The sequence below is a fragment of the Bos taurus genome, chromosome 19, assembly GCF_002263795.3.
Source record: "Bos taurus isolate L1 Dominette 01449 registration number 42190680 breed Hereford chromosome 19, ARS-UCD2.0, whole genome shotgun sequence".
Classification (NCBI taxonomy): Eukaryota; Metazoa; Chordata; class Mammalia; order Artiodactyla; family Bovidae; genus Bos; species Bos taurus.
In genome coordinates, this window is record NC_037346.1 from 10524444 (window position 1) to 10592782 (window position 68339).

A 68339-nucleotide genomic window follows, 5' to 3' on the forward strand; every position below is an offset into this window, starting at 1 on the left:
ACTTAATAATAAACTAAGTAACCTCTCCCTCCCACACACCAGTGGGCAAAAGATTTGAACAGATATTTCACCAAAGAAGATACACAGACTATAAATAAATACACAAAATATTGTCGACATCATTCCATAGAGATATGCAAGTTACAACCACAATGACATCTGACTACCATCCATTAGAATGGTAAAACAAACAAACAATCAAATTGACAATATCAAGTCCTAGCAAGAATGGAGAGCAACTGGAATTCTCATCCATGGCTGGTAAAAGTGCAAAATGGATCAGTCACTTTGGAAAAACGGTTTGGCAGTTTCTTGTAAACGTACATTTATCATTTGACCTAGCAATTCCACTCCTATATATTCACTCAAGAGAAAAGAAAATATAAGGTCACTCAAAAATCTGTATGCCAATGTCTATGGTAACTTTGTGCATAATCACCAAAAACTGGAAACAACCTACATTTCCTGAATTAATGAACTGATAAATAAATTGTGGTACATCCATAGATCAAAATACTACTCAAGAATAAAAAGGATTACATTGTTAATACACACTACAACTGTATTCAACTATAGCTGAATCTTAAGGTAATTATGCTGAATGAAAGAAGCCAGACTAGAAAAGAGTACATACTGTCTGATTCCTTTCGTATAATATTTTGGAATAGGCAAAACTATAGAGACAGAAAACAAGTGGTTGCCAGCATCCAGAGGTGAAGGAAGTGACTGACCCACAGAGGAGCACAAGGGAATTTGTTAGAATAATGTAACTGTCTGATATCTTTACTCTAGTGGTGGTTATATACTATATGCACTCATCAAAAAATGCATACAACTAGGGACGGGGGAGCCTGGTGGGCTGCCGTCTACGGGGTTACACAGAGTCGGACACGACTGAAGCGACTTAGCAGCAGCAGCAGCAGCAGCATACACTAAAAGGGTTTACCTGGTGGCTCCAAGATAAAGAATCCACCTGCAATGCAGGAGATAAGGGTTTGATCTCTGGGTGGGGAAGATACCCTTGAAGAGGGCATGGCAACTCACTCCAGTATTTTTGCCTGGAGAATCCCATGGACAGAGGAGCTTGGCGGGCTACAGTTCACAGGGTTGCAAAGAGTCAGACATGACTAAAGTGACTGAGCATGCATGCATGTATACACTAAAAATATGACTTTTTACCATTCAGAAATTAGGGCTCAATAAAATTTACCACATCCCCAAAGTCTCATACACACGCTCTATCACAGATTTTAATGGTCATATTTAAAAAGTATAATTCCTCTCTTTCTCCTATGAAAAAATTATATCATAACTGAGAAATCAATAAGGACAATAAAACTTTAAAAGTTAGAATGTAAAATACTTATGATACAAAATCTTTGTGCTTTGAAATAAGTAACATTAAATATGTACAGTATTTAAATGTTTACTTATGTTAGTAATTTCAATCTTTTTTACTTTTTGATTTTATGAGTTAAATGTGAATAAAAGGTTTTGTTTTTGTTTTCTTCCTAGAGATATAGTACTGTTTCATTTTTTTCTTCAAATAATGTTGATGCTGGAGTTTCTCAGATAAACCCAGCTTGCCACCTTCAGGCAAGTGAAAGATTTACAGAGACGGTCACCAGAGATAAAATATTAATTTTGCAGATTTCTCAGTCATCTGTAATTAATAATATCTTGGTCACTCCATTAGTGTCTTTGTGAGATTTCCTCTATCCAAAATCTTTCCCTGGCATTTACTGCAATCTTTCCAACTTTCAAAGCTCAGTTCAAATAGCATTAACTCCAAAAAATCTCTGGTCACTCTAGCTAGTTTTTCCTCCTGTAATTATTTAGCTCTTTGACTACTAGAAGGTAATGATAATCTCTTATGTGTATTTTTATGCCTCTGTATGGCTATTAAGAAGGATGAATAATATGGTTGTGCTTTCTAATACTTACTGAACGAACACATGAATGAATGAACAGGAAGTTAAGAGTACTCTTTGAGCTTTCTAAAAATATCTATATATTTATTTATCTTTGGCTGTTCTGGGTCTTGGTGGTGGCACGCAGGATCTTCACTGTGGTGTGTGGACTCTAGTTGTGGCACACGAACATGTGGGATCTTAGTTCCCCAACCAGGGACTGAACCCCCGTCTCCTGCATTGGAAGGCGGATTCTGAACCACTGGACCACCAGGGAAGCCCCTCACTGAGCTTTTATCTGAAAGAGTTCCTGTTTTATTGATAGACTAATGGGAATGCCACACATTCATGCACAATTATTACATATATGTGTAAAATATCAATTTTCACTGACAATGACTAAAAGTGTCACACGCTTTATTAGCTTCTGCATGAAATAAAATTTAAAACTAATTTCTTTGGCCACACCACACGGCATGTGGGCACTTACTTCCCCAACCAGGGATCAACTCTCAATCCCTGCATTGGAAACACAAGGTCTTAAAGACTACCAGGGAAGTCCTTCAATTAAATATTATTATTGATGAATGATTAATGACTGCTTGGTAAGTGGCCTTGTGATACTTATCAAATCTTAATATATGCACACCAAAAAAAGAACAAAGAAAGAGAAGAAAGTAGGATGATGTTGATTTTTTACTTTTGAACTGAAGGGTTCAGAAAGAGTTCAGTCGCTCAGTCATGTTCGACTCTTTGTGACCCCATGGACTTGCAGCACGCCAGGCCTCCCTGTCCATCACCAACTCCCAGAGTTCACTCAAACTCATGTCCATTGAGTCGGTGATGCCATCCAACCATTTCATCCTCTGTCGTCCCCTTCTCCTCCCGCCTTCAATCTTTCCCAGCATCAGGGTCTATAAGTTCAATGGTATGGCCATCTAACTGTTTTCCTCAAAATGCCTAAATCTCTAACATCTACAGGAATGTTAATAGAATATATAACAGTGGCATAGGGTCCACTACCTCACTTATAAAGTTCTCTATTGTTTCTGTCTGACTGTCTGGTTTAGGGAGTGAGGTTCTTCTTCATGTCTCCATTCCCTGCAAAACATACAAGCTTCCCTCTCACTTTCCAGGCCTACATGCATCCAGGACTGCTAAGTGACTAACTGGTCATAGTTTTGGCTTTTAACTTATTTTTAAAGGAGGAATGGTCCATACTTCAAGTGGCTCATCTTGAATGCCTGCCACTAGGACTTTCTAGTGAAGGATCCTCTTTCTCTTGGTTACTTCAAGGGCACCTTAATCCTTCAATCAGTTCTTCCTTTCTCCTTACATTCTCTCTTCTCTCTGCCCTCTCGAGGCTCAGTCTTACCTGCCTGAGAAAGGCAATAACCAGTTCTTCAAGCACACACAGAAGCTCCGATCTAGGCCTCTAGGTCGGCTGTGTACTTATGTCTTTGTTTCTTCTCTGGTGAGGACTGGAGCAGAAGAAAACTCTTTGGTTTACAAGAAAGACAGAAATAAAGGAGAGAGACAGAGAGGAACAATCAGATTCATATTTGGGGATACAAATTTGTCACAAATGCAGATGTAGTACACCTACTTTGATTAAAAGTTTCTTCTTCCTCTTCTAGCCCTGCGTTCATTCTCAAGATGTGAACGTACTTTTTCTCCCTCATCACTACCTCTGTGTTTCAAGTCTCCTAAAGACACCCTGTAATTACACCCCCAACAATTTCACTGACCATGAATGATGACACATACACTGTATCAGCAGCAGCTTTTTCTGGCTATTCTCTTCTCTCTTTTCATTTACCTTCCTTGATTCTAATCAAACATCTCCAAGTGCATTAAGTACATTTTTCAGTGTGCTCTCTAATTCTTTTCCCACCCACTTACAGTCTGGCTCTTATCTACTTCTCTTTACCAAAACAACTATTGGTTTGGTCAAATTCATGGATTAAAAAAAAAAAATCCACGGACTTTGACACTATCGCTCACTCTCTTTCTTGACTTTCTGTTATGATTAACATTCAACATATTGCCATTTTTCTGGTGTTTTTTTGACTTTCTGGATTTTACTGTATTAATATCTATGATGATTTTTCTTTCTGTACCACTTGTTTCTTTTAAATTATAACCATGGTTCTCTACTCTTTCTTTCTGAAAAGGATTTAAAAATTATGTGTGTGTGTGTGTGTGTGTGTGTGTGTGTGTGTGTGTGTGTTAGCTTTCTCTAGCTGCAGTGAGTGAGGGCTACGCTCTAGTTGCCGTGTGTGGGCTTCCCATGGCAATGGTTTCTCTTACTGCGGAGCATGGGCTCCAGGCTCTTGGGCTTCAGTGGCTGCAGCTCACAGGTTCTAGAACACAGGCTCAGTAGTTGTGGCACATGGGCCTAGTTGTTCCGAGGCATGCGGGATCCTCCCGGATCAGTGCTGGGACCCGTGTCCCCTGCACTGGCAGGCAGATTCTTCACCACTGAGTCACCAGGGAAGCAAACTGAGATCATTCTGTCCTTTTTGAGATTGCGCCAAAGCACTGCATTTTGTACTCTTTGTTGACTATATGAGTACTACTCTATTTCTTCTAAGGGATTCTTGCCCGCAGTAGTAGACATAATGGTCATCTGAATTAAATTCGCCCAATCCGGGCGTGTCACCATAAAGAAGGCTGAGCACCGAAGAACTGATGCTTTAGAACTATGGTTCTAGAGAAGACTCCTGAGAGTCCCTTGGACTGCAAGAAGATCAAACCAGTCAATCCTCAAGGAAATCAATCCTGAATATTCATTGGAAGGACTGACGCTGAAGCTGAAGTTCCAATACTTTGGCCACCTGATGTGAAGAACCGACTCATTTGAAAAGACCCTGATGCTGGGAAAGATTGGAAGGCAGGAGGAGAAGGGGACAACAGAGGATGACATGGTTGGATGGCATCACTGACTCAATAGACATGAGTTTGAGCAAGCTCTGGGAGATGGTGAAGGACAGGGAAGCCTGGACTGCTTGGGAGTCTCAAAGAGTCAGACACAACTGAGAGACTGAACAACACCATCACCAGGGAAGCCCCAAAACTGACTTATCATGCCCTGTACTCAGCAATACCTTGCCAATATTACAAATGTATTTTTGCTTTTTTGTGATTTCTCTGATTTGTCATAGTTTAAATTTCTAGCAGAATACAGGATGTTAGGAGATTCCTTTAATGGATAAGAGAAATCTGGAATGTCCTTCTACAGATTTATTCGTGTAGAACTCAGGTTTGGAGAAGTTATTAGAAAGTTGCTCTCACTAAAAATCTGATAAACCTGCATTTTAGGAGATGCTTATCAATCCCATTTAAAAGGAGTTGGTATACATATATTTTTAATGAGTATAGCAAAATCTTAAGGTCCAATGACATCTTTTGAAGCCTAGTCAGATAGGAGAGTAGGGACTTCTAGTTAATGTCAAGTGATAATTTGAGTTGTCTTTGACAGTAAATACTGGTTAAGTCTAACAGCAGGAAGAGTTGGAAAGTCCAAGAAATAATCTTCTTGCACCGCTTTTGTTATGATTGACACTACTTACAAAATTGAAAGTTTCTACAACAGAAAGACCTGCTTTGCAAAGTACCTATCCTGAAAAATTCACCCCACCTCAATCGTTGTATATGTGTTTAACTTCTCAATTCTTGTGGTTTCCAAGGAATCAACAACCATTAAAATGAGCTTAGCGGACTTCCCTGACAGTCCAGTGGTTAAGACCCCTTGATTCCAGGGCAGGGGGCACCGGTTTCATCCTTGGTTGCTGAACTAAGATCACACAAGATGCCCGTGGTGCAGCAAAATAAATAAATAAATGCGATTAACTTCTCTGGAAATCAAATCATTCATCCAACCATCCAGTAACTTAAAAAAAATATTAACAGCCCACTTTGAAACACTTTGCTGGGTCGAGTGTATCACAGTTTTCTAAAGTTGCTGCCCTGCGTCTAGCTGGGGGAAAGGAGAAGGAAATATGCATGTAAATAGAATTTAACATGCAGGGTCCTGCGCATGTTCACAGTGTCCCCAATGAACAGCGCAGGGAGCCTAATTTTTGACACTACAGAACAAGAAGTTCAGGTGTGCCTCTCAAAACCGTGTGCCGTTGCAGGACACTTCAGTACGAGCAATTGTGGCTCAGCTAGTAAAGAATCCGCCTGCAATGCGGGAGACCTGGGTTCGATCCCTGGGTGGCAAGATTACCCTGGAGAAGGGAACAGCTACCCAGTCCAGTATCCTGGCCTGGAGAATTCCATGGCCTGTTATAGTCCCTGGGGTCGCAAAGAGTCGGACACCACTGACCGACTTTCACTGAAGGTGACAATGCTGTGGAATGCCAAACGCTAGGAAAGATTTCAGCTCCTGACAAAGGGTCACATCACGCTAGGTACGTGAAGGTTGGATATGTCTGCAGCGACCACTGATTAAAAAAAAGGCGTCTCCCAGCCCTTGCGCACAAGCGGAGACCCTGGACCGGGCCCTCCTGGACGTCGGGGCTAGCTTCGCGCGCGGAGCCGCAGCGCACGCGGGCTGCTTGCGGGAAGCACCCGGTAGCCGGCGCTCCGCTCGGCGTCGGGGAAGGCGGGCTCCTCGTGCCACGTCATCAGGCGGCTCCCCCGCCCCTCGCCCGAGTCGCACGCGCGGAAGTAAACACCGCGACGTCATCAGGGCGCGTCTTCGCCTCTCCCCGCCCATCTCCCCAGGACCGGTGGACGTGCTCACCTCCGCTCGGGGCCAGGTCTATGTCCCGGTTTCCCGCCGTCGCGGGCAGGGCGCCAAGGCGGCAGGAGGAAGGTGAGAGATCGAGAGACCTCCAGGAAGAGCGGCCTTCGGCAGGTTCCGTCGCGGATAGAGGTGCGGTCCGCGGGACTCCGTAGAGGCCAGCGGGAGTGGTAGCACGGGGCTTTGGGGAGGGGGCGGGGGGATGAAAGTCCGCCTGAGACAGGAGGAGAAGAGGAGGCTGCAAGGTGCAGCCTTCCTGTCGCTCTCTAAGCCGGAGGCGAACTTTGCGTCCAGTGAGCCACTTTGGACTGGAGAGGGGCGGTCCCAGATCTAAGTTGGGCGAAAACCCTGCTGAGGGGCAAAAAAGTGCACCCCAACGCCGGGACGCGTTCTGCTCTTAAATAGGCTCAGAAAGCCTTTGTTCTCTACCCACCCGTTCCCCCCCACCCCTCCGCCCCTCCGCCGGGCCGCCAGCCTGCCTTTGGGTACGGTATGAAGGGAGCCAGTTTCCAGGAGCCAGTTTCCATGGTTACCCACCACTTGGCCTTCTGGGATATCAGTCGCTCTGAACGGGGACCTAACTTGAACCGTGAATCAGAAGCAAATACAGGTGGCTTTTCATTCAGCCGAGAGTTTTTCTACCCTGTTCCAGTTTTAGGGTCTATTATTTAATAAAATTGGGTTTTGTGCTTCTGAATAGGTATACCTGCAAATATATTGCCTTGTGCTAGGCTTACTTTGTCGGATACTTTGAGTCAGGCATTAAGAAATGCTCAAGTTGATCTCACTAAAAAGTTGCTTTGAGCTTAGAAACACTCGCTCGCAAATGGGATGTAAGCGATTTCACCGAGAAGTCATGGGTTGATTCTTTCCAGCCCTAAAATTCTATTGTCACTCTCTTTTTCAGTTTTGGGAAATTGAGATAACTTTACAGGCCTTTTAATTGCACCTCCACCCCCACCCCCGCCCTGTCATTACAGAAGAGAAAGGATGCACATCACAGGAGGGAGGAACTACTCCAACTTTTCCCATTCAGAAACAAAGAAAAAAGCTTATTCAAGCTGTGAGGGACAATTCATTCCTTATTGTTACTGGAAATACAGGAAGTGGTAAAACAACTCAACTCCCAAAATATCTATATGAAGCAGGTAATTTTATTCTGGGATAATACTGGGAGCATTTAAAAATATCCTCTTAAAAGCTAATAGGACTTCTGTATTACATAAATGCCTGTCATTTGTTTTACAGTCCGATTCTTCTCTTGGCACACTGTCCTTGTATGTTTCGCTCTTTTTTACAGTCTTATTTCAGATTCCGGAATTATTTGAAATGGCATTTTCAGTTACCATAAAAATTCCAGATAGAATTATAGGTAGATATTGATTCTCTGCTGTAGAGTAGGCTGTCTTGCAGTAGACTGTTGAACGTTAGGTATTGAAATGATTTTCAGGGGAAGGGATATATTGATATCTGTTGCTGACATTACTATTTCTGGGTTCTTTTTCCAGAGTGATATCAGGTAACTGTTTATTCCTTGATTTTCCTAACACCAAGCCAGCTAACAAACTACCCTTACAGTGTCTTTCCTTTCAATATGGTAAACTTTATATCATAAGGTTGGTATACAGCAAAATTATGTTGGATATTATAAAAATTTCTTAGCTTATATATTGGAGAAGGCAGTGGCAACCCCCTCCAGTACTCTTGCCTGGAAAATCCCATGGACGGAGGAGCCTGGTGGGCTGCAGTCCATGGGGTCACCAAGCGTCAGACACGACGGAGTGACTTCACTTTCACTTTTCCCTTTCATGCATTGGAGAAGGAAATGGCAACCCACTCCAGTGTTCTTGCCTGAAGAATCCCAGGGATGGGGGCTTCTGGTGGGCTGCCATCTCTGGGGTCGCACAGAGTTGGATATGACTGAAGCGACTTAGCAGCAGCAGCAGCAGCTTATATATTAACTTACTCGGATAAGTCAGGTCTTTTAAGATGCTGTCTGTTGGGCTTCCCTGGTGTCTCAGTGGGAAAGAATCTGCCTGCCAATACAAGAGACGTGGGTTGGATCCCTGGTCTGGGAAGGTCCCACATGCAGTAGAGCAACTAAGCCCATGCGCCACAGCTATTGAACCTTTGCTCTAGAGCCCAAGAACCGCAACTCCTGAAGCCCTCAGCCTAGAGCTTGAAACGAGAAGCCCATATACCACAACTGGAGAGGAGTCCCTGTTGCTGAAACTAGAGAAAGCCCATGCACCAGTGAAGACTCAGCACAACGAAAGATAAATAAATAAGTAATTTTTTTAGAAAGATGCTGTTAAGACATACCACTGTTTTACATACTATTAGTAAAGAAAAAAATACCATCAGTTATAAGATCCATTTTGCTTTCCGAGATACTAAAATGGTAGAACCTATGAAAAGTGGTATATTTAAACTTCTGTGGAAAAAGCAAATCTATTTTAGGAAGTGTGTGGAATTTTATGTCTTCCCAGGGGTTAAAAATTTTTGGCTTACTCTTTAGAGTAAATCTTAAGACTGAAATTGGAAAAAATCTAATTAAAATATGTACATTTAAATGGTTGTTAATATGTATTCTTATGTATGTGAGAATGGTTATTATGTATATGTGTATGGTTATTCATATATACTCTTATTTTTAATTAATACTTAAGTTTCCATGGTGCAAATGTAAGACAATGTGTTGTTAATTTTGCCAAGTTTTCTTTTAGAAACTCTTGAACAGTTTGTATCGATTGACCAGAAACAGTTTAATGGGAAGCAGTGGTTAACATTTTTGTGTATTTTACCTCTGCATTTGGTAGGGTTTTCACAACACGGTATGATTGGTGTGACCCAACCACGAAAAGTAGCTGCCATATCTGTTGCTCAGAGGGTTGCTGAAGAAATGAAATGTACATTAGGATCCAAAGTAGGATACCAAGTTCGTTTTGATGATTGCAGCTCCAAGGTACCCAAGTTCTGTTTGTATTTAGTTCAGTAGTGTGAAGTTATAGAAAGAGTGGGAAAAGTTATGGAAGATTTTGACTTCAAAATTCCATCTGCATTTTAAAGAAACAAAGCCTCAGATTAGAATTAATTTGTATTGCCCGTTATTAATGTCTTGTCCTGGGTGCCTTCCCTTTTCTCCTTTTCTCCCTTCTCAATTAGTTTTGTGACAGTTATGTTGACTTTTTCATAGGATTCCCTTGTGTATTTTAGCCGTAACAGTTCTTGACATGTAATTTACATTTGTGTTCTTTGAAAAGCAATTTTATTATAGTAAAATATACATAAAATAAGATTTACCATTTTTAGTATTTTCAGATCACATTTAGGTAAACAGTGCAGTGGCATTAAGTACATTCATAGTGTTTTGTAACCATTACCACTCTCTATTTTCCGAACACTTTCACCATCCCAGAAAACAGTGCTGTATCTCCACGTTCCCATCCTCCCACCTCCAGTAGTCCCTGGTACCTTCTATTGTGCTTTACATCTCTATGTATTTCTATATACTTAAAACGTGGAATCATGCAATTTTGTGTGGCTTGTTTCATTTAGCTAATGTTTTCAAGGTTCATCCATATTATATGGTTGAATTCTTGAAGTCAGTGCAAAACTGATAGTTAACAAACTTATTGAGCAAATATTTGTTGAACATCTTCTGTATTCATGGTAATAGTTCATAGCCACATTCAGAAATCCCCTCAGGATTTCTGAATCCTGAACCAGATGCAAAATAATCCCTGATTTGCTTATGGTCCCTAATAGGAATGGCTAGCAATAATGGCACAGAATAACTCCCCAAAATACTGTCTTTGCATTCCTGGTGGTCACTGCTGGGATTTTTCTTTTCTCCTTGGCTTGTTTTATGGATAGCTCTGTTGTTAACTCCTATTCTCACCTTCTTTTAATGCTAGTCGGCTGATCCTATTTTTGTAATAGGACAATGGTCAGGGAGGAATAGCATGAGAAGAATGGTGCCACCTTCCTTTTTTCCCTAAGTTCTCTAAAATAGCAGCTGAGACAGGAGGACGAATCCCATTTCATTATTGTTTCCCACAGCTTGCTCACCAGAGGTCACTGTGTTGTCTTAACCACTTTCCACTGACTTCATTGTATTTCCTTATTGTTGCTTTATCCCAGAACATTCCCCTTAGTTTTCCTGCCTGTGTAGATCACAAGTTTCATAATTTACCATCCATGTTATTAAAATATATTATTAGACTATTTCATGTACTCTCTTATTTAGTCAGATTAGTTTGACCCCTTAATGTCTGTACATTTGAGAGGAAAAATTTAATTTGCGAAACAGGAGTGCATTTCTGTGATTTTTATTTTTATGTGTATGTTAATGTACTCTGCTGTTTGAACATTAGGAAACAGCAATCAAATACATGACTGATGGATGTTTACTGAAACATATTTTGGGAGATCCGAATCTTACCAAGTTCAGTGTCATTATTTTGGATGAAGCCCATGAGAGAACTCTAACTACAGTGAGTATTTAACTTTATTACTTATTTATTAGACAGTTTTCTTTCTTTGGGGGTAGCTTTGTACTGTACAGTGAATTGCCTTCCCTTCCTTACATTTTAATCAATTAAAATATGAATCCTTTGGTTAAGGAAAGCAAAATATTTAAAATAAGTTGGTTGTTATGTACACTTGTGACTTATTAGAAATTTACTTTTCTTTCAGGACATCTTATTTGGTTTACTGAAGAAGCTATTTCAGGAGAAGTCTCCTAACAGGAAGGAGCATTTAAAGGTCGTGGTGATGTCAGCAACAATGGAATTAGCCAAGCTCTCTGCATTCTTTGGAAATTGTCCAATATTTGATATACCTGGAAGGCTTTATCCAGTCAGAGAAAAATTCTGCAATTTGATTGGTCCACGAGATAGAGAAAATACTGCATACATTCAAGCGGTATTACTTGTCATCCTTATTATGTCTTTTCTGTATCTATGATTCTAGTTGACTGAGTAGTTTGGTAATTCATTTTTTCTCTAGTGTTTTAATGGCAGCCTTTATAGGTCCTAGGACTTTTGAGAATCAGATTTAATTTTTCTGTGGAACTGAGAGAGCTGGCGGTAGTGGTGGTGGGACTTTATCTCCACTAGCATTTTATGCTTGTGTTTCTTGCTTTAGATTGTGAAAGTGACCATGGATATCCATTTGAATGAAATGGCTGGAGACATCTTGGTTTTTCTGACTGGTGAGCATTCAGTACTAGGTTTAAAAATTTTGCCCTTTATACGAGGGGAATGTGGCACCACACTACTGTGTACCTTTGTTGGAAAATCTAGGCTCTACTCATTTTATCCTAGCCTTTTATGGTTATCTGAGTAGTTTTAGATGTTGTATTTATTATAAGATATGTAACATAATTTTACACTGCCCTAAAAGCACAAGTCTCCTTGAAGTGAAGTCGCTCAGTTGTGTCCGACTCTTTGCGACCCCATGGACTGCAGCCTCCCAGGGTCCTCCGTCCATGAGATTTTCCAGGCAAGAGTATTGGAGTGGGTTGCCATTTCCTTCTCCAGGGGATCTTCCTGACTCAGGGATTGAACCCGGGTCTCCTGCATTGCAGGCGGACGTTTTATCCTCTAAGCCACCACAAGTCTCCTTAGTAAACATATGTAAAATACACTGACCTTTTAGTAGGAAGATACTAAATGGTAAAATATTAATATTTTTATTACCATATATAGAGCTGTTAACCACTAAACAGTCCTGGATCTGAATGACTAATTTCATTATTTCAAAAGACGTCCTACTGGCTGCTTTCTTCTTTGAGTGGTGGGATGGTACTGTGTGGTAGCAGTGCACAGGCTGTGGAATCCGTGTCTCATAGGCATGCTTTTTTGGATCAAAAATAGAATAGTTACATCTCAGACTGGTGTGATTCTTCAAGTAGCAGCATTCTGCTAACAGATCTGAGTCATTTCATGGCTCACCTCCTACACTGCCTGTACTAATGTCAGAAGTGAGACATTGTAACAATCTCTTAGCCTTTTTAAGGAACTTAAGTATTTTTGACATCAAATGCAGTATCCCCTATGGTAATGATTAACTTTATTGAATCTTCCCCAAATACCATGTTAGCAAGATGAAAGACTTGATGACTGTAAATGTTTTTATTCCTTTAGAGATTTAAATTCCTTGGAAACTGGTATTTCCTGTATTTTTTATTTTATGTTGGGATTGGGTACAACTTGTGTTCATCTACTTTAGATCAAATGAGATGTTTAAAATATGCAAAACTAACATAAATCTAGAAAGCTTTTTCTTTTTCATTCTTAAATTAATTTTGCTGTTCAGTTGCTGACATTATTTTCTCCCCTCATTTCAGGTCAGTTTGAAATCGAAAAAAGTTGTGAGTTACTTTTTCAGATGGCAGAATCTGTTGATTATGATTATGATGTCCAAGATACCACTCTAGATGGCTTGTTAATATTGCCCTGTTATGGATCTATGACAACAGGTAATTACTCACTAGAAAAGAAAATTGATTTTTAAAGAACTTTATATTGAATAATCTATTGGATAATCACATGTTTACAACAGTATGCAGATAGTAAGTGTTTAGGTTAATGAATTTCACAAAGTGAACTCACCTTTGTAACCAACAGCCCAGATCAATAGTGTTTGGATAACCATCCTTCATCCCTTGGGAGACATGACTTTTTTTTTGTTTTTAATTGAAGCCTTTTTACATTCACTTTTTTAAGACTTTGGTCATCTATCCCCCTTATTGTTGTTAAGAGAGGGCTGTGTCCTCTCCCAGCAAAACAAAAATATTGTTATGAATTTTTTGAAATGAGGGCTATAATTCCTTGATAGTAGTACCATAAATTAAATCTAATTTGCCACTGCCACAGAATTTCTAGGAATCTTATATATCCAGATGTATCAGAGAGTGGATTGTTTTCTTTTTGTGTAGCCACACATACTAGTCTACTTTTCAAGTACGATGTAGTTCTTTTTTAAGTTCAGAGAGCAAATTCTAACTCTGATCATTCTATTTGTTCATAATAAATGTTACTGAATGAGGTTTAGATTTGTTTTGTATAACTATTGTATTATGGAATTTGACTTGTAATACGAAAGGGAAGTTAACCTGTAGTCTCCTATTTAGACTTTGACTGGGATTAGCATTTATGTAATGCAAAAAAGCAATTGAATGTTTTTATATTTTATGTGTAGTTTTGTTTTTGTTGAGTAGGTGGTTCTTATCCGTATATTAACAAAAACAGTTCAGAAACGTATGTGTTGGTAAATAACCGTAGACATGCCGTTTTAGAAATTCCTTTTGTGATGATGGTATTGGGCCCACACACTCAACATTGACATCTATTTTAAATTGTTACATCTTCAAGGGAATTCTTAGGGTCTTTGTTAGGTATTTAAGGTTCTCATTTATTTTGGAGATTCTGTCTACTAATTTTTTTATAATTTACTTTGTAACTGATAAGGTAATTCAAAACCTGCTATAGTTGCTTTGTGTTAATTGTTCATACATACTTCGTTTAAAGTTCATTCTTTCCATCTTACTGCCACATTGAAAATAATAGTTCTTTATCTGCCATTGCTTCTTGTTTATCTTCCTGAAATTCAGTTTTTATACTATTAAAGCTTGCTAGTGACCTGTTCCTCAAATCTCATGGCATTTTTCTATTAGTTTGTATTTTGATTTTGGGTTAATAATAAGTCTCCTTAAATGCTGTTGTGTAGGATAGTTATTTGGTTCTTCTGACCACTATTTCCATAAGGCTGTTGCCTTACCACTCTCCCTGGCCTTTGTTCCCCTCTGAATATGACTATTTTCTAAGGTTTCTTCCTTAGCTTGCTATTTTCTTAGAATTCTCTGTTTTGGAGAGGTTGGCTTCTAGGATTCACCTGTCACTTCTTTGTGACTACTCCTGAAAGCTGTCTGTAGTTCAGTCTCCGGTACTCTAGGCCTCTTGGGTCTCACAGGGCTTTCTGGTTTGCCTTTATCTTCTCCAGAGCCTTCGTTTTTCATCTTTTTTTCCCCTCATTGTCATTAGAATTGGGATCCTCAGTTTGTTTTCCTGGGTTGTTAACATATCCAGCTAACTGATTTTCCCTGATTTAATTTGCCATCCTACCTGCTGTGGTAAATATAATCTTCCAAAAGCACAGCTCTGATTGTGTCGGTCTCCTATTCAGTACATCCAGTCATTTCCTATTGTCAACTGAGTTAAAATGCCAGCTTAATAACTTGCCGTTCATTTTCCTTCCAATATGACTTTAGCCAGCTTTCAGCCTTAAATACCAGTGTATGTGATTTTCTTCGTTGGTGTATATCAGTTCACTTCAGTTTCTCAGTCGTGTCCGACTCTGCAACCCCATGGACTGCAGCACACCAGGCTTCTGTGGCTTCATCACCAACTCCCGGAGTTCACTCAAGCTCTTGTCCATCGTGTCGGTGATGCCATCCAACTGACATGTTGTCCCCTTCACCTCCTGCCTTCAGTCTTCCCCAGCATCAGGGTTTTTTCCATTGAGTCAGTTCTTCTTATCAGGTGCCAAGCAATACCTTCGTTTATTTCATTCTCATTGGACTGTTCAGTTCAGTCACTCAGTCGTGTCCGACTCTTTGCAACCCCATGAATCGCAGCATGCCAGGCCTCCCTGTCCATCATCAACTCCTGGAGTTTACCCAAACTCATGTCCATTGAGTCAGTGATGCCATCCAGCTGTCTCATCCTCTGTCCTCCCCTTCTCCTCCTGCCCCCAATCCCTCCCAGCATCAGGGTCTTTTCCAGTGAGTCATTTGTTCCCATCAGGTGGCCAAAGTATTGGAGCTTCAGCATCTGTCCTTCCAATGAACATTCAAGACTGAATTCCTTTAGAAAATCAGTGACTTGGTTGGATCTCCTTGCAGTCCAAAGGACTCTCAAGAGTCTTCTCCAACATCACAGTTCAAAAGCATCCATTCTTCAGTGCTCAGCTTTCTTTATAGTCCAACTGTCACATCCATACATGACCACTGGAAAAACCATAGCTTTGACTAGACGGACCTTTGTTGGTAAAGTAATGTCTCTACTTTTTAATATGCTGTCTAGGTTGGTCATAGCCTTTCTTCCAAGGAGCAAGTGTTTTTTAATTTCATGGCTGCAGTCACCATCTGCAGTGATTTTGGAGCCCCCCCAAAATAAAGTCTGTTTGCATTGTTTCCCCATCTATTTGCCATGAAGTGATAGGACCAGAAGCCATGATGTTAGTTTTCTGAATGTTGAGTTTTAAGCCGACTTTTTCACTCTCCTCTTTCACTTTCATCAAGAGGGTCTTTAGTTCTTCTTTGCTCTTTGCCATAAGGGTGGTATCATCTGCATATCTGAGGTTATTGATATTTCTCCTGGCACTCTTGATTCCAGTTGGTGTATATAGGTAAATGGTAAGGATGAGAAATTGGGTTTGAGTAGAGCCGTTACTGAAGCATTCTGTTTGTTTATTTATTCCCCTTTTGGTTCCAAGGGCACTGTAAGGTGAGCTACTGGTGATCCATATGATCATAACCATGTTTATTGTAGCAGTTTATGACAGTGCAAAGAGGCATTCGGATGGAGCTGATGAGGTACTGAGTAATGGGTGAGATGGAGTTTGCTGAAGCAGAGAGAAGGTAGCATTCCTGGGATCTAAGGCTTTCTTTATAAGCCTGGTAAATACAATATAGCACTTAGTTTCGTTGTTTTTGCTACTTTGGGTTGTGGGGAGAGACCTTAATACAGTGTTATTTCTTTTATTTCCTATTAGCTTGAGGAACAGAAAGCTTGCATTTGGGAGTGAGGACTGGGAAGAAGGGTTTCCTGCCTATAGCCTGGAGTGAGGGGGTTCGGTAGGTTTGGTGTTGAGGTAGACCTTATGAGGTGGATATTTTATATTTGCTCTTAACTTCTGAGCTAGCTGTGAGTGTGGCTATTTTAAGGAAACATCTTTAAATACCTCCGTGCTTGACATAAAAAATTCTCATCTGTCAACTGTGAAGAAGTGCTGAGGTGTTCCTACTACCACCAGGTCATAGGACCCCCTGCTCACCGGGCTGAACTCCCCCTGACCCCCACCCTTGTGATGTTCATTCAGGCTCAAAATATAAGAGCTATTTTTTATTTATTTTCCTCTGGCAGCATTTTTGTGATTCTGTGTTTGTTCCTTCCTGAACTTGAACTCCTCCTTTCCCTTTTACTCTCCCCCGCTCACTGTTCGAAATTCTGCTATTTTGTTTCACAAGTGCAACCAACTCCGTGAAAACCCTTCCTGCTTTCCGTCCTCACAGCTGGCTTTTCTCTCTTCTTTGTTTGACCCTCACTGTGCTTCACTGTGCCTCTGGTGGCATTTAACACTTTTAACGTGTGTTACGCTTGTTTCATCCCCTCTGTGAGACTGTGGACTTCCTGAGGACAAGTACTGTGTGTTGAGAAAGTTCTAACTAAATGTTTTAGAGTTCCAGGTTTTTCTCTTTCTGCTTGGTATTGTTATATTAATGTCTTATACCAAACTCAAGAGTAAGAACCTTATTCTTGTTTCTCTCAAACCTTTTCTGTCTTCTTACTTCCTCCTTTTTGTTCAGGTCTTACATTCCTTCATGTTTGTTGTGCATTTAGGGAAAGCTAAACCCCTACAAAATTTATGAACTGAAATATGCTTGTTGCTTCATAAGTGACAATTATTTGCATTGAATTAGGCATTTTTCCCACTCCAGTACTCTTGCCTGGAAACTCCCATGGACGGAGGAACCCGGTGGGCTGCAGTCCCTGGGGTCGTGAAGAGTCGGACGCGACTAAGTGACTTTACTTTCACTTTTCACTTTCATGCATTGGAGAAGGAAATGGCAGCCCACTCCAGTGTTCTTGCCTGGAGAATCCCAGGGACGGGGGAGCCTGGTGGGCTGCCGTCTATGGGGTTGCACAGAGTCGGACACGACTGAAGTGACTTAGCAGCAGCAGGCATTTTTAGCACTGAAGTAATTCTCTAATTCAGTGCAGAAGCCTTTTGTGGAGGGTGGGAATCTTAGATTTTTTTTTTAAGTAATGAAAGCCATGGCTGTTTTTCTAGAAAAATGCACATACACCCATATATATATATATATGAATATATGCATAATCAGATTTCTTTATTTTACAGATAGAGGCTAAGTGATGTTCCTGAGGTCACATGGTGAATCTACATTTGATTACTGGTTGTTTATTCAGTAGTGGAGGGTCTAACAGTGCATGTGTTTCCACAATAGATGAAGAAAAGGAGAGGAGTTTTACCTTGAGGTGGTGTAGAACATTTTAAAAGAGGAGAAACTGCTCATTTAGATTATTGCATACATCCAAAAATAGTTTTTTCTCTTCTGATTACAAAACAAAGATACTTCTTTCAATATGTCGAGTACCAAGTGTCTAGGATAGTTTCCTTAAATGTTAAGATTAAAGATGTGGGGGAATAAGGCGAGTGAGTTTCACATAAAAGCTTTTAGTCTATGTGTTTTCTCCCCAAATGAAAAATTTTATCTTATCTTAGAAAGAAATACATACTTTTTTAAAACAATAAAACAATAAAATCATCACAGTAAGAAAAATCATGTAGGTGCCACCAACATGATTAAGTGATAATCACTATTAATATTCTGAGGTATATTGTTCTGATCTTTTTATTTATACATTTAGATATGTTTTATTGTTTACATTTTTTTTAAAGAAAAATGGGTTGGTTTTACATATGCTCCTTTGTTTTTCTTTTCTGCCCTTTGTAGAAGTTTTAAAAGTACAGAAAAGTACCAAAAAATGCCTTTTCCACTATGCAGAATTAACCTAGATGGTGTCTCTCTTTAAAGAAAAATTACTCAATTGAGGGAAAATGGTACAGTTTCATTATAATGAATTCAAGCAGTGTACAAAATTACAAAGGTAAACTTAAAGAAATCACCTCAAACTCCATCCAGAAATAACCATCTTTAACATTAGAAAAAACATTCTTCAGATCTCTGTGTATGTGTGTGTGTGTGTGCGTGTGTACATATAGAAGGATAAATAAGTAGGTAGGCTGAAAGAAATACCTTTTCAAGAGTGAGATTATACTATTAGTTGCTTTTTTAGAAAGTAATTTTACTTGAATTTACTTGAAGGAATTGTTTAACTTTTAACTTCAAAGTAAATCTTTACCATGAGATATTTTATAATAAAGATTGCTCTAAGTTTAAACAAATGAGAATATTAAGCTGAAGTTAATATCTTCCTTCTAGACTATATTTGGTGCTTACTTTAGCAGCACATATGCTAAAATTAGACAATATTTGATTGGAGATCTTATCTATTGCCTGATTTGAAAGATGAAGACTTAAGTACTTATATTCTTCTATATCCTCCCCTTCTGATTTTTGTCAGTTATTTTTACATTGTTCAGATGTATTCAGTGTTTATCATCAATCCTTTACCATGATTTTTCCATTCCTAAACTACTTTCGATTAATTTTAGATTGGGTAGATTTTAACCTTTTTTTTTTCTTTTTTTTAATAGAAGGGATCCTGGGCGTTTTTGTTTTTTTTTTGTAGTTCTTTTGTTTAAGAATGTCAGGCTTTCTCCTTTATACTTGAGCTACATCTTGGCTGGGTTTTATGTTCTTGGGTTGCACTTTCTTTTCCTTAGAACTTGGTAGACGTTGTCCAGTTGTCTTCTGGCATTGAGTGTTGCTGCGGAGAAGTCTGAGGCCAACCTGATTTTTTTTCCCCTCCTTGTAAGTGATTTGTTTTATCTGTCTGATTGCTTGAAATTTCCTATTTTTATCCTTAAAGTTCAATAGTTTCATTTAGAATATTTTTTGGTGTTGAGTGTTTTATAGTAAAAATTTCCTGGAATTTTATGTGCTTTTTAAAAAAATCAACTTTATTGAGGTATACTTTTCATACAATAAACTATGCCTGTTTTAAGTATACAGTTTCATGAGTTTTGAGAAATGTACATATATGTGTAGGGGCTTCCTAGGTGTCTCAGTGGTAAAGAATCCACCTGCCAATGCAAAACATGCAGGAGACGTGGGTTCAATCCCTGGGTTGGGAAGCTCCCCTGGAGGAGAAAATGGCAACCCACTCCAGTGCTTCTGCCTGGAAAATCCCTTGGACAGAGGAGTCTGGTGGCTGCAGCCTATGGGGTTGCAAAGAGTCAGACATGACTTAGCAATTGAGTACACACGCACACGTATCTGTGTAGCTACCCCACAAACACGATAAATTGGTTGCTGTTTTGATCTGCAGTTTTAATCGTTATGTTGGATTGCCTCACTTCTATATATTTTAGCTTCCTTCCAGTTACGTTATCTTTTCAACTACATTTACTGATTATCTCAAGCCTTTTCTCTGTGTCAGAAATGTGATTTTCAGCTGTGTTAGTGAGGATTCTCAAGATATTTTTGATGCACCCAAAAATGACTTCCAGTGGGGGTAGAGTTTGAGCTGAACAGTGTTGTACTACTTTTATTTTGTTCCAGAATCATTTTTTCCCCCTTTGATTAAGTTTCTGTTTATAGCTCTGTGTTCCTTTTATACACATTTTCTCTTTCTTTCTCTTATCTCTCTCTCTCTCTCACACACACACACATACACACACACACACACATTCTCTTTCAAACATGTTTCTGCTTTAGGAACAATTTGAAACAAATTTTATGAGGATGTTTCAGTTGGCCTTACATATAATATGTAACATACATGTATCTTAGGAATATTAAGAGTGTTAAGTGGTAGAGCCTCAGTGTCTTTATTTCTTGGTAGATTTTGAAACATCTTTCTGCCTTTTTGCCAATCCTCCCTGCTCGCCTGTTAATTTACATCCTGGTACCTTATTAGGTGGGCTTACCTGGTGGCTCAGTGGTAAATAGCTTGGTGGAGGAGACATGGTAAAGAGCCAGTGCAAGAGATGCAAGAAATGCAGGTTTGATCCCTGGGTCGGGACGATCCCCTGGAGGAATGTATGGCAACCCACTCCAGTATTCTTGCCTGGAAAATTCCATGGATAGAGGAGTCTGGTGGGCTACAGTCCATGGGGTCACACAGAATCAGACATGACTGAGAACTAAGCTCGCATGCAGTGAAAGTATTGTTTCCCCTTTTCTTTGTGGAAACTGAGAATGTGCTTTAGGACATATGTATTTAACTTTTCCTCCGAACCTTTACAAAGAGACATAAAATTGGCATATGTTCATACTTGTGGAATATGGTGTTAAAGTATATGGGTGAAATGTAAATATGGAACAAATGTGAGTCTTGTCAAAATAGCAGGTTAAGGACTTTTTAATTGACTAGTGAACAGTGATAAACTGAAATCTTGCTTGAACTGAAGATGAAAATTAGGTACTTTTAGAAATGAATTAATTGAAAAACAGAGTTGATCATAAACATGTTCAGAATGGACATTTCTAATTTATGTAAACTTTTACGGTAATGTGGAATTTTAAAAGTAGAAGGATCTCTGTTATTTATACCATGCATTTTAAAATTTATCAATTCATTGAACTTTATTGAGCATTTTCTATGGTCCAGGCATTTTAGGTACTGGGGTGGGAGGGGAGTGGTATGTCTTGAATAAGAGAAAGTCCTTGTTCTTACAGAGCTACATTGTAGTAGAATAGATAGACAGCAGATAAATGTGTAAACATAATGTGAAATACTGGGTAGTGTATGACTCATTTGAACTATCTGGAAGAAATGAGGTACCTAAATCTAAGAAACGCCTAAAAAATAATCTTTATCACTTACGTGTCAGTTGCCTTTCTAGCACTTTTTTTTTACTTAAGTTAATTTCAGGATGATGTAGAAGAGCAGTAATGGTTGACTTGGTTTTAAACTTGCCTGTCTATATGTGAATCTTGGGCAAGCCACTTGAACTCTCTGGGCTTTAGTTTTCTCATCTATAAAATGAGATGGTTGGCCTAGTACATGATTTTAAAACTGTGCTCGTCTGTGTCATTCCTTTTCTCCTTTGTGAGAGTTCAACTTTGGTCTGTTTTATATACTGGGAATACCTGGATCTTTATAAGGTTTTATTTGGAAACACGTTTTGTACTTTATTTAAAAATAGGTTTGGTTAAGATTTCCTTGGCTGCTGAGGAGAGAACAACTTGAGGCTGCTCAAGTAGAAAAATTTTTCTAAATGAATATGGGTATATCTTGTGGAAATCAAATGCAACTATGCATTAAAATTTTTTTCTTTTTACAGTATATGTATATACTGTTCAGTATAAATGTATATGTTGAAATATATATATATACAGATACAAATACAAATTTATATATACAAATATAAATACGTATGCTGATAATTTCTTTTCATATGCCAGTAGATTGACTTGTGTACTTCCTGGAATGACCAGGGAGTCACCAGATCTCCATTTTTGGAGATCACTGAAACAGACAATCTACCAAATCTCTTGCTTGACCCCTTGAGCTTTTCCTTCATCCCACCATGACCACTCATTTGAAAACCTAGCATTGTAGACTTTGTCAGTATCATCATTTCTGACCTTAGTTTTAAACATCTTTCTGATGATTACTTCCTGTTTCTGCCAATTCACTCTTCGAATTTAACAATTTTCAGAATGCATCAAGACTTTTAACAGTTTTCACTTATCTCCTTTCACCTATGGTGTTATCATTTCCTTGCAAACAGCAACTCTCCTATTCTGTTCTCTGCTTAACCAGGCAGGTGGGCAAGTCTGGCCAAATCCATCTTTCTACTTGTTTTATACCATGTCTCTTAAGGCTTGGAGATCACCAGGCACCCAGAAATACTCTCTTGTGAATTGTTACAGATGATTCATTCTTTCCTCTCTTTAGACTAGCTTTCCTCTATATATATTAGTCACTTCCCTATGGTTTACAAGTTTATTTTTCCTCTTTGCAAGAGACTGGCCTAATCAAATTGAGCATCTCTTGGACCTTATTCCAAGAGATTCAAAGGAGAATGAGAACTGGTCCAGTTGGAGAGAGGTTTATCCTTGGCACCATAAACTATGGCCAGAGGAGCAAAGTTACTCTGAGCATTGCTGCTGGGGCTCACCCTTCAGAATGCGTGGGTAGTGAAAATCAGGATGGTGTTACTTGTTGAGAGATGGAGTCATCTGAAAAAGGAGAAGGAAATGGCAGCCCACTCCAGTATTCTTGCCTGGAGAATCCCAGGGACAGGGGAGCCTGGTGGGCTGCTGTCTTTGGGGTCACATAGAGTCGGACACGACTGAAGTGACTTAGCAGCAGCAGCATCTGAAAAAGTAAAAACTGATTAACCTTAGTTAATCAGTCTTTAAAGCATAGAAAGGTTCTTAATCTGTAGTGCATGGATGGGCTTTAGAGAGCCCCCGAACATCCTGATATTGTTAGAAAAATTTTGTGTATGTGTACATGTGTGATTTTTAATGGAGACGAGGCCCACAGTTTTTAAAGTCTCGAAGGGAGCTATGACCTACATAAAGGACTGCTGTAGGGTTAACTTTAGCAAGAGTAATCTGGTTCCGTGGATCTAGATATCTTAATAGTAAAAGATGAGTAAAAGAGCAGTTCTTGCTATTGTATTTTTAATTCAAGATAATTAAAGAGGTAAAGAAAACAACTTCTAATGGAAAGAAATGAGTTTTTCAGAACTTGAGTTTGACACATGCATGTTACACATGCATGTTGTGAATTATTCTTTTCTTTTCATATATGTTTTAGATCAACAGAGAAGAATATTTTTGCCACCTCCACCTGGAATTAGAAAATGTGTCATATCCACCAATATTTCTGCAACATCTTTGACAATAGATGGGATCAGGTAAACTTTTAAAATTCCTTTGAAAGCCAAGGAAGCCACTTAGCTAATCGTAAAATATGCAGTTTGTGTCTCTGTGCCCGCCACCAGTTCCCCTCTCACCTCCTTAACTTGTAATCACCCAGCGTTTTTTGTAATTATTGTTTGCTCTGAATAGGAAATGGAGTAGGAGGTGCATATAGTATTTCTGTTGATACTTTTAAATACTTGGCAACTTGTAGCTTCCTCTTCCCAAATGTAAGATTATGTGTAATGTTTCAAGGATTTCTTTAAGTGGGAGGCCAAACCTGTTTTTCTATGTTCCCAGTACCAGCAGATACCTAAGAGGATCTGATATTCCCTTCTGACCTGTCAGCTCCACTTCATATAGTTAGCTTTGTAAACCCAAGTATTTATCTGGAGGTACTGTTTCTTGCTTTTCAGCTGTTTGTGAAATGGACTTTATATTTCAGTGTAATCAATGATGCCATCAAATTTTTGAGAAATTTTGTAGCGAAACACTTGGAAATTTTAAATCTAGACTGAGAGCTAAATGAGAAGTTCTTTTAGACCTTTGAGCCACATTCCTTCTGGATGTTTATCTTTTACCCAGTATATTTTATGTCCTTAACTAAGTCTGTCTCTGCCAAAGGATGACTGGACCTGCCGCAAAGGTTCTGTATGTTTCTTTTGGGTAAAATGATCCTCCAGATCTAAGAGGAAGTTTAATTTCCTCTGCTTCTCTTAACTTTAAAAATAATGGTTTCACTAAGGGCTTAGGTGAGCAATTCTCTTGAGTAAATTAATCTCTGTAATTTTTTGTTTCCAGCCAAGGCAATATTCATGAAATAGCATCTTTCAGAATGTTCCCTTAGTGAATGATAGACTTAGTACTGTTTCTGACTAAGTTTTTAACCTGACTTGTTCTCCATTTAATTGGCTTAAAGTGGTGTTGTTAGAGAGTAAATGGAATTAATTCTGAACCTGTTAGAATGATTTAGAGCTGATTTTCAAGTTTTTCATTTGTTGTTGTTTAGTCACTAAATGCGTGTCTGACTCTTGCGACCCCATGGACTGTAGTTCATCAGGCTCCTCTGTCCATGGGATTTTCCAGGTAAGGATACTGGAGTAAGTTGCCATTTCCTTCTCCGGGGGATCTTCCCCACCCAGGGGCTGAACCTGCATCTCCTGCATTGGCTGGTGGATTCTTTACCACTGAGCCACTAGGGAAGCCCTTATTTTCTATGGGACAACATAAGATTTACATTGAAAAGTGGATAATAAAGTAGTATTTATTCCATATACAGTGTTGTGCAACCACCACCTCTATCGCGTCCTAAAACTTTTCATCACCCCCAAATAAAACTATATACTTTTAGGAGTTGTTGCCCATTTATGCCTCCCCCCTAGCGCTTAGCAGCCACCACTTAATGAATACCCTATGTTGGGTCTTTCATATAAATGGAGTTACAGCATGTGATCTTTTGTGCCTGGCTTCTTCCACTCAGCATGTTTTTTGAGGTTCATCTGTGATGTAGCATGTATCAGTACTTCATGCTTTTTTATAGCTGAATAGCATTGTTATATGTGTAGACCATAATTTGTTCACCCTTTCATCTCTTAATGGTTAATGAACATTTATGCTGTTTCTACCTTTTGGCTCTTATAGTGCCCCTATAGTGCACTATGAATATATGTCAGCAAGTGTTTGTTGAGTGGGCTTCACAGGTGGCTCAGTGGCAAAGAATTTGCCTGCCGGCGCAGGAGACGTGGGTTTGATCGCGGGGTGGGGAAGATCTCCTGGAGGAGGAAATGGCAACCCACTGCAGTGTTCTTACTTGGGAAATCCCATGGACAGAGGAGCCTGGCGGGCTACAATCCACAGGGTCCCAAAGAGTGGGACACGCCTGAGCACACACACATGCAATATGCTGAGTACTTGTTTTCAGTTCTTCTGAGTGTATCCCTAGGAATGGAGAGTTTGAGTCATATTGTAATTCTACGTTTAATGTTCTGAGGACCCACCAAACCATTTCCCACGTTGGCTGAACTATTTTACATTTCCAAAATAGCAGTGGAACCAATAGAGTTCCAATTTCTTCACTTTCAGGTTTTACCCTTAACTGAAAAGTTGTTGTGTAGTTGTTAGTTTGATAGAAAAGAAGTATCCAAAGTGGTTAAAAATTAGCAAGTCTTTCCGTATTTTCTAGAAACTTAACTTTTTTCCATGCTCTTTAGATACGTGGTGGACGGTGGCTTTGTGAAGCAGTTAAATCACAACCCCAGGTTAGGATTGGATATCCTAGAGGTGGTTCCAATTTCAAAGTAAGTCTCTGTGTTAAGCCTTTTTGTTCAAAGAGCAGTTCATTAGATAATTTCTAATTGCTTTGAGAAAGAAAATGAATTACTTAGGAAAAAATCACAGAACATTTTGGGGACTTTTTTGTTGTTTTTTTTTCCTAAAGGAGTGAGGCGTTACAGCGAAGTGGCCGAGCTGGCAGGACTTCCTCAGGAAAATGCTTTCGGATCTATAGTAAAGATTTTTGGAACCAGTGTATGCCTGACCATGTGATCCCTGAGATTAAGAGAACTAGTTTGACGTCTGTAGTTCTGACCTTAAAGTGCCTTGCCATACATGATGTAATAAGGTATGTAGACAATTTGAAAAAAAAGAAAAATGTGTTAGGGAGTCAGGTTTTTTCCTCTGAAATTTTTTTGAAGTATTTGACAGATATGGCACTCCATTTTCAAGGTTTAACTAAACCCAAATAAAAGGAGGTTTCTTTCCCTTGCTTTACTGGGTTTTGATCCCTTGCTCATATTTTAACCTTGGCTTAATGGAGTATTTCAGGCTGGTGTTTATTTGGATCATTTAGTGACCACTGTTTGTCTGTAATGAAAGGTATACAATGACCTTAATTCCACTTTGAAAGTGTTATGTTTTATTTTGGGGGGGATTAGCATTTTTTATGTAGCCAGCATGGTACCAAGTACCATGAGAGGGGAATACTCAGTAGGTTTTGCTTTCGCTAAGCTTAAATTCTAATGGGGAAATGAGATTGAGATATGAAGCAAAGAATAGAACAACTGTTAAATTTTAGTTAAATGTTGAACTATATAATTAGTATGGGACAGAATATTGTAGGGCCTTGAAATTTTACCATTATAAAATGTATGGTAGAAGAAATAGTGAAAGAAGAGTATTGTCTTTGTCTTAATTTTGCTTTTAATTGCCTGGGGATGTTGAAGTGTCAGGAACCTAAGGAGAAGATGACCATACATTCTTTTCTTTTTTTCATGCATTCTTTAAATTCATAATAAGGGAAATAGTTACTAGATACATCCAGATATGTTTTATATACTCTTGGAAAGCCATCTAAGATTTTTTTTTTTGATAGTTATTGTAACAGCAGAGATTTTCTAGATGAGAATAAAAATCCTAGAAAGAAGAAAGCAGATATATAAAATTGTTTCATATATGATACATATGAGAAAGGCCATTTTAAAGAAATCTAATTGACCAAACAGATGAACTCAGATTGAAAGTATTTATAAAGGCTAACAGAGCAGCATATAACCAAGAATAAATATATATTAGAAAACTAGAAACAATAATTGCTCAATATCATCTGCACTGAATTATTTTTCCATCTTAAGTTTTAAGACTTAGAAAGTACTGAAAGTTTTTTAAATGTTAGAGACCAAAAAAAAAAAAAGACTTCTTTCCCCACCCCTCTTTCTTTTTACTTCTAGTTTTATTGAGATATAATTGACATACAGCACTGTGTAAATGTAAGGTATACAGCATAATGACTTATATACATTGTGAAATGATTACTACAGTAAGTTTAATGAACATCCATCATCTCATACAGATAAAATATTAAAGAAATAGAAAAAAAAGTTTTTTTCCTTATGATGAGAATTCTTTCATATATAACATACAGCAGTGTTAATTATATTTACCATGTTCTATCTCCCCACCACAGAGAACCAGAATTTGAAGTAGATGGTATAGTATTCATAGGTAACAAAAGAAAATAGAGCTTTTGTTGTTACTGTGCTTCCCCATTCTCCTCCATCAAGGATGATTTTAGGGACTTTCCTGGTGGGTAGCACAGTGGATAAGAATCTGCCTGCCAGTGCAGGGGACACAGGTTCAAACCCTGGTCTGGGAAGATCTCACATGTCATGGAGCAACTAAGCCAGTGCGCCACAACTGCTGAGCCCACCTGCCCAACTACGAAGCCGGCACACTCCAGGACCTGCGAGCCCAAATACTGAACCTATGAGCCGCAGCTGCTGAGTCTGTGAGCTGCAGCTACTGAAGCTTGCACGCCTAGAGCCTGTGCTGTACAAGAGAAGCCCCTGCGATGAGAAGCCCAAGCACGACAGCAAAGAGTAGGCCCTGCTTGCGGCAACTGAAAAAAGCCCGAGTGCAGCAACGATGACCCAGGACAGCCAACATAAACAAATAAATAAACATTTTTAATAAAGAATGATTTTAAAACTGAAAAGAGAACAAGTCTAGATAAGAAGGGATGACGACTAGTATGGATTAGAAAATACTGAGAGAAACCCTAACAACTGCAGATGAGGTCGTCTTGAGGCTTTAGACATTATTTCCACAGTACTAAAAGAACTTGCTGATATAATGTCAGAGGTACTGTAGGTCATCTCTGAGAAACTGTGCAGAACAGGTTACCAGAAAATTGTGAGCAACTAAAAAAAAATAAATTCTCTAAGAAAAGAGCAGGTTATAGAAATAGCTGCCTAGTAAGCTTTACATTGATTCTTAGCAAATTCTACCATTGTTTATTGGAAAAAGGTTTAAGAGAATATAATGTTGGTTTGTAATCATCAATGTGAATCAAAATGGATCACAAAGAATATGTCCTCAAACCATTCCCTTTTCAGTTTGAAGACAGGACCATTCACATAATGGCTGCACCACAAGAAGTGATTGAATGATAACCTGATGTCTCTTGTTTTCACCGCAGTATTTAACAAGATTACATCTGACATCTTTGTGAATAAGAATATGACAATACTGCTGAATTAGGGTATAGCTGCCAAATAGCCAGACCCAGAAAGTATTGATTAATTGTTCACCAAGCCTTGATGGGGGTTTTACTGGTAATATGCTGAATTTCACTTTTTCCTGATAAGCAATTTTAATGAAAATATTAAATAAATGTATTAAAATAACGATTTCCAGATTTTTGGTAAAAATTTGTATACCTAATAGGTAGATGATTAAAACTAAGATTTAGAATGGTCTCATAGGCCAGAACCTGGGGCAAAAATCACCAAGGTAAAAGTCTGAAAGGGTATATCTTAAATCCTATGTTTTGATTGCACATTAAAGAAATTCAATGTGGAAAAGATCTGAAGTTATCTGATCACCACAAACTTAATATGAGTTTGCAGTTATTCTGTTTAAAAATTTTAAAAAATCCTACTGCATAAACTATGATTATTAATAGACTGCAGTGTCCAGATGACTGGGAATTATTGCATTCCTGTTCAGTATTGGTCACTCCACATTTGGAATTCAGTTTTGCATGTCATTGTGTTTCATGAGGAGTTTGACAAACTAGATTGTTTCTTAAAAAAAAATGATAATTATGTATGGTGGGTCTCTTAGAAACCAGATAATACAAGGAGAGTTTGACAGAATTGGTACTTGATATAATCAAGGGGAGAAATAATTGTCCTTTTAACAAATCTAAAATGGCTCTTGTGTAGATGAGGAAGCTGACTAGTTTGGTATTGCTCTAGGATTGGGGTCACAAAATCTGGTCCAGGCTCATTGATAGTTTTTGTAAATAAAATTTTATTGGAACACAACCATGCCTTTTCATTTATGTATGGCTGCTTTTGCTTTAGCAGTAGAGTTGAGTGGTTGTGACAGAGACCATATGGCCTGTAAAACCTAAAATATTTACTGTCTTGCCTTTAAAAAGTGGCTTCCCTTGTAACTCAGTTGGCCTTTAGAAAGTGCTTGCTAACTCTTGTTCTAGCAGATAACAGGACTTGTTGGTACAAGTTGTAGGAAAGCTGACTATAGAACAGTTGACCAAATTTTTGTTTGTTTATATTGAAATAGAGCTGTCAGTCCTGGAATGGACTTTTTTTGTGTAAGATATTGGACCTTTTGTCCCCTTTTGGACCTTTTCCAAAGTGAGAAATTGGAGTGGATAATGTATCATCTCAAAACTAATGGTGGAAAAATAATCCAGTGCAGATAATAAGTAATTACTGTCCCGGTGGGCAGGTGTATATTCACCTTGGTTATATGTCTCTCTGCTGTCCTTTGTGAATATTACTTTTTTCCTTATTTGAAGAAATAATTATCTTCAAGTGTGAAATAGATCCCATGCTCTAGAGGTATCTCTCAATAGTCATACTGACCTTTGTGAATACTGTTAATTGTCTTATGTTGCTTAATGATAGTGTGGTATGTAAGAGAATGTCCTTTCTTTCAGGGGACATGCTCTGAAATATTTAGGGGTAGATTGGCATTGTATTTGCAATCTGTTTGGAGACAGTTCAAGAGAAACTAAGTCCATACATATCCCTACAGACAATAAAACAAATTGGTAAAGTTAATTGAAGATATTTATCATTGTATCAAAAACCGTTTTGAGGTACTGTTAAATAATTTGTAATTTTTTAGCCACTTTCAGTTAATTCTTCACTGTTTTTTTAAATTGTAATAAAAATTACAGACTGCAGAACAGAATAGATGATATTGGCTATGAAGAACCTTTGTTAAGTAGAGAGGAGTCGTGAGAGTATTGCAGCTAAGGGGGAATAAAGAAAAGGGCTTCTTCAATTAAATAGGAGAGTGTGATTCAGAGAAAATGTCCTCCTTTGTGGAATGCTGATTACCATCATAGAATGCTAAAAAGAAAAGAGAGAGAAAAGAAAGACTTGAAAAAACAGAAGGAAAACCTTTTAAAGAAATTTTCAAATCTGTATAAAATCTTGCCATGTTCAAGGAATGAAGTCTCATTTTATGTATCACTTAAACACACAGGTTTCCCTATTTGGATCCACCTAATGAAAGACTTATTTTGGAAGCTCTTAAACAACTTTACCAGTGTGATGCTATTGACAGGTAAAGAAGAAAAACCCTTAAAACCAACTACAATAGATGTTAATCTGTCTCTTTTTTTTAAAGGGTTCTTAATATTTCCCTTTATCATTAGAAAGTGATTTGTTTGAATTGAATGGATTGTTTTCCCTGAAATTAGAATTTGTTCTCAGTCTTCCTTCACCACAATTCTGAAATTATACCATAATATTGTTTTTTTTTTTTTTTTTTTAGTATTGGTAGTATTTAACAAGTAATTTGTAATTTCTGAGCACCCTTTCTATTGCCAGGCATTGTGCTGGGCACATCAAAATAATAAGCGAGCCAGAGTCCTTGTTCTCATGACTGTGATGGGAAAAGATTTGGTAATTATTATTGTCTCATTTCCTTAAGGACATTTTCCATGCTTCTGTAGCATTGTGTGTCTGTTATTATATTACTTTATTCTTCCTTATTGTTTAGTTTGTTGGATATATAGGCCATTGAGAGCAAGGAATTTTATCATCTTTATGTATTATGATTATACAGTAGAAGTGAGAAATAGATTTAAGGGCCTAGATCTGATAGATAGAGTGCCTGATGAACTATGGAATGAGGTTTGTGACATTATACAGGAGATAGGGATCAAGACCATCCCCATGGAAAAGAAATGCAAAAAAGCAAAATGGCTGTCTGGGGAGGCCTTACAAATAGCTATGAAAAGAAGACAAGCGAAAAGCAAAGGAGAAGAGGAAAGATAAAAGCATCTGAATGCAGAGTTCCAAAGAATAGCAAGAAGAGATAAGAAAGCCTTCCTCAGCGATCAATGCAAAGAAATAGAGGAAAACAACAGAATGGGAAAGACTAGAGATCTCTTCAAGAAAATTAGAGATACTAAGTGAAGTCAAGTGGGCCTTAGAAAGCATCACTACGAACAAAGCTAGTGGAGGTGATTGAATTCCAGTTGAGCTATTCCAAATCCTGAGTGCTGCACTCAATACGCCAGCAAATTTGGAAAACTCAGCAGTGGCCACAGGACTGGAAAAGGTCAGTTCTCATTCTAATCCCAAAGAAGGGCAATGCCAAAGAATGCTCAAACTACCGCACAATTGCACTCATCTCACACGCTAGTAAAGTAATGCTCAAAACTCTCCAAGCCAGGCTTCAGCAATATGTGAACTGTGAACTTCCTGAGGTTCAAGCTGGTTTTAGAAAAGGCAGAGGAACCAGAGATCAAATTGCCAACATCCGCTGGATCATGGAAAAAGCAAGAGTTCCAGAAAAACATCTATTTCTGCTTTATTGACTATGCCAAAGCCTTTGACTGTGTGAACCAGAGATCAAATTGCCAGCATCCGCTGGATCATGGAAAAAACAAGAGAGTTCCAGAAAAACATCTATTTCTGCTTTATTGACTATGCCGAAGCCTTTGACTGTGTGGATCACAATAAACTGTGGAAAATTCTGAAAGAGATGGGAATACCAGACCACCTGACCTGCCTCTTGAGAAATCTGTATGCAGGTCAGGAATCAACAGTTAGAACTGGACATGGAACAACAGACTGGTTCCAAATAGGAAAAGGAATACGTCAAGGCTGTATATTGTCACCCTGCTTATTTAACTTCTATGCAGAGTACATCATGAGAAACGCTGGACTGGAAGAAACACAAGCTGGAATCAAGATTGCCGGGAGAAATATCAATAACCTCAGATATGCAGATGACACCACCCTTATGGCAGAAAGTGAAGAAGAACTCAAAAGCCTCTTGATGAAAGTGAAAGTGGAGAGTGAAAAAGTTGGCTTAAAGCTCAACATTCAGAAAATGAAGATCATGGCATCTGGTCCCATCACTTCATGGGAAATAGATGGGGAAACAGTGGAAACAGTGTCAGACTTTATTTTTTTGGGCTCCAAAATCACCGCAGATGGTGACTGCAGCCATGAAATTAAAAGACGCTTACTCCTTGGAAGGAAAGTTATGACCAACTTAGATAGCATATTGAAAAGCAGAGACATTACTTTGCCAACAAAAGTCTGTCTAGTCAAGGCTATGGTTTTTCCTGTGGTCATATATGGATGTGAGAGTTGGACTGTGAAGAAGGCTGAGCACCGAAGAATTGATGCTTTTGAACTGTGGTGTTGGAGAAGACTCTTGAGAGTGCCTTGGACCGCAAGGAGATCCAACCAGTCCATTCTGAAGGGGATCAGCCCTGGGATTTCTTTGGAAGGAATGATGCTAAAGCTGAAACTCCAGTACTTTGGCCACCTCATGCAAAGAGTTGACTCATTGGAAAAGACTCTGATGCTGGGAGGGATTGGGGGCAAATGGAGAAGGGGATGACAGAGGATGAGATGGCTGGATGGCATCACTGACTTGATGGACGTGAGTCTGAGTGAACTCAGGGAGTTGGTGATGGACAGGGAGGCCTGGCGTGCTGCGATTCATGGGGTCGCAAAGAGTCGTACATGACTGAGCGACTGATCTGATCTGATCTGAAGGGAACATTTCATGCAAAGATGGGCTTGATAAAGGACAGAAATGGTATGGACCTAACAGAAGCAGAAGATATCAAGAAGAGGTGGCAAGAATACACAGAAGAACTGTACAAAAAAGATCTTCACGACCCAGATAATCACGATGGTGTGGTCACTGACCTAGAGCCAGACATCCTGGAATGTGAAGTCAAGTGGGCCTTAGAAAGCATCACTACAAACAAAGCTAGTGGAGGTGATGGAATTCCAGTTGAGCTATTTCAAATCCTGAAAGATGATGCTGTGAAAATGCTGCACTCAATATGCCAGCAAATTTGGAAAACCCAGCAGTGACCACAGGACTGGAAAAGGTCAGTTTTCATTCCAGTCCCAAAGAAAGGCAATGCCAAAGAATGTTCAAACTACCACACAATTGCACTCATCTCACATGCTAGTAAAGTAATGCTCAAAACTCTCCAAGCCAGGCTTCAGCAATATGTGAACTGTGAACTTCCTGAGGTTCAAGCTGGTTTTAGAAAAGGCAGAAGAACCAGAGATCAAATTGCCAACATCCACTGGATCATGGAAAAAGCAAGAGTTCCAGAAAAACATCTATTTCTGCTTTATTGACTATGCCAAAGCCTTTGACTGTGTGAACCAGAGATCAAATTGCCAACATCCACTGGATCATGGAAAAAGCAAGAGTTCCAGAAAAACATCTATTTCTGCTTCATTGACTATGCCAAAGCCTTTGACTGTGTGAACCAGAGATCAAATTGCCAGCATCTGCTGGATCATGGAAAAAACAAGAGAGTTCCAGAAAAACATCTATTTCTGCTTTATTGACTATGCCGAAGCCTTTGACTGTGTGGATCACAATAAACTGTGGAAAATTCTGAAAGAGATGGAAATACCAGACCACCTGACCTGCCTCTTGAGAAATCTGTATGCAGGTCAGGAATCAACAGTTAGAACTGGACATGGAACAACAGAGTGGTTCCAAATAGGAAAAGGAATACGTCAAGGCTGTATATTGTCACCCTGCTTATTTAACTTCTATGCAGAGTACATCATGAGAAACGCTGGACTGGAAGAAACACAAGCTGGAATCAAGATTGCCGGGAGAAATATCAATAACCTCAGATATGCAGATGACACCACCCTTATGGCAGAAAGTGAAGAAGAACTCAAAAGCCTCTTGATGAAAGTGAAAGTGGAGAGTGAAAAAGTTGGCTTAAAGCTCAACATTCAGAAAATGAAGATCATGGCATCTGGTCCCATCACTTCATGGGAAATAGATGGGGAAACAGTGGAATCAGTGTCAGACTTTATTTTTCTAGGCTCCAAAATCACTGCAGATGGTGACTGCAGCCATGAAATTAAAAGACGCTTACTCCTTGGAAGGAAAGTTAAGACCAACCTAGATACATATTCAAAAGCAGAGACATCACTTTGCTAACAAAGGTCTGTCTAGTCAAGGCTATGGTTTTTCCTGTGGTCATATATGGATGTGAGAGTTGGACTGTGAAGAAGGCTGAGCACTGAAGAATTGATGCTTTTGAACTGTGGTGTTGGAGAAGACTCTTGAGAGTGCCTTGGACTGCAAGGAGATCCAACCAGTCCATTCTGAAGGGGATCAGCCCTGGGATTTCTTTGGAAGGAATGATGCTAAAGCTGAAACTCCAGTACTTTGACCACCTCATGCAAAGAGTTGACTCTTTGGAAAGGACTCTGATGCTGGGAGGGATTGGGGGCAGGAAGAGAAGGGGATGACAGAGGATGAGATGGCTGGATGGCATCACTGACTCGATGGACGTGAGTCTGAGTGAACTCTGGGAGTTGGTGATGGACAGGGAGGCCTGGCGTGCTGCAATTCATGGGGTCGCAGAGTCGGACTCGACTGAGCGACTGAACTGAACTGAACTGTTGTTTCTCTTATCAGTGTCCACAGTGTATCATATTCCTTATATTGAATTGAATTTCTAGAGGTAATTTAAAGTTATCTAACTTATTCTGAGTGATAAACATTTCACTTGTACTCTTTGAAGGCAGAAAGACTTAAGAACTTTTTCTTTCCATTAAGGAGTGGCCATGTGACCAGATTGGGTTTGTCTATGGTAGAATTTCCTCTCCCTCCACATCTGACATGTGCGGTAATAAAGGCTGCTTCTCTCGACTGTGAAGATCTACTGCTTCCAATAGCAGCAATGTTGTCTGTGGAAAATGTCTTCATTAGACCTGGTAAGAAATTTATTGATGAAATTTTTTTAATTAATAGAGTTTATTTTTTAGAGCATTTTTAGGTTTATAGAAAAATTGAGGGAAAGTACAGAGTTTTCCCTATTATTAACATTTTTCAGTAGCATGGTACCTTTGTTATAATTAAAGAACCAACATTGATACATTATTATTACTGAAGAGTTCACTGTTTGTGTTGTAAATTCTATAGGTTTCGGCAGATCTGTAATGACACGTATTCACCGTCAGAATATTGTGCAGAGTAGTTGCACTGTGTTCCACCCAGTCATTCCTGCATCCCTTCCCCCAAACCCTTAGCAACCACTGAAATTTCTTTGGTGTGCCTTTTTCAATATCGTCCACTATATATTTCGACTATACAGATTCCTGTATTCCTGTACTGGAAGGTATTCCTTCCAATACCTTTTCAGATTGACTTCCTTAGCAGTGTGCTTTTATGGCTCCTCCGTGTCTTTTGGTGGCATGATAGCTCATCTCTGTTTTTTGGCGGGAGCACATAGACTTTTTCCAATCATAGCTCATGGGGCTTCTCTAGTTGCAGCGTGTGGATTTGGTTGGCTCATGACATGTGGGATCCTAGTTCCCCGACTGGTGTCGAAGCCATGTCCCCAGTGTTAGAAGGTGGACTCTTAACCACTGGACCTCCAGGGACGTCTCAGCTCATTTCCTTTCATTGCTGAATAACATTCCATTGTGTGGAGTTTGTTTATCCATTTTCCTATGGAAAGACCTCTTGGTTGCTTTCAAGTTTTGGCCGTTTCAGATAAAGCTGCTGTAAACATTTGTGTGCAGGTTTTTGTGTGAACAGCTTATTGCCAAATTGTACGATAAGAATATGTTTGTATTTATAAGAAAGTGCCAGACTGTCTTCCAAAGTGTTTGCCATAATGCATCCGCACCAGCAGTGAGCCTGAAATTCCTGTTGCTCTACCTTCTCTACAGCTTCTTGTGTTGGCACTGCTTTGGGGTTTGGGCCGTTCTAGTAGGTGTGTAGTGGTATTTCACTGTGGTTTTGACTTGTAGACCCCGATGGCGTACGATGTTGATCGTCTTTTCGTGTGCTCATTTGCCATTTGTGTATCTTCTTTGGGGAGGTGTCTCTTCTGGTCTTTTTAAATCGGATTGTTTGTTTTCTTGTGTGTGTGCTCAGTTGCTCAGTCATGTCCCACTCTTTGCGGCCCCATGGACTGCAGCCCACCAGGCTCCTCTGTCCATGGAATTTTCCAGGCAGAATTACTGGAACAGGTTGCCATTTCCTACTCTAGGGGATCTTCCCCACCCAGGGATCGAAGCTTTGTCTCTTGCATCTCCTGCATTGGCAGGCGGATTCTTTACCACTGCGCCACTTGGGAAGCCCTTTGTTTTCTTATTGTTGGGTTTTAGGAGTTCATTGTATGTTTTGGATAACAGTTCTCTATCAGGTGTGTCTTGTACAAGTATTTTTTCCCAGTCTATGACTTCTTTTCTCATTCTCTTGACTTTGTCTTTCCAGAGCAAAAGTTTTTAATTTTAATGAAGTCCAGTTTATCAGTGATTTCTTTGATGAGTCATGCCTTTGTGTCATATCTGAAAAATCATCACTGTACCTAAGTTCATCTAGATTGCCTCCTATGTCATCTTCTAGAAACTGATGTCCTTCTGTTCCAGCCCCATTTGTTCGAAAGACTCCTTTCTCCACTGTAATGCCTTTGCTCCTTTGTTAGAGGTCATTTGAGTGAATTTGTATGTGTCTGTCTCTGGTCCATGTACTCTCTTCCACTGATTTGTTTTTCTGTACCTCTGTGAATAGCACACTGTCTTGATTATTGAAGCTTTATAGTAACTCTCGAACCTAGATAGGGTTATTTCTCCAGCTTTCCTCTTCCCCTTCCTAAAACATTGTTTTAACTTTTAGTTAACTTTTAGTCTTAGCCATTGGGTCTTTCCCTTTTCACATAAACTTTAGAACTCGTTTGTTGATATCCACAAAATGACTTTCTAAGACTTTAATTCAGATTACATTGAGTCTATAGATCAAATTGGAAAGAAGTGACATCTGGACGGTATTGTCTTCCTACCCATGTATGTGGAATATCTATTTATTTATATCTCCGGTAATTCACTAAACATTTTTTTTTTAATTACTGAACATATTTTCATCACCGTATATCTAGCCCTGCTGCTGCTGCTGCTAAGTCGCTTCAGTTGTGTCTGACTCTTTGTGACCCCATAGATGACAGCCCACCAGTCTCCCGAGTCCCTGGGATTCTCCAGGCAAGAACACTAGAGTGGGTTGCCATTTCCTTCTCCAGTGCATGAAAGTGAAAAGTGAAAGTGAAGTCGCTCAGTTGTGTCTGACTCTTAGCGACCCCATGGACTGCAGCCTACCAGGCTCCTCCATCCATGGGATTTTCCAGGCAAGAGTACTGGAGTGGGGTGCCATTGCCTTCTCTGGTATCTATCCCTACAGGACATGAAACTGAAGATAAACAATTTTTTCATTTTGTTATTCTTTAACTTAGTTTTTTGAAGTATAGGGGGTATGTAACGATCCTGGCTGAGAGAATTTCCTTTAACTGGTAAAGGAAGATAACGTGGTGAACCTTTGCCTTGTTATAGTACATTAGTAATATATTAACTTTTTTTTTCTCTGTGATCAAAAGAAATGGTAGTTCAGCCCTTGTACCCTTAGAGAAAGGATTATTTTGAGGTTTTCATGTCTTTAGACTTCTGCTTCTTTCCTTTCTTAGCATGTCAATATGGGACACAACTTAGTTCATCATATGTAAGCTTTGCTCTCTTCTACTCTGTGTGTGGGGAGGGGAGGCACAACTTTCTTTTCTTTTCAAGGAGCTCCTGAATTGATAGTGTATCTTGCCTACAACCCAGACTTAACAGTAGTGTGCTATCTCACTGGCCATATCACTTTATGGCTATGAGTGTTGGTTCAGATTGGTTTATTATTGTGATGATTATAATGGAGGATAAATTTTTGTATAAAAATACTCTGTAGTCCAATCAATGTTCTACCTATCCCAAATAGATTGAAATGTAGTATTGGTGTTTTGTGTGTGTGAAGGATAGGGAAGCCTGGTGTGCTGCAGTCCATGGAGCTGCAAAGAGTCAGATATGACTTAGCGACTGAACGGCATATATATATATTTATATGTGTATATATTATTTATACTGGTCACATTTATATATATTCTTGTGTATACATATATGTATACACACGTATATGTGTATATATTATTAAATTATACTATTAACATTTATTTTATATGTTATTTATTTGTGTATAAATATATGTACACATATATATGTATTATATTGTTTACATTTTATATGCATTTTTTGTATATATGTATATGTACATCTATATTTTATATATATATTTATTTGGGTATACATACATTACTCCTTGGAAGGAAAGTTATGACCAACCTAGATAGCATATTAAAAAGCAGAGACATTACTTTGCCAACAAAGGTCCATCTAGTCAAGGCTATGGTTTTTCCAGTGGTCATGTATGGATGTGAGAGTTGGACTGTGAAGAAGGCTGAGTGCAGAAGAATTGATGCTTTTGAACTGTGGTGTTGGAGAAGACTCTTGAGAGTGCTTTGGACTGCAAGGAGATCCAACCAATCCATTCTAAAGGAGATCAGTCCTGGGTGTTCTTTGGAAGGAGTGATGCTAAAGCTGAAACTCCAGTACTTTGGCCACCTCATGTGAAGAGTTGACTCATTGGAAAAGACTCTGATGCTAGGAGGGATTGGGGGCAGGAGGAGAAGGGGACGACAGAGGATGAGATGGCTGGATGGCATCACCAATTCAATAGACATGAGTTTGGGTAAATTCTGGGAGTTGGTGATGGACAGGGAGGCCTGGCGTGCTTCAGTTCATGGGGTCGCAAAGAGTCGGACATGACTGAGCAACTGAACTGAACTGAACTGAACATGCACACAGACACACACATCTCTATTTATTTTATATGTATCATTTATTTGTGTATACATATGTGCACACGTCTATATTTATTTTATATATATATTATTTGTGTATACATATATGCACACCCACACATACTGTTTATTTGGCTGTCCTGCATCTTAGTTGTGGCACATGGGATCTTTTAGTTGCAGTGTGTGGGATCTAGTACCCTGAGCAGGGATCAAACCTGGGTCCCTGCGTTGGGAGTGTGGAGTCTTAGTCACTAGACCACTGGGAAGGTCCTGCAGTGTAGTTTTTTTAAGTATCAGAATTTTGATTCTAATAGTATCCTAATTGCAGTTTGTTTTTTTTTTTCCTAGTAAAGTACTATATGCAGTAAATAAGGTTGGCTGGCTTTTGTTAGGTAGTATCAAAGCTAATAATACTCTTTTTCAAAACTATTATAGAGTATTGAAGTGAGAGTCAAGAGATCAGGATTCTAGACTGTTGGTCTGATTTTTCTGGATTTCATTTTTTATTTGGAAAACCAGGGAGTTGGATTGAGGTGATCCAACTCTAACAGAAATGTTGAGAGTTGTACCTTTTATACCTTTTATATCTAGTCGTACCTTTTATATCTAATTTCAGCAAGTTTTTAACATTCTGCTGCATTTGCTTTATTATTCTATTCTCTTTGTTTCTCTGTGCATGTGTGAAGTGAAAGTCGCTTAGTCGTGTCTGACTCTTTGCGACCCCATGGACTATGCCCATGGAATTCTCCAGGCCAGAATACTATAGTGGGTAGCCTATCCCTTCTCCAGCAGATCTTCCCGACCCAGGAATCGAACCAGGGTCTCCTGCATTGCAGGCAGATTCTTACCAACTGAGCTATCAGGGAAGCCCTTAAAAGTGAAAGTTACTCAGTCACAACCTTTTGCGACCTCATGGACTACACAGTCATGGAATTCTCCAGGCCAAGAATACTGAAGTGGGTAGCCGTTCCCTTCTCCAGGGCATCTTCCCAACCCAGGGATTGAACCCAGGTCTCCCGCATTACAGCCGGATTCTTTACCAGCTGAGCAACCAGGGAAGCCCTGCATGTGTACATATATATATTTATAAGTATTTATAAATATACATTTTATTTCTTTTTCTGAATCATTTGAGAGTAAATTGGAAACATTGTGCTCCCTTACCACAGAATATTTACATGTAATTTACTAAGAACACAGGCAATCTCTTATTTAACCATGGCACATTTATCAAAATTAGGAAAATTAACATTGATACCTGATGCAATACTATCATCTAGTCCAGAGTTCATATTCAAATTGTTCATTGTCCCTAGAATATACAGAAGTGGTTTTAGAATCACTAAGCTATACCACTGTGAAAGGCAGTCCTTTATAACTAGAGTTCAATATTTGCTTATAGTTTTTTTCTTCTTTTTTTAATTTTTATTTATTGTTTATCTTTTTTTTTGGTTTTATTTCTCTCTTCTTTTTTTTTATTTTGAGGTAAAATTTGCATGTAGTGAAAAGTGTAAGTGCTGTGTCTGTAATTCAGTGAATTTTGTGAAATACATTTACTACTGTAACCCATACTCCTGTCAAGATCTAGGTTTATCACTCCAGAAAATTCTCTCAGTGCCCCTTCTCAGATTCCATCCCACCTTCTTACAGCCAGCCTCTTTTCTGATTTTTTCAGGTTAGTTTTGCCTCTTCTGAAACTTCATGTAAATAAAATTATATAATATGTGCATTTTTGTGCTTGACTTTTTTTGGTCAACATATTATATGTGAGATTCATCCATATTTTTGTATGTATCAATGCTTTGTTTTTTTTTATTGTTGACTAGTATCCTGTTGCATACTATAATTGGTTTATCCATTATCCTGTTGACAGACGTTTGAATTGTTTCTTGTTTGGTGCTATTTATGAATACAGCTATTTTGAACATTCTTATGCAAGAGTTTTGTAGATATATATTTTTTATTTATCTTAGGTAAACTAAGAAATTGCCAACTCTTGTGGTAAATTTTGAAATCAGTGTTGTTTTGGTCATTCTATATTTTTTGCATTTCTGTATGTTTTTAAAATCAGCATATTAGTTTTTTCAACATAAGCCTGCTAAGAATTTTGATAGGGATTTTGTTGAACCCTTTGCTGGCTTTTTGCCATTTCTTAATATATCCTTGCTCTAGGGATTATAATACACATCTTTAATTAAAATTTACTCAAAGTTAATATTTTGTTGCTTCATGTGAAATATAAGAAACATTGGAATTGTTTAGTTCCACTTATTCCTCCATCATTTGTGTTATTATTGTCATATATATTATATTTACATAGATTATAAACCTCACAATTTACAGTAGTATAATTTTTCCCTTAAGGCTTCATATATCTTTGAAAGAAGTCAAGAGAAGAGAAAAATTAAGTTGTTTCCATAGCTAGAAGTAAAATTCCAGGTTTTTAAATTCTTATTTAGAACCTCTATCTGTGATAGACTGTTGATTGTTAGTTTTATAGCCCTTGAAGTTGTTCAGGTCTTAGGTTTTGATTATATGTTCTTTGGTTTTTCTCTTTATTAAGTCCTTGAGGTGGTTTTTGGTACCTTGAGGGCTTTTACTTGGGTTTAGCAACAACTTTATTACAGTTTAGCAACTTCAGGAAAGGAGGGACTTCCCTTTGCTTGCCTAATATTTGGCCTTTAGATATCTATGAACATAGGACAGTCTAATTCTTTAGAATATTGAGATAATAGCCAGTAGGAATGTCTTGTATTTTGTGCTTTGATGGGAAATTCTTAAGTAAGTTTTGTCTTTATGAAGCACTTGATATCATTGATGTTAATGGGTATAAAGGATGAATTACCCTGAAAGCACTCAAATAACACAGAGATTTATCAGTGTTTTTAAATTCCAAACAATGAAAATATAACTGTAAAGCAGTCGCCTTGTCTATTGTCTTGTCAGACTCAGGATTAGGTTTTATTAGGTTTACTTGGGCATCTGCACAGTCTTCCAGAACATCAGGACAACCTATAGTTTTTTGGTAGGTTTCTCTGATCTTTCTGTTAAACATTTGGGTGGTCTCATATATGACAATTCCATAGGTAATATCATATTCAATGGTGAAAGCCTTTCCTCTAAAACAAAGATGCTCACTTTAGCCACATCTGTTAACATAGTATTGAAAGTCTGAGCCACAGCAGTCAGACACAAAAAAGAAATAAAAGGTATCCAAATTGGAAAGAAGAAGTAAAACTTAATCACTGTTTGCAGATACTATACATATCTCAAGATGACTCTCTTGAACTTTTTTCTTTGTTTTCTTCTTTCCTACCAGGAGCTCAAACTCGAAACCTCTTGACACCAATGTTTTTAAGTTATTATCTCCTAGCGTCATTTATATTTGTCCTGCCTTTCCATTCTTTTTATTACCATCCTAATGGGGCTTCCCTGGTGGCTCAGACAGTAAAGCGTCTGCCTACAGTGCAGGAGACCTGGGTTCGGTCCCTGGGTGGGAAGATCCCCTGGAGAAGGAAATGGCAACCCACCTCAGTGTTCTTGCCTGGAAAATCCCATGGACCGAGGAGCCTGGTGGGCTACAAGTCCATGGAGTTGCAAAGAGTCGGACATGACTGAGCGACTTCACTTCACTTCAGACATAGAAAACTCTAAAATTTCTGCCAAAAAATTATTAGAACTAATAGTGATTTCAGTAAAGTTGCAGGATATATTATTAATATTCAGAAATCTGTTGATTTTCTATTCACTAATATATGAACTATCAGAGAAAGCAAGAAAGTAATCTATTTTGAATTACATCAAAAAGACTAAAATATTGTTAATAAATTTAATCAAAGAAATACTCTGAAGACTTTAAGTTACTGAGGAAGGAAATTAAAGATGATATAAAGAAAGGGGATGATATCTCATGTTCTTGGGTTAGAAGAATTAGTATTATTAAAAAGTCCACACTACTCAAAGCAATCTATGGATTTAATGTAATCCCTTTTAAAATACCTGAGACACTTCACAGAACTAGAACAAATAATCCTAAAATTCATATGGAATCATGAAAGACTCTGTATTGCCAAAGCAGTATTAAGAAAAAAGAACAGAGCTAAAGATGTCACACTCCTTGACTTCAGAGTGTACTACAAAGCTACTGTAATCAAACAGCATGGTATTGGCATACACACACACACACACATACACACACACACAAACAGACACTTAGATCAATGAAACAGAGTAGAGAGCCCAGAAATAAACCTGTATACTTACGGTTCATTAATGTATGACAAAGGAGGCAAGAATATACAATGGAGAAAAGACAGTCTCTTTAGTAAATGGTGCTGGGAAAACTAGACAGCTACATACATACTTGTGGAATGTTTGAAAAAGAATGTATAAAAGAATGAAATTAGAATGTTTTCTCACTCCATGTGTAAAAATAAACCCAAAATGGATTAAAGACCTGAAAGGAAGACCTGAAACCAAGCAGAACACTCTTTAACAGATGGTGTGATCACTCACCTAGAGCCAAACATCCTGGAATGTGAAGTCAAGTGGGCCTTAGAAAGCATCACTACAAACAAAGCTAGTGGAGGTGATGGAATTCCAGTTGAGCTATTTCAAATCCTGAAAGATGATGCCGTGAAAGTGCTGCACTCAATATGCCAGCAAATTTGGAAAACTCACTAGTGGCCACAGGACTGGAAAAGGTCCATTTTCATTCCAATCCCAAAGAAAGGCAATGCCAAAGAATGCTCAAACTACTGCACAATGGCACTCATCTCACACGCTAGTAAAGTAATGCTCAAAATTCTCCAAACCAGGCTTCAGCAATATGTGAACCGTGAACTTCCAGATGTTCAAGCTGGTTTTAGAAAAGGCAGAGGAAAAAAAAGAAAAAAGAACAATAAAGAAAAGGCAGAGGAACCAGAGATCAAATTGCCAACATCCGCTGGATCATGGAAAAAGCAAGAGAGTTCCAGAAAAACATCTATTTCTGCTTTATTGACTATGCCAAAGCCTTTGACTGTGTGAACCAGAGATCAAATTGCCAACATCCGCTGGATCATGGAAAAAGCAAGAGAGTTCCAGAAAAACATCTATTTCTGCTTTATTGACTACTCCAAAGCCTTTGACTATGTGGATCACAACAAACTGTGGAAAATTCTTCAAGAGATAGGAATACGAGACCACCTGACCTGCCTCTTGAGAAACCTATATGCAGGTCAGGAAGCAACAGTTAGAACTGGACATGGAACAACAGACTGGTTCCAAATAGGAAAAGGAGTACATCAAGGCTGTATATTGTCACCCTGTTTATTTAACTTATATGCAGAGTATATCATGAGAAAACGCTGGGCTGGAAGAAGCACAAGCTGGAATCAAAATTGCCGGGAGAAATATCAGTAACCTCAGATATGCAGATGATACCACCTTTATGGCAGAAAGTGAAGAGGAACTAAAAAGCCTCTTGATGAAAGTGAAAGAGGAGAGTGAAAAAGTTGGCTTAAAGTTCAACATTCAGAAAGCTAAGATCACGGCATCTGGTCCCATCACTTCATGGGAAATAGATGAGGAAACAGTGGAAACAGTGTCAGACTTTATTATTTTTCTAGGCTCCAAAATCACTGCAGATGGTGACTGCAGCCATGAAATTAAAAGACGCTTACTCCTTGGAAGGAAAGTTATGACCAACCTAGGTAGCATATTAAAAAGCAGAGACATTACTTTGCCAACAAAGGTCCATCTAGTCAAGGCTATGGTTTTTCCAGTGGTCATGTATGGATGTGAGAGTTGGACTGTGAAGAGAGCTGAGTGCTGAAGAATTGATGCTTTTGAACTGTGGTGTTGGAGAAGACTCTTGAGAGTCCCTTGGACTGCAAGGAGATCCAACCAGTCCATTCTGAAGGAGATTAGTCCTTGGTGTTCTTTGGAAGGACTGATGCTGAAGCTGAAACTCCAATACTTTGGCCACCTCATGTGAAGAGTTGACTCATTGGAAAAGACTCTGATGCTGGGAGGGATTGGGGGCAGGAGGAGAAGGGGACGACAGAGGATGAGGTGTCTGGATGGCATCACCAACTCGATGGACATGAGTTTGGTTGAACTCCGGGAGTTGGTGATGGACAGGGAGTCCTGGCCTGCTGCAATTCATGGGGTCTCAAAGAGTCGAACACGACTGAGCGACTGAACTGAACTGGAGCAATATTTTTTTGGATCTGTCTCCTACGGCAAAGAAAATATATATATATATATTGTATATGTGTATATATATACACATACACACACACACACACCACCCCCCCATACAATAGAATATATTTATCTTGGGCATAAAAAAGAATGAAATTCTGCCATTTGCAACAAATGGATCAAGTCAGACAGAGAAAGACAGATGCTCTGTTATCATTTATATGTGGAACCTAAAAAAAGAAAATAGTGTGTTATTTGCTCAGTTGTGTCCTACTCTTTGTGACCCTGTAGCCTGCAGTCCATGGGGTTGCAAAGAGTCGGATACGACTGAGCGACTTCACTTTCACTTTTCACTTTCATGCATTGGAGAAGGAAATGGCAACCCACTCCACTGTTCTTGCCTGGAGAATCCCAGGGACGGGGGAGCCTGGTGGGCTGCCGTCTATGGGGTCGCACAGAGTCAGGCACGACTGAAGCGACTTAGCAGCAGCAGTAGCAGCAGCAGCCTGCCAGGCTCCTAGGTCCATGGGATTCTCCAGGCAAGAAACCTGGAGTGGGTTGCCATTGCCGTCTCCTGGGGGTCTTTATGACTCAGGGAGTGAACACAGGTCTCCTGAATTGTAGGCAGATTCTTTACCATCTGAGTTACCACATATGCATTTATGTAAATAACAGAAACAGACTTACAGATATAGAGAAAGAAATAATGATTACCAGTGAGGAGAGGGAAGCAGGGACAGGTAAATTTGGGGTATAGGATTAACAGATACAGACTGCTATGTCTAAAATAAATAAGCAAAAAAGATATATTTTATTGCACAGGGAAATATAGCCATTATTTTATAATAGCTTTAAACGAAGTATTTGTTGTTCAGTTACTCATTCATGTCCAACTCTGTGACCCCACGGGCTGTAGCACACCAGGCTTCCCTGTCCTTCACCATCTCCTGGAGCTGTTACTCAAACTCATGTCCATCGAGTCAGTGATGCCATCCAACCATCTCATCCTGTGTCATCCCCTTCTCCTCCTGCCTTCTATCTTTATCAGCGTCAGGGTCTTTTCCAGTGAGCCAGCTCTTTGTATCAGGTGGCCACACTATTGGAGCTTCAGCGTCAGTCCTTCCAGTGAATATTCAGGATTGATTTCCTTGAGGATTGACGGGTTTGATCTCCTTGCAGTCCAAGGGACTCTTCAATAGTCTTCTTCAATATTATATTATTAATATAAAGTATAGTAGTAGGATTATACTTAAATGAAGTATACTCTGTAAAAATATTGAATCACTATATTATTGTTCATCTGAAACTGATACAATATTGTACATCAACTATACTTCAATAAAAGCAATTTGTAAAATCTGGCTGCTCTGTTTCAATTTTTGCTGGCCTGCCTCTATTGGTATTACACCAAGCTGTTAGTCTCCCCGGATTGCTAGGTGATTGATCTCTTGTTTTTAACAGTGCCCTAGAGCACAAATTGCTACATAGTCTGATCTAAATAAAGTTAGACACCTTGGCAGAGGCATTCCTTGGCGTCATCCAAATCTAATTGCTTGAGGCAACAATTGCTATTGGTTTCTTCTTCATACTTGGAGAGACACTCTTCTTACATGTACATATGTGATTTAGGGTTAATTTTTAAACTTAGATCATCAAGAAGTTTAGCTGCGACAAAATGCAGCTTCAGTTTTTGAGCATGTGACTTGCTGAGATCTTGTTATATCCCCAAATATGTATTTGTTGTCCAGCTGCTATATAGTCTTTATAGGTTAAGCAATTCTTTCTTGGGTCTTAGTCTTTGTAGATCACCTAATTTAGTTTATTACATCTGCTCTGCTTAGACGCTCAGTTGTGTCCAACTCCTTGCGACCCCATGGATTGTAGCCCACCAGGCTCCTTTGTCCATGGGATTCTTCTGGCAAGAATACTGGAGTAGGGTGCCCTTCCCTCCTGACCCAGGGATCAAACCCATGTCTCTTCTGTCTCCTGCATTGGCAGGCGGATTCTTTACCACTGGTATCACCTGGGAAGCCCAGTTTATTATACTTATTGGTAAAACTGGCTAGTATTTTCAGATCTATCATTGAATAAAGATTTTTAAACATCAAAATGATGATGCCGTCAACATTTTTAATAATCTCTCTCTTGCTGTAGTAAGCTGTGTACACAGTGTCTGCTAGTATAGATGTTGCTTTAGAAGTCAAACAATGGAGTGAGGGCTCTTAAGTGTTTTTAAGATGGTAAAGAGCATTGCCTTAAAATGGACCAAATTTAAAATAACATTGTGTTGGTTTTAAATTTTTTAAAAATATTTAAACTGTGATATATTTAGAGATAAGTGGTACTTTATTACAGCCTTACTCCCCTGCTTCTGCTCTGAAGATTGTTGTTATTGAAACTCTTCCTATGTAATAGTTTTGTTTTCTGGTTGATTGTATATAGAAAAGTATTGCATTATCTTCCCAAAGGAAGAAGTTAAGCTGATACAGTCTACAGTCTTGTTTTGCTGCTTCAGTTCCTTGTTTATGTTTTTTGCCTCAGAGCATTATTTGTCTGAGGTGAAACTGATAATAGAATTTCATCTGGGGAAAGATAAAAAATTAAAGAAAATGACAAGTCTACTGGGAAAGTAATTAAAGATAGATAGTCAAACTATTGTTCAGTCAGAGGATAAACTTGCTGAGATTGTCAGAACTGTGTGTGGTAATGGTTTTTTTCACTTTTCTACATTTCCTGAATTTACTTTGGGACTTCTGTCAGTTTTAATTTTAATTAATTAGGTTATTTCTGAGGGAAGAGTTAAGGAAAAGAAAAAAATATTCTCTGTATTTTCTCTTGGCTTTGAGAATAACTGGGAGGAGAGACAGAGAGAAGGTAATAGCTGTGTGGGAAGGACAGCCAGAAAAGCAGTGGGCTCTGTACATGTTTTAAAGTCTGAGCAGGCAGCCACCATGAACAACAGAGATCCAACGCTGACCACGCAGAGTTAATCATCACAAAATATAAACTGAGTTTAGAATTGTAATCACTCAAGTTTATTGTCCAACTCTTTTTGACCCCAAGGACTGTAACCCCCTCTGTCCATGGGATTCTCCAGGCAAGAATACTAGAGTGGGTAGCCATGCCCTTTTCCAGGGGATCTTCCTGACGCAGGGATCAAACTGGGGTCTACTGGATTGCAGGCAGAATCCTTATCATCTGACCCATTAGGGAAGCCCTCACTGCAGTTACTCTGACGTTTTAATAAGAAAGGGTAAGCGTTTGTGTGAATAGTCGTGGTGGGTGTTGCAGCCACACTGAATGTCTCTAGGGTCAGGTGCAGGGAAGGGAAGAACTGAACCATCAAGAGGCTTCTCTGAGGTCCATAGCCCAGAGGTCCGAGGCAGCAGGGACTCTGTTTATATCCATTCAAGGATGTCGGAGCCCCTGGTTGATAGGTAAGCTCGTCTCTTAGTGTTGGAAGCTAACACATGGTTAATGCTTTATTTTAGTGCATTTTGTCTTTTGGCCTAGTATCTTTAGATACTATTAGATAAAATAGATACTATTAGATAATTAGACAAAATTAGATATTTCAGCTTAAAAAATCAATGCTCATGACTGATTCAAGACATGAGCGTTGTATCTTTACCTTGACAGGACCATTTGTGTGGTGTGTGATAAATCATATTTGCTCCCCTTTTGTCTCTAGCTACTTCCTTCCATTGTTACCCAGGTCACTTAGGTGGAAACTACTTAAAACCTGGGATGGAAGACTTTATATCTTCGTGAGTGTTTTGTTTAATCAGATTGCATTCTTCCTAATACCAGGAACTGATGCTTTGCAGATTCACATTGTAGTCTGTGTAAGTGCTGCTCCCTGCAATTAGGCAACGTGGGGCCTCTGCTCAGTCTAGCTGTGATGGGTATAATAGGAGCTGTGGCTTGATGTTGCGCAGTGAAGGAAGAAGCCCTAGAAAATTTTGAGGAAAAAAAAATGTGGCCAGGGGACTCCGAAAGAGATTAGCCTGGGTAAAGTGCTGTGTGGGGAACTTGGGCAATCAGTGAACATGTAATTCCTGAGTGGGATTGGGTCAAAGTCACTAATAGATAAATCAGAAACTTAAGGGTGAGCAAAAGAAACCAGACGCATAAAGTACATTTATATAAAGTTTAAAAACAAATAAAGCCCTTTCATTGGGTTAAAAGTCGGAATGTGGTTATCCTTGTGGTGGGGGCTCAGTAGTTATTGAAAGAGAGTGAAGAAGGGGCTCTGGGATGTTGGTAATATTCTGCTTGTTGATTTGGCTGTCGAGTACATTGGTGTGTTGGATTTGTGAATATTCACTGAGCAGTACACTCAGAACCTGTGTAGTTTTCTGTATGCATGATATTCTTCAGTATAATATTAAAAGAGAAAAGTTTGTAGTATTTCGGTTTTACATATGTGATGGTCCTAATTGTCTGTAATTAGGAATTGGATAAATAGAGGTGGGTTAAATTGTGTTATATCCTTATACCCCTGAGAAATACAATGTAGGTATGTTTGAGAATGAATGCTTCTATACATACTTAGTTAAACTGTTATTAAATAAATAAAAGAAGTATCAGAAGAAACTTATGAAGAAAATAAACCATCATACACAATGCTTATGTGTGTATATATGTGTGTGTGTGTGTGTGTGTGTGTGTGTGTGTGTGTGTGTGTGTAGAAAATATCTTAAAGGACACATACTAAATAGTTAACAGTGGTTAGCCCTGAGGATTGACTTGTGGATAATGTGACAAAGTGGGAAACATTGAACTTTTACTTTTTTTTTTTTTAATGTGAACATTGGTTACTCTTACGGTGAAAACAAGTAGTAAATTCCAGATACTCTTTTAAAGGTAATTCGATTGAGAAGTAATGTTGCTATTCTAGCAAAAATCTCCAAAGTGATTAAAGAGGAAAAGGAATTGTGGGAGTAGTTAGAGGTCTACAGTCCCCCACCGAAGAGTTAAGTCATTCTCCTTTATTTCCCCTCAGAGGGTGAGGCAGATTTCAATATGCTTGAATAAACAAAGGGAAGAAAGAGGCTTGATGTAAAGTGGAACTAAACTGCCTTTCCAACTGTCGTTTTAGTTGATCCAGAGTACCAGAAGGAAGCAGAGCAGAGACACCGAGAGTTGGCAGCTAAAGCTGGAGGATTTAATGACTTTGCAACTTTAGCCGTCATCTTTGAACAGTGCAAATCAAGGTATGTGAGATAGTTCTTTGAACTGGAGAGCCTTCGTTTGAAATACAGCTTCAGTAAGAATATGACTTCAGACAGTAAGTTTCAGTGGGGATTATACTGACCTCAGTGTATTTTTGTGAACATTAGTGAGATTTCTCTGTGAGGTGACTGTGACCGTCATTTATTGTGTAATATTAACTCTTGTCTTTCTTCTCTGCTTAACCTTTCTTGAAAACTGACCTCATAGAATTTTGATTCTGTATAACTAGTTTAGATGAGAAAATGATTGGATGTTTGTTAAAGCATATATATATAAAGAAATCTATTTACAAGTTATTTTAATTCACTTAGAGGTGTATTAATTTGTTTTTTCATATTCCTTAAAGTGCTTTCTTATTAATTGGACAGGTCTCATAAAAGAGCTGACAGTTGCTTATCTGTTTCTAGTTGTGTGATAGAAATGAGAATGTTAGACTTTCACTTGTGAAAGATACTTTTGAGACACCAGTGTTTTTGTGTTGCAGTGGAGCTCCAGCTTCATGGTGCCAGAAACATTGGATTCATTGGAGGTGCTTATTTTCTGCATTTCGTGTTGAAGCTCAACTTAGAGAACTGATCAGGAAGCTTAAACAGGTGATTGCTGTGACTTTTTTTCCCCTTGAGTGGCGTTTTGGCAAGACCTTCTGAGTTCTCTCCCCAAAACCGTGTGTATTATAAGGTGTTGAAGAATGACTTGTATGAACAAACGCCGTTACTAACCCTGTGCACACAACTCTGTTGTCCCTTATCCTTTTGGGAGGCTCTTTTCCTGGCCTTGGGTAATTTCCTCACAGTCATGTGCTTATCAGTTCTCAGTTGAACTCTTGAAGCCCTCCTGTAGATCTCTGGGGTCCTCTGCAGATTGCTTCTCTCCTGAACTTTGGCTGGGGATTCTAGCCATCTTGGTCTCTCTGGATTCTCAGCTCTGTCTCTTTAACTCAGGGAGTTCTCCAGGTTTCACTCGGGTTTTTCCTTTCCTGTACCTTGGTTCAGAATCTCTCTCAAGGTTGACTGTAAGCTGAAACAGTTGTTGGAGTTAATTCATTTTTTTTCCTTCATTTATTTCTCAGACTCGTTGTCCTTCATATAGTGCTTTGGAAATCATTATTTCATATGTTTTGTCCATTTTTTTGGTTGTTTCAAGCAGAAGGGTCAATCTGGTGCCTCATATTCCATATCGGCCAGAAACAGAAGTCTTTAGAAATTTGGAGTTTTCAAACCAAAAGATTGTTTCAAGTTGTTCTCTGAGACTTACCACTATACATGTATTCTGTCTACAGCAAAGTGATTTCCCAAGAGAGACCTTTGAAGGCCCTAAACATGAAGTCCTGCGAAGATGTCTTTGTGCCGGTTATTTCAAAAATGTAGCTCGAAGGTAAGCACTAAGAGCTTAAGAGACGGATAGAGAAATATAATTGTATTTGATGACCATATTGAACTATTTAATATTACAGACAATTTGATTTAAGCTCTGTGTTTATGATGACATCAATTACAGAGAACCTTCTTATAATTGTCGCTTGTGCCGGGGGAACTGCAGTGGCTGAGAGTGGGATATTGAAACTCATGTGGGGAGGAGGGGAGTCTGCAGGACAGCTGTCCAGCATGGGGGGTTAGTGCCCAAGCTGAGGGACAGTGGTTTTCTTGCAGAGAAGTGGCTCTTTGTGGAGTGTGAAAGCCAAATAGGTTGAGGATGGCATCCCTGATGAAGGATGGTTTGGTGTGGACTGTCAGGGCTTGAGCAGGATTGGGGAAGGTACTCACATGGGGATTGTTTGGTTGTTTGAATGTCAGAGTCTGAGTGAAGGGAGGGCATCTTTGTGGGGAAAGGGGCAAGAGTGGTGGTGATGGGAGATTTGTTATATACAGAGGAGTCGATCACATAATTGAAGACATTAAAGTAAATGGTGAAGGGAGTTAAAAATACTAAAAGAAAACAGGAATGAGCCCTGTGGTATTGATTGAAATTTCAGATATTACAGTTTTTATTTTTTATTAAGTGGATGGGTAGATAGATAACGATAATAAAAAATAGGTGTTACTCTGTGTGTGTGTATGATATGTATTTGTATGTCTGTAAATATTTATGTAACCTAACTATGAGATGGACTAGGAGCAATAACTATAATAGCAGTGAATACACTTTGTGCCCAGATCTTTTTTTTTTTATTTTTGGCTGTGTCAGGTCTTGGTTTCGTCACTTGTGGTCTTTGTTGGATCACGCGGGATCTTCCGTTGTGGCGCATGGACAGACTCTCTAGCTGTGGCATTCGGTCTCAGTAACTGCAGCGTGTGTGCTTAGTGCTCCACAGGAATATGTGTAAAGTCTTATAGGAAATCAGTTGTGACAATTAAGGTTTCACTCTGATAAGTTTTTTGAATAACCTTTGTGTAGGGAAGTACGGAAGAGGATAAGAATTTCACATTAACAGGAATTAGAAAAATTATAGATAAACTGTTCTAATTATATTTTAGAATAGTGAAAATTATTTATACCTTTGAAAAGAGATGTAGTATAATAAATGTAAAGAATGCTGTATTTAAGTCCAAAGACCTGTGTTTGGGACTTGCTTTCACCATGTATTAGCTCTTTGATCTTGAGAAATGTGGTATTGTAGTTTCCCAGCCAGGGATCAAACCCATGTCCCCTTCATTGCAAGGCTGATTCTTAACCACTGGACCACCAGAGAAGTCCCTCTGCACAGATTTTGACTTGGAACAGCCATCTTCCACATAAAGGACCTTTGGAGAAATAAGGCTGGAAAAGTACACAATGAGCCCCAAACATCTTATTTTACCTGTAAGCAAAGTGGTCATCAGTGAAGGTGGAGGCCATGTGACCAAGTACAAAGGAGCCAGTTTGAATAGGCCCAGGCTGATCGAAGATGGGATATTTTGACATTCATAATACTGATAGTCATGGATTGAATAAAATGTGAAATCCTGGGTCTATAATCATATAAATTAACAAATGAGTAAATTAAAAGTTTAATGACAAATGGAATTGTTTACAGAGTTGAGCACCTTTCCACAAATTTCTTGTTAATTACAAAGGGAAAAAGTAAGTTCTTAGTGAAGAAGCCTGGCAGATGTTGCCTAAATCAGACAAGCAAAGTGAACATCATCAGAAATGAAGTAAATCAAAATCTTGTTCCTCCTGATAGGATGTAATAAAAACAGAACATCTCTTCTGTGATATTCTTGCCAAAGATCTGTAACCTGAGTCTAATTGTCTTAAAACAGACAAAATCAAATTGAGGGACATACTGCAAAATAACTAGCCTGTAATCCTTAAAGGTGTCAAGATCTTGAAGGTCAAAGATGGACTGGGGGGTGTTTTCCAGAATAAAGGAGACTAAAGGACCATGAAAAGTAAAGGCAGTACATGATTTCTGAACTGGGTCGTTTTGCTATAAAGGATGTTGTTAGGACATTTGATAAAGCTTCAGTGGGTTCTGAGAATTAGATGCTAGTAATATATCAGTGTTAATTCCCTGGTTTTGATGGTTTTACGTTGGTTATGTAGGAGAATATTCTTGATTATAGGAAATACACACTTTCCTATTTGGGGATTTGGGGATGATGAAGCAAAAGATTGGTGACTAACTTTCAAATGATTCAAGTAAAAAAGATTTTTGTACTGTCCAAATATGGACTGTGTAGATATATATATACAAATAATTATAATGCAGTCTGACCTGGGTTATAATAGGAATATATGTAAAGTTTTATAGGAAATCAGTTGTGTGATTAAGCTAAGGTTTTATTCTGATAAGTTTTTGGAATAATCTTTATGTAGGGAAGTAGAGAAGAGGGTAAGAATTTATGAAGTTAATAGGAATTAGAAAAATTATAGATGAACTGTTCTAATTGTCTGTTTTAGAATGATGAAAATTATTTATACCTTTGAAAGGAGATGTAGTATAATACAATATAAAAAATACTGTATTTATGTCCAAACACCTATGTTTGGGACTTGCTTTCACCATACATTAGTTCTTTGACCTTGAGAAAGCTATCTAATTTATTTGAATCTCAGTTTTGATCTTTTAATAAAGTACCTGGCTGTCAAAACTAGTAGGTTTATTTGATGCTTCATTATGAAAGCATTTTGGAAATTCTAAAGCACAAATACAATATTATTGTTAATATTACTACTTACCAACCAGAAAGTTTTATAATTAAGTAAAATCACTATATAAGTTGTCTCATTAGTTTTTTATTTTTTGGCTGCACTGCATTGCTTCAGGAATTTTAGTTCCCTGACCAGGGATCAAATGCACGCCCTTGGCAGTGGGATCACAGAGTCTTTACCACTGAACCACCAGGGAATTCCCTGAATCATTAATTTTAAGATGAATTGGTAGAGAAGTTATAGTGACAGTTAAATAAATACAAACTCTCCATACAGTACTCCTTGTAGTAGGACATATAATTTTTCATTGTTAGTGCTCTACTTATTTAATTGTTTTTACTGTTCTTGTCTTTGATCCTTTGGTTTTTCGGTTCTTAGGTCTGTTGGGAGAACATTTTGCACAATGGATGGGCGTGGAAGCCCAGTTCATATTCATCCTTCCTCAGCAGTAAGTACCTGAATTTTTACTAATAGAAAGAAATTTCTTCCTATTGTAAAGGAAGCTGTAGAAATTTCTTCCTTTTGTAAAGATGTAGGAATAAGTAATATACAGATGTCTTCTACTTTTCTCTGAAAAAAGAGATGTGAGGATATGTTTAGCATATATCTTATTACATAAAGGTATTGGTTGATGTGTGCCTCCTATTTGATTGAAGAATATAAAAATTAACTCAGAAAACCTGAGGCTGTTAATGTTTGGTTGGTCTAATCTGGAATAAGGCAGGTTATTGAGTTGTCATCCTTAAATGAATTCTTTTGTGTAGCTTCATGAACAGGAAACCAAACTTGAATGGATCATTTTTCATGAGGTATTAGTTACCACCAAAGTTTATGCAAGAATTGTGTGTCCAATCCGTTATGAATGGGTGAGAGACTTGCTACCCAAGTTGCATGAATTTAATGCACATGATTTGAGCAGTGTGGCCCGCCGTGAAGTGAGAGAAGATGCGCGAAGGAGGTGGACCAATAAGGAAAATGTAAAGCACCGAAAGGGTGAGTGAATCACGTGTTCTAGAGCGCAGGCGTCCACATTCTCATATAGTTGCAGAAATGCTGTTACAGAGCTTCGGTCCTGGCTGTCTCCTCAGACAAGCAAACAGTTGTCATGAGCCTCAGACGTACTTTGACTTCCTTCTTTCCTTCCAGTTAATCATGTTTTTCTTAACCCCTTTGTCCAGCAGCATTATTAAAAATATCTATTGAACTTTGGCCATGTGCTAACAACTTCAATAACCCCATTAAATTTCCACAATAACCGTATGAAGTAACTACATATCCCCACTGTATGGATGAGGAGATACTTAGCAGCGTACAATAATTTGCTGAAAATCTCAAAGCTAATATTTGGTGAATCTGGAGTTTGAATCCAGGAAATTTGATTCTGTGGCCTCTATTCAGTCATTATGCCAGATTGCTTGCCAGTAGTGCTTTACTATTTTTATTTCATTTATAAAATTTTGTGAAATATTACCTCGAACATTTTTTTTTCCAAGAGATTTTTTTTTTCTTGAAATGTTAGGCCCCTAATTGCAGTAGTTAATATTACTACTTATCAACCAGGAAGGTTTGTACTTAACTATAAAATGACTAAGTGTCTCATTAGGTTTTGCTTTTTTGGACCATTTCCTTCTGGAGGCATAAACACTTGTAGTGAACTAGGACAGAAAGCTTAATTCTCAGCTCACATGTAAAAAAAAGCTTTTCAGCAAAACTTTTGGAGGCTGATTGATGGAACAAATTGCATTATCCTTATTTAATATCACTGGGAAATAGAATGGGGGGGATTTTGCCCAAGATTATAGAAGTGTCATTGGCAATGTTAACTGCTAGGTGTCTTGTTGCAGTGTATAACTGCACTATGGGCTTCTCTCATGGCTCAGTTAAAGAACCTGCCTGCTGATGCCGGAGGCGGGGTTTGATCCCTGGGTCAGGAAGATCCTCCTGGAAAAGGAAATGGCAACCCACTCCAGTATTCTTGCCTGGGAAATCCCGTGAACAGAGGAGCCTGGTGGGGTTACAAAAGAGTCAGACATGACTTAGCAACTAAACAGCAACGGGAATAACTGCACTACTTGCTTCAATTAGGGTCAATTTTTCTGAGTTCTCAGGCCTCTATACTCTTATTTTTAACCAGAGACTTTATATCATTTCTTTTTAAAGGGCAAAATTTAATTTCCTTTTTTGCCCCCCTAAACATTAAAAAACAAGAGCATCTCTTTCTCTTAACATTGCTAATACCGAACTCAAAACTAAAATTTTATTGGATTAATTTGTAATGTTTTCAGATGGAATATCCAAAGAAGTCCTAAAGAAAATGCAAAGAAGAAATGATGATAAATCCATATCAGACGCACGTGCTCGTTTCCTCGAGCGGAAGCAGCAGAGGTCCCAGGATCACAGTGACACACTGAAGGAAACTGGCTAAGCAGTGAACCCTGCAATTCAGGAAGTAGGAAAAACAGCCAGAAAATGTGTTTCTACTTTGCCATTTATGTCAGACAGCACTACCAAGAGGAAGTGGTCAGCAGCTGTTTTTAAGCATAATAGTTAAAAGCAAATCAGAGCTCATCGGTACCAATAAATGGAAGTTTCAAAGAAAAACATTGAGTTGCCATAGTCATAGGCAATGATACATGAAACCAGTGAAAGACAATATATGTGGTATTTTCCTCACTTCAGTTTTGCTGGCCTTAACTGGTATCAAATGCTGTCAGTGAGATATTTTCAAAGAACATTGAATTGTATTTAATCAGTATGTATTCCATTTGCATTGAAGCATTAAAAGTTATTTTCCTTAAATCTCTTTAAGGCCTTCTTGTTGCTCATAGAGTAGTACTATATCAGGTTATCAGGTTTGTGACCATTTCCTTCAGAAGGCTAAACATAAGAGGTTTTTACTCAGCAATACTTAGACGTCTAACCGTTTAATTGCTACAGAGCTTTATAGATATTTAGAGAAAATACTTAATCAATTAGTAAATAAGAAAATTGCCTATGGCAAGATTCTTTGTTGAATTAATATTAATCCTTAAGTTGACTTTTCTGGAATTATACAAATTCCTTTTTATATAAAACTATATTGTTTAAAACAGTAGCTATAGCCATTAACCAAAGGACAGATGATACATATATGGTCTTTTTTTAGCTGTCCCTGCATACTTGTATCAGCACCACATATGTAAATGTGACAGTGTTTCAAACAGCCTTCCACCTGGCCTACTGTCTTGCCTCCAGCTGCTTGGATAGGACCATTTAAACATTTATTATGCTGATCTTGAAATGGGATTTTCAAAGCAGCCAACTCTACATCACCAGTGTTTCAAATTGGAACTTGAGGCTAGTTAGTATCACACTCAGGCCACGCTCAGCATTTGTCCACTCTGTTGTTTACTGCCTTGTATTCTAGTTATTTGTGTATTTGTCTGTCTCCCCCACTAGATTATACGCTCCTTGTGGGCAGGGACTGTGTCTTTTTCATCTTTGTATCTTTCATGGCACCTAACACAGTGCTTTGCACATAGTAGTCATTCAATGTCTGTTAAATAAAGCTATTAGTGTTGTTCAAATTCAAAAGACATCATAATGTGTGTTTTTAGTTATTTTTTGCTAAAATTTAAGAATCTAAAATTTTTATAGATAACAGTCTTTTGCAATTCTTTCCTTTGGCATTCTTCTGTTAAGTATTAGAAACTTGAAGCGTTTTTTGAAAAATCACATGAGGACCCAAATCCATGTTTGTTCTTGAGGTAAGGTGAGTGGGAATGGTTTCTTGGAACATTCTCAGCACTGTTAATTGGTCGTTTTGAATCTTCAGTGCTCAAGACACTGTTTCAGCATGTTAGCCCTGTCATCTTCTCTTCCCAGGTCTACGTATCAGTGTATTTCCTTTGATGTGGTGGGGGTGTATGTGGATTCTTGGAATGAAAGCTCTTTTACTTCAGTAAATTATTATTAAGCACACATTCTAAGTCTATATCTATAATTTCATCAGTTTTTCCAGTAAGGTTCTTTATAGCATTTTCCCCTAGTTCAGGATCCAGTCAAGAATCATGTATTGTATTTAACATTCTTTAATATGGAAAAGGTGTCTTCTGTTTTTGTTTGTCTTTCACATTTAACCTTTTTAAAAATTGAAGTGTAGAGAACTTGGGATTAACAGCTATACACTACTATATATAAAAGAGATGAATGATAAGGACATGCTGTATAGCACAGGGAACTATATTCAGTACCTTACAATAACCTATAATAACTGTACTCAACATCTTATAATAACATCTTATAGTGGGAAAGAATCTTAAAAAATACATATATGTGTATGTATATATAACTGAAACATTGTAAATCAACTACAGTTTAAAAAATAATTGAGAAAATAAACTGAAGTACAGTTAACCTATAACCCTGTTATTTCCAGGTGTGTAACACAGTGATTTGATATTTCTGTACATTACAAAATGATCATTACAGTAAGTCTAGTTACCATCTGTCACCATACATGGATATTACAATATTATTGACTCTGTTCCCCATGCTGTACATTTCATCCCCAAGACTCATTTATTTGTTACCTGTGAAGGTAACAAACCTGAAGACTGTATCTCTTGATCTCTGTCACCTATTTCACTCACCCCCCTAGTCCTCCTCTGTCAACCACTTGTTTATTCTCTGAATCTATGACTGTTTCTGTTTTGTTATGTTTGTTTTATTTTTTCAGATTCCACGTAGAAGTAAAATCATATAATATTTGTCAATCTCTGACTTATTTAGCTTAATACCCTCTAGATCCATTATGTTATTGCAAATGGCAAGGTTGCATTTTTTTTTATGACTAATACTCCATTGTAAATATTTGTATCACATCTTAACCATTCATCTATCAATGAATACTTAGGTTGCTTCCATATCTTGGCTGTTGTAAACCATGCTGTGGTGAACATAGGGATGCATATATCTTTTAGAATTAGTGTCTTTGTTTTCTTCAGAAAATACCCAGAAGTGGAATTGCTAGGTCTTAGGTTCTATTTTTAATTTTTGAGGAACCTCTATACTGTTTTCCATAATGGCTGTGCCAACTTACATTCCCACCAACATTGTAAGAGGGTTCCCTTTTCTCCATGTCCTTTCCTACATGTATTTGTTGTCTTTCACATTTAACATATTTGAATAGCATTTTTGACATTTTTTAATAACAGGTTATTTTATACAATAGAATGTTCTCAGTTTGGATTTCGCTAATGTTTCCTCATGGTTTTGTATTTGTTACTGGAATACTACATAGGTGATACAGTATTTTTCCCAAGGCATCAAATCTGGAGGTATATGGTGAAAGAAAGAAAGAAAGAAAGAAAGAAAGTGAAGTTGCTCAGTTGTGCCCAACTCTTTGCGACCCCATGGATAGTAGCCTGCACCAAGTTCCTCTGTCCATGGGATTTTCAAGGCAAGAGTACTGGAGTGGGTTGCCATTTCCTTCTCCAGGGAATCTTCCCAACCCAGGGATCAAACCCAGGACTCTCACATTGTAGACAGACGCTTTACCATCTGAGCCATCAGGGAAGTCCAGAGGTATATGGTATTTGCCCCTTATTGGTGATACTAATTTTGATTAATTGGTTAGGGTGGTTTTTTAAATTTCTTCAGTCTAGTTACTTTTTTTTTTTTTTAACTTTACAATATTGTATTGGTTTTGCCAAATATCAACATGGATCTGCCATAGGTATACACGTGTTCCCCATCCGGAACCCTCCTCCCTCCTCCCTTCTAGTTACTCTTATAATTAAAAAGTAGTTTGTGGGAAGAAATACTTTAAAATTATATGAAATAGCCTGTTCCTCATAAATTATTAATTCTCTGAATTTATCAGCTGATGATTCTTGCCTGAATCAGTTGTATTCTTATGGTTGCCAAATGGTGCTTTTTTCCCTAACTGCTTCATATACAAGTGATCCTTGAACAACATGGGTTTGAAATGCGTGGGTTCCCTTATACACTGTGCTTAGTCGCTCAGTCATGTCCAACTCTTTGTGACCCCATGGACCCCATGGGATTCTCCAGGCAAGAATATTGGAGTGGGTTGCCATGCCCTCCTCCAGGGGATCTTTCCAACCCAGGAATCGAACTGGGGTCTCCTGCATTGCAGGTGGCTTCTTTACCAGCTGAGCTACCAGGGAACCTGTTATACACAAGTTTTTTTTTTTTTTTTTTTCAATTAATACCTAGTAGAGAATTGGATACTACATGTGTTCATTGAATCTGAGGATGCAGAACCACTGATATGGAGGGCTGACTGTAAAGTTATATGAGGATTTTCAACTGCAGGGAGGGTGGGCACCCCAGATCACAGAGGTCTTGAAGGGTCAACTCTATTTATTTAATGGCATTGCTTTGTAAGGAAGAACTTTCCTTGAGGTAAGAATTTCCAATAAACACTTGGGTGCCAAAAACAGCATAAATCAAGGCAGAATTAGAAAACTCAGGAGATATCTGAGAGGGGTGGTAAACAGTCTTACTTTATTTGGTGCATTGAGTGTGTGTGTGCATGTGTGTATGAGTAATAGGCTGAAAATACTGGTTGAAGACAGATTATGGAAGGCTTTGGAAGCCAAATTATGGAATTTGGACTTACTTGGTACTATATGGGCTTCCCTGGTGGCTCAGCTGATAAAGGATCCACCTGCAGTTCAGGAGACCTGAGTTCAGTCCCTGGTTGGGAAGATCCCTGGAAAAGGGAACAGCTACCCACTCCAGTTCTGGCCTGGGGTATTTCATGGACTACAGTCCATGGGGTCACAAAGAGTCAGACATGACTGAGCAGCTTTCACTTTGGTACTATATATGAATTTATTGGCAGGGAATGACATTATTACATCTTTCAGGTAATTGTGACAATGGTATTGATAAGAAAAATAGATTTCTACTGAGAGGACTGTGAGAGAAGTATGAGAGGAATTTTGAATCTAGTTAAGGTGGAAAGAGTCTTGGAGGAAAGGTTGTGGTTATGGAAAAATTTGTTCTTAAAGAGGAACAGACATTTCTCTAAAGAACACAAACACATGAAAAGATGCTCAACATCACTCATTATTAGAGAAATGCACAGCAAAACTACAATGAAATATCACCTCACACCAGTCAGAATGGCCATCATCAAAAAGTCTACAAACAAATGCTGAGAGCGTGTGGAGAAAAGGGAACGCTCTTGCCCTGTTGGTGGGAATGTAAATTGATATAGCCAGTATGGAAGACGGTATGGAGATTCCTTAAAAAACTAGGACTAAAACCACCATATGACCCAGCAATCCCACTCCTAGGCATATACCCTGAGGAAACCAAAATTGAAAAAGACACGTGTATCCCATTGTTCACTGCAGCACTATTTACAATAGCTAGAACATGGAAGCAACCTAGATGTCCATCGACAGATGAATAGATAAAGAAATTGTGGTACATATTCACAATGGACTATTAATCAGCCATAAAAAAGAATGCATTTGAGTCAGTTCTAATGAGCTGGATGAACCTAGAGCCTATTATACAGAGTGAAGTAAGTCAGAAAGAGAAGGATGAATATCACATACTAAGGCTTATATACGGAATCTAGAAAGATGGTACCGAAGAATTTATTTGCAGAGGCCTCAAACAGAGGCTCTGTATCAACCTAAGGGGGTGGGATTGGGAGGGAAGTTCAAGAGGGAGGGGTACGTGTGTACCTATGACTGACTTATGTTGAGGTTTGACAGAAAACAGCAAAATTCTGTAAAGCAATTACCTTTCCATTAAAAAAATAAAAAGAATGAGGATTCACCTTAAAATTACTGAATAAGTGAAGATGAATGTTATCATAGAAATATGGGCAAAGAAGATGGTCAGTCATTTTGTGAAAGGAAGCCTGGTCAATAAAACACTGAGTCTTACTAGAAATTCGGGAAATGCAGTTGAAAATAAGTGAGATCCCATTCTTTTCCATCATATTGGCAGCAATTAATATGCCTGAAAAGTGTTGGCATAGGATAAATTGCTCTTAATTTAGAGGACATACTAGCAATATTTATAAAATTGAAAATGTGTGCAACCTGTGATGCAGCAAGCCCAACTTTAAATTTATATCCTAGGAACTCTCTGAGAGTATATAAAATATTCTGTTTCTAGTAAAATTTGACTCCTAGAGATTTAGAATCAGTTTGAAGATTTATATTACATACAAATTATTAAAATATTTCTAGTAGTAAAAAGTTGATAATTACATACATAGCTATCAATAGGGGGAAATGTTTAAGTAAACTGTGATATGTTCTTATGGTCAAATTCTTTATATCAGTGGAAGTGATTTTTGAGACTCCTGTTGCCAAACAGGTGAACCACTTTACATTCCTAACAGCAATGTAGTGAAGTACCTTTCTTACTGTACTGTATGAATGTGGTCCCTCAAATCCTTGTAAATATAGACAAGAAAGTGTCTCATTATTAATTTACATATTTAGATATTCTACTCTTTTTCCTTAGTTTTAAATTGTCTACAAGAAATGAAATTAATAAAATTAACTGATAAGAATTTGATAGGACCAGATAAGATAGTAAGTATTTAACTTCCAAGGCATACAGTTTGTTGCAGCTACGATGCTGTTGTAATATACAAGCAGCCATGGACAGTACAAAAACAGATATGGCTGTGTTCCAATAAAGCTTTATGGACAATGAAATTTGAATTTCATGTAATTTTTGCATGTCAAGAAATATTCTTTTGATTTCATTTTTTACCCACTTGCACTTTATTCCAGAAAAGCTGCTTTTCACAAGCCCGTTCTGATTCAAATTATTTTAATTGCAAAGAACTTAATTTCATGAAATACTAAGGGCTTTTTTGGTTTTCACTTTTTTTTTTTAATTTATGTTTGGCCATGCCATGCAGCTTGTGGGATCTTAGTTTCCTGACCAGGGATCAAACCTGGGCCATAGCAGTGAAAGCACCAAGTTCTAACCACTGGACCACCAAGGAATTCCCAACTTTTCTTTATAGCAGACCTGACAGGATTGAACACAGCAGTAATTTAATTTGTTAAAAAAAACTTTGTTATCTTTATTCTCCCAAAGATTTTCAAAGTAACCTGTATTACTTTAAAGGAAACCTGAAAATACAAATAATACAAAACTCTAATGAAGCTTTGAAGATTTTTCAAATAATCAATTATTTTACTTGTCCAGATAAAATCTAATATATGTTTCTTAACCTGATTTGCCTTGGTGCTCAGCTAAATCATAAGAAATAAGATGGGATGACCCAGAATATAATCTAACACCCGATGTGGTACTTTTTGTATGTGGTTGATATTTATAAATGCTGTGCTAACTCCAGGTGTGATTATTCACAAGGTAAGTTGGCCTGGGCTTCAAATTAAATAGGTAGTACAGTCGATAAATGCTATAGTAGCTTAAGAAGTAAGGCAAATAGATTTTAAGGTGTATTTTTAAGTAAGGGTTGGACTTCGACTAGCACAAAAAAGGAGACAGAATTCGTGTGGTTGCAGAGAGGACTAAGGGATAAACAATGGAAAGATTATCAATGTCACCTTGAGAAGGGCTCTTTTGAAGGGTTTTGAGGTTTCCAGTTCTATAATTTGGATTAAGATTAGATAGGTCATATGAATGATAATTTGAGTGCTACTCATTCTTACAGATAGGAAAATTTGAAAGTTTGGACTAGAGTTTTCTTTTTACAGCGTGCAGCACTTATAGACTGCCATTTTGTGCTAGTTTGCTACTCCATCTAGTTCCCATTCAAGAAATGGAATTTTTAAGGCCTCTGCAGTAATGAGTATAATCTCATCTCTCCATCTGATCTGATGGCTTAGCTTGATAGTCCCCAAATATGGAGACATGAAGCACTGTTCATCTGGTTAGTTTTTATTCTCACCCCGTGGAAAGCTTTATTTTGAGTAACCAACTTTATATATCAATTGGCCTAACCCAAAGAGACCTTTTTCATGCCTTTTGGTGCTGATAGGACTGGCTTAGAAAAAAAAATTTTTAAATCAGTAAATACGATGTAGGAAAAAAATTGAAGTTGGCATATTTTTCATTACTGGAGTGTTACAAAATGAATAGTAATTAGATGGTTGTGTACTGTACAACATTAAACTCAGTTATTTGGAATATGAGCAACAAAGAAAAGGGAGTAAACAGGTTGTGGGTTTATTTTACCTAATGCATTTTTATCACCATGACACATCGAGGTTTAAGGCATTTGAAAAAAACGGTAATTTCTACATTTGCTACATATTCAGATCCCACTACATTTGCAAGAGTACTATATATATCACTTCACAGTGATGAACCTGAGCTCTTTAAGATTCAGAATTGATTTCCCCATATAAAAAATGTTTTTTAAAACCTTTTCAGGGACTTCCCTGATGGACCAATGGCTGAGACTCTGCTCTCCCAATGCAGGGGGCTCAGGTTTGATCCCTGGTCAGGGAACAAGGTATCACATGCTACAACTAAAGATTTTGTATCCCTCAACTCAAAAAAGATCCCATGTGCCACAACTAAGACCCAGTGCAGCCAAATAAATAAAGCCTTTTCAGAAGATTGTAACATTTTGTTTAAAATTGTTTTTGACTGTGCTGGGTCTTCATTGCTCCGCGCGGGCTTTTCCCTAGTTGCTGCAGGCAGGGGCTACTCTAGTGGTGTGCAGGGTTCTCACTGCGGTGGCTCTTCTTGTGCATGGGCTCAGGAAGTAGTTGCAGTTCCCTAGTTCTAGAGCACAGGCTCAATAGTTGTGGCTCAAGGGCTTAGTTTGCCCATGGCATGTGGGATCCTCCATGTCTTCTGCATTAGCAGGTGGATTCTCTATCACTGAGCCATCAGGGAATCCCCTTAACATTATTTTTCACTGTTATACACTGAAGTGTTTGGTAACCAAGTAAATCCTGTTTCCTTGACTTTTCCTTGACTTTCAGTTAGCCAAAACTTTACCAAATGTCAGTCCTTAATATTCTCTTCTGAGGATGAGTTTATTATAATACCATAATAAAGCTACAAGGGTGGAAAAGGTCAGTTTTCATGCCAATCCCAAAGGAGGGCAATGTCAAAGAATGTTCAAAGTACACTACAATTGCGTTCATTTCACATGCTAGCAAGGTAATGCTCAAAATCCTTCAAGTTCGGCTTCAACAGTACATGAACCAAGAACTTCCAGATGTATAAACTGGATTTAGAAAAGGCACAGGAACCAGTTGTCAAATTGCCAACATCCGTCGGATCATAGAGAAAGCAAGAGAATTCCAAAAAAACATCTAATTCTGCTTCACTGACCACACTAAAGCCTTTGACTGTGCTTTAGTGTTAGTCACTCAGTTGTTTCCAACTCTTTGTGACCCCACGGAATATAGCCTGCCAGGCTCCTTTATCCATGGAATTCTCCAGGCAAGAATACTACAGTGGGTAACCATTCCTTTCTCCAGGGGGTCTTCTCAACCCACGAATCAAACCCAGGTCTCCTGCATTTGCAGGCAGATTCTTTACCATCTGAGGCTGTGTGGATCACAAAAAACTGTGGAAAATTCTTATAGAGATGAGAATACCAGATTACTTATCTCCTGAGAAACCTGTATGCAGGTCAAGAAGCAACAGTTAGAACTGGACATGAACAACGGACTGGCTCAAAATTGGGAAAGGAGTACTTCAAAGCTGTGTATTGTCACCCTGCTTATTTAACTTCTATGCAGAGTACATCATGTGAAATGCCAGGCTGAATGAGTCACACTGCCACGAGAAATATCAACAACCTCAGATATGCAGATGATACCACTCTAATGGCAGAAAGCAAAGAAGAACTAAAAACCCTCTTGATGAAAGAAGAGAGTGGAAAAGCTGGCTTAAAACTCAACATTTTTGCATTGGGTCCCATCACTTCATGGCAAACCGATGGGAAAAAAGTGGAAACAGTGACAGATTTTATTTTCTTGGGCTCCAAAATCACTGCAGATGGTGACTGCAGCCATGAAATTTTAAGACATTGCTCCTTGGAAGAAAAGCTATGACAAACCTAGATAGCATATTAAAAAGCAGAGACATCACTTTGCTTACGAAGTTTGTATAGTCAAAGCTGTGTTTTTTCCAGTAGTCATGTATGGTTGTGAGAGTTAGACCATAAAGAAGGCTGAGTCCTAAAGTATTTATGCTTTCGAATTGTGGTGCTGGAGGATTCTTGAGAGCCCTTTGGACAGCAAGGAGATTAAGCCAGTCAATCCTAAAGGAAATCAACCCTGAATATTCATTAGAAGGATTGATACTGAAGCTCCAATACTTTGGCCACCTGATGCAAAAAGCCGATTCACTGGAATTGGCTCTGATGCTGGGAAAGATTGAGGGCAGGAGGAGAAGGTGACAGAGGATGAGATGGTTGGATGACATGACTAATGCAATGGGCATGAGTTTGAACAAACTTAGAGATCGTGAAGGACAGGGAATTCTGGCATGCTGCAGTCCATTGGGTTGCAGAGTCAGACACGACTTAGTGACTGAGCAGCAACAGCATTGCTGCATAGTGCATTGCTACTTGTAGAACTATCCCTGCAGTGTAACAGAATTTTTAAATTGGTAGGAGAACATGTTTGTGGGTCATGCCCTGCTTTGGAAACAGTAACTCCAGGAGGTGAAAGGAGACAGTTGTACATATTTAGAATGGGGTGGGCTGGCGGGGGTGGGGGGGCAGTGAAGGGGGAGCCCATAACAATCATTTTCACCCCTTCATTCTGTAGATCTTCTCAAGCTTCTTTTTGACTTTTGTTTTTCCATGTGAAAGGGAGGTTGTGACACAGTATCTGATTTTGTTGATCAGTAGTGTTGGTACTATTCTGGGTTTTTCTGTCCCCAAAGCTCTGTGTATCACTATATTTGAACCAACTTTTCTGAGCTGACTTTTTAAGGTAATGTTCTGAGCTACTTCATTCCTCTGCTGGAATCTGATTTAACCTTTAGAAAACTTTGGAGGGCCCTAAAATATGCTAGATTCCAGATTGTATTCCCACAGGGGTAGACTGGACTGTTTACTTGGAACATGGTTGATCCTGATGCAGAATAGATTCAGTTCAGATCTTATTGCCATCCTTGATACATTATAAAACTTGTCTATATAAATCAGGTTTAGGACAGGCCTGGGCAGAGTGATAACTGAGTATATGTTAAGGTCCATTTTATACTAAAATAATACCATGAAAATTATTGTCTTGCTTTATAAATGTCGTTTTGAGTGAGCTTTACCTGATCGGTGACTTGTTCAGGATCAAAATAAAGGGGGCACTGATACCCAAGTCACTTATTGGCCTTTAATATGCTCTTTAATCCTGCTGGGATTCATAGCAGTAGTCCTAGGGGGCTGAGATGTTTCTCAAAGCTGCTGTTTAAATGGCAAAACCACTTATCTTACTTAGGTAATGCTAAAGTATATCCTTGATTTCATTAAAATCTGAATTTAAAATATTTGGTACAGTGGGTTAAGTTTAAACTTCTGCTTCAAAATTAATCTCTTAATGTCTGAGAAATGCCTTTACTTTGTGGCTTTTGCAATGCAGTTAGTTCAGGCTGTTTTTA

The 68339-nt window shown here is 38.5% G+C and overlaps 1 protein-coding gene across 2 annotated transcripts; it reads left to right on the plus strand.

The window, feature by feature from the left end:
* Positions 1–6617: 6617 nt before the first annotated feature.
* Positions 6618–58329, plus strand: DHX40 (DEAH-box helicase 40). Of its 2 annotated transcripts, none has more exons than XM_005219904.4 (18): positions 6618–6732; positions 7641–7808; positions 9480–9625; positions 11037–11156; positions 11359–11586; positions 11809–11875; positions 13013–13144; positions 23370–23469; positions 25684–25770; positions 25911–26093; positions 30488–30568; positions 35081–35238; positions 50485–50599; positions 51103–51211; positions 51898–51992; positions 55131–55200; positions 55517–55745; positions 57038–58329. In XM_005219904.4, the coding sequence occupies exons 1-18, from the start codon at positions 6681–6683 to the stop codon at positions 57175–57177; spliced, it is 2280 nt and encodes a 759-aa protein (XP_005219961.1). In that variant the 5' UTR covers positions 6618–6680; the 3' UTR covers positions 57178–58329.
* The last annotated feature ends 10010 nt before the right edge of the window (positions 58330–68339 follow it).

What these genes read in the sequence shown, in the direction of transcription:
- DHX40 (XM_005219904.4), top strand. Translation starts at nt 6,681, where the DNA reads ATGTCCCGGTTTCCCGCCGTCGCGGGCAGGGCGCCAAGGCGGCAGGAG. An exon ending in AAATGTCTTCATTAGACCTG is followed by an intron (nt 35,239 to 50,484) that starts GTAAGAAATTTA and finishes CTGTCGTTTTAG; the next exon opens with TTGATCCAGAGTACCAGAAG. An exon ending in TGATCAGGAAGCTTAAACAG is followed by an intron (nt 51,212 to 51,897) that starts GTGATTGCTGTG and finishes TTCTGTCTACAG; the next exon opens with CAAAGTGATTTCCCAAGAGA.